Raw genomic sequence first — 72,089 nt, forward strand, 5'->3', positions numbered from 1 at the left:
GGTAGAAGCAAAGCTATCCATTCTATTATTTATGTTCTCTAAAATTTTATCATTGGAAGCTACCTTTCTAGATAATCCCTCCATAAGTTTGGATTGGCCAGCAATTAATTCTCTCAAGGGTGGTTGATTGAAATTATTACCTTGATAGTTATCTTCATAGTTCGGCCTCTGTTGCTGGTTCCATCCTTAATTCTGCTGAGGACGAAAGTAGTTGTTGTTGTTGACAAAGTTTACATTCTCATGGGTCTCAAGGCAGCTATTCCCTGAATGCCTAGTGTTTCCACACACTTCACATGTCATGCGAGAATCATGAATGTGCATGACTTCTTGCTTTTCATTAGCTCGATCTTTGTCACACCCCAAAATTTCTGATTTTGGGTTGTGCATAGAAAACACGAAATAAAATGAATTATTTTAATATTTGGATAAAATTTACCAAGTTTAGTTTGAGCTAGCGCAAATTTAGTTATAGGAAAAATGTGAATTTTCAAAGTTTTCTAATTTTGATGAGCTTTTGGATGATGTGATGTTTGCTTGTTGCTTCTTTGTGTGTTGAGAGTCAGCAAAGTCTTTAAAATGCGTTAGTAGGTCGATTTTCCTTCTCTGACTATGTGATTGTGTGTTCCGGGGTAGTGCTTGTTATTTTTCTTGCTACTAGAATTGCATGGGGAAGGCTTGCTTTGAAGTGCTAGTTAGGCTTCTAGTTCCTATTAGGGATCATTTTTGTGTTTAACATTAGTGCCTAGTGTTTGTGTTTTTAAGAAATTTTAAATAGGTTATTCACACTCTATAGCCGTCCATTAAATCCTTTCAACAATCCTACAAGCATTAACCATATGCCTAGGGACCTAGAATGAATGTGGTTGTGAAGATAGATTTCTTTCGGTAGGTTTTGCATTAATAATTGGGACCTTGAATGAATGTGGTTGACGCTGTGCTAGGTGCCTGATATCAATTGGCTTCCTCAGGTATTTTCAACAGTTGTTTTATTGTGACATGATGTGCATTCTTTATTGTATGAGAAACAAATACAATATCAATATGTGGTTAAGAATTATCATAGAAAAGTATTTTCATCAACTATACGTTCATACAGTTAATACGAACCATTAAGTTTTAGTTATTGGGGTGACGGTGGTGGTGGTGTTTGTTTTCCTTTTCTTCGCTGTAGACAGCCTCTCAGCGTTATCAGCATGTAATTTATGTTATGTTAATAGAGTTCATTAAAAAATAATTCAGAACAAACAGTTTCACATACTCGTGGGTAGAAATATAGTAAGCCCATAACTCTTAATAGCAGAGCTCTAGCTGGATTTTTTTTCTTCTGTGTCCACAACATGGACACGTCCAGTGTCTCTATATATCAAACCAGTTTGCTTTAGCCGCCAACCACGATAGCCACGGTAGCCAACACTCTAAAGCTAGTGATCATGACCACTAGAACCGATGCTTTTCTTGGTTAATTAATACTGGCTCCGTTTTAAATTGCAGAATGTTTTGCTTTTTGTTACATATTCTTACTTATATATGTAGACATAGTGTATATCTAAATATCATACAATTTAGAATGAATGGAGTACAAAATGGAGTGGTGTTTAGATACACTAGTAGAGAAACGACCTTTGATCCAGCTCGAAATTTGGCTTTAGTCCCGGTATTTTTCGCGCCTGGGACTAGAGCGACCTTTAGTCCCGGTTTGTAGCTCCAACCGGGACTAAAGGTCCCTGCCCAATGGCTACTGTGGCAGGCTTTTGCTGTAGGGGACCTTTAGTCCCAGTTGGAGCTACCAACCGGGATGAAAGGTTAACTTTTACTTCCGGTTGGTCCCTCTAACCGGGAGTAAAAGTCTACTCCCGGCTGGAGGCTCCGTCCAGGACTAGAAAGGGACCTTTAGTCCCGGTTTCTGTCTCCAACCGGGACTAAAGGTCCCCTCCTATATAGCCCTTCTTCCTCCCCGAGCCCGAGCCACTTCGAGCTCAGTGTTCTTGCTTCATCGCCGGCCTCTCTTCTTCCTCATCGCCGGTAATCACAAGATTTCTTCAATTCATCCATCGATTCTTCGGTTCTAAAGGTTACCAACTTTATACTCTCATGTTTCATCAGTAGCATATCTCATTTTGTGGACTAGATATATGTGGTTTTTTATGGTGAATTTTTTTATTTGTAAGCCATTTAAGCTCAAAATCACTTTAAAGTTTGCATATTTGGATGAAGGAAGGTTAAAGTAGTTATTCAAAACTAGTATTCGGCTTTCATTTCTAGCATGCATAGCACACTTCATGGTTTAGAGATATAGAAAATTTTAGAGTTTTTTTTTTAATTTTATTTGTTTATAAAATGAGAAATTTATATTATATTAAAAATGAGTATAGAGAGTAGATGTCAACTGCTTCTGGGTCCTCGGCCTCTCATCAGGTTCCAAAGCGACTGAGGCCGGACCTCCCTCTCATTGCATGCGGCAAGTGTGAGGAGAAGATTGTGATGGAGTACCGGGTGAGGAAGGAGTGTCCCAACAAGGGCCGTATCTTCTACAAGTGTCCAGATCGCAATGTGAGTTATTTTGTCGCATTTGATAATTATGGTTAATTTATACTTATTTTCATGATGATTGTGATTAAAATTCTATTTTTTTGTTTTAATTTCAGTGGGATGGCAAGGCTGGTACTGGGAGGAAGAGTATGTTGAACACGTGCAAAACTCTCTTGCACAGGCGGCTACGGCAGCTGATGAGGCAGTGATCTTGTGGAAGAAGCCCATAGATGTTGAACAAACGCATGATCTGTCTGTTTTAGTTGGGATTGGTCACGAAATCCTTATGCTGCTGAAGTGCATTTTAGCTTTAGTTTTTTAGTGGTAATTGGGATTGTCTACATTGTAGCGAGACTTTCATAAATTAATACCTTGTGTGGTGGCATGCATGTCATATAATTAACTAATTATGTTCTAGGTTTTAATATGGTATGTATGTCATGTAATGCAGATGAGCCGGCATTGGATGTACAATGCTGATCGCTGCTCCCAAGAGTTCATTGAGGGCGTGCATTCTTTCTTACGTGTGGCCGAGGCAAACAAATGCGATGGTTTCATGTGCTGTCCATGTGCCATATGTAAGAATTTGAAGGAATATGCTAGTTCAAGGAGTCTTCATTCACACTTGTTGAAGTCGGGTTTCATGCCAAACTAAATTTGTTGGACGAAGCACGGAGAAACCGGGGTTGTAATTGAAGAAGGTGAAGAAGAACAATGGGACGATGATGACATTATTGCTGAATATGGTGCCTTCAATGAGACTGCAATGGGGGAAGCTGAAGATGAGGTAGTGGCAGAAGATGAACCCGTTGATGATCTTGGTCAGGCCATTCGTGACGCACAAAGAGAATGCGAAAGTGAAAAGGAGAAGATCAAGTTTGAGTGTATGCTAGAGGATCACAAGAAATTGCTATACCCAACTTGTGATGCGGGACAAAAAAAAGTTGGGTACCACACTGGAATTGCTGCAATGGAAGGCAAAGAATGGTGTATCTGACAAGGGATTTGGGGAGTTACTGAAAATCCAAAAGAAGATGCTTCCGAAGGATAACGAATTGCCCGTCACTACGTACGAAGCAAAACAGGTAGTTTGCCCTTTGGGATTAGAAATCTAGAAGATACATGCATGTCCTAATGACTGCATCCTCTACCGTGGCAAGGAGTACGAGAAGTTCGATGCATGCCTGGTATGTCATGCATCGTGGTATAAGATCAGGCGAGCTGACCCTAGTGATGTTGAGGGCGAACGTCCCACGAAGAAAATCCCTGCCAAGATTATGTGGTATGCTCCTATAATACCACGCTTAAAACGTCTATTTAGAAACAAAGACCATGCAAAGTTATTGCGATGGCACAAAGAAGACTGTAAGGTAGACAATATGTTGAGACACCCTACTGATGGGTCCCAGTGGAGAGCAATCGATAGAGAATTCTCGGAGTTTGCAAATGACGCAAGAAACTTAAGGTTTGCTTTAAGTACGAATGGTATGAATCCTTTCGGGGAGTAGAGTAGTAGTCATAGCACTTGGCCTATTACTCTATGTATCTACAACCTTTCTCCTTGGTTATGCATGAAGCGTAAGTTTATTATGATGCCAGTGCTTATCCAAGGCCCAAGGCAACCTGGCAACGACATCGATGTGTACCTGAGGCCACTAGTTGAAGAACTTCTACTTTTGTGGAACAGACCAGGTGTTTGTGTGTGGGATGAGCACAAACAGGAGCACTTTGACCTACGAGCATTATTGTTTGTAACAATCAATGATTGGCTTGCTCTAAGTAATCTTTCAGGACAATCAAACAAGGGATATAATGCATGCACGCACTGTTTCGATGACATTAAAGGTATATTCTTGAAAAAATATCGAAAGGGATATACAGAAGCTTGGATTACGCATTAGCACATGGAAACTTTTAGCGACTAGTTGCGAAAAGAATGTCAGGGTGATGAGAGTATTGATGAGCAACTGTATTTGTTGGCTAGGCAGCCATCGTGGCATATCCTCACATACAAAGGGTACGAGATAAATGGGAATACATTTTACATAGTAGCCCAAGATAAAAGGCGCACCAACCAAAACAGTGGTGTCCGCATAGATGCCACCGACCCTAATGGAAATAAGCAAACATATTATGGCCACATAGAGGAGATATGGGAACTAAACTATGCACCTACTTTTAAGGTACCTTTGTTCAAGTGCCAATGGGTAAAGGCGACTGGAGGTGGGGTAGTAGTCGACAACCAGTATGGAATGACAACCATGGACCTCAACAATATTGGGTACAAAGACAAACCGTTCGTCCTTGCCAAGGATGTGAATCAGGTGTTCTATGTTAAGGACATGTCTACAAAACCGAAGAGAGAGAAAAACAACAACGACCCAATCAATGAGCCAAAGCGCCATATAGTTCTTTCAGGGAAAAGAAACATCATCAGAATTAAAGACAAGTCAGACATATCAGAAGATTATGAAAAGGATGACCGAATTCCACCCTTCATAGTGAACAAAGACCCAAGCATCCAGCTAAATGATGACGACACTCCATGGTTACAGCACGATCATAACCAAGGGATATACGTTAAGAAGAAGTTCACTACTGTGCCCGCTTGATATATATAGTGTATTCATATTTCTATCGTGTATTCATATTTTCTACGATTTAAATGAATTTTCTGCTTGACGATGGATTTCATGTGGAGAATGTGTGATGAAAAAACAAATGATCAACATCAATAAGATGTGAAAACTAATTTCCTGTCGAAAAGCAATAGTTTTAATGATTTTAATTGAGTAGTACATTTTTGCATGGTGAAAATTATGATTATTATTTACACTATGTTAAATATTTATACGATAAAACAAAAGAGTTTAGGTTACAGATTTTTCTTATGTACAATAATGCAAACCAGGTCCCGGAATTCTTTTTGTAATTTTTTGCTAATATTTTATTTACTAGGCAATTAACAACTCTCTGCATATTTATATAAAAGAAATATATAAAAAAGGAAAAACTTCTAGAAACTGGCGGGAAGCCAAACTGCAGCCCACCTTTACTCTCGGGTGGACCAACCACCCGGGACTAAAGGTCAGACCTTTAGTCCTGGTTCTAACCATCACCCGGGACTAAAGAACCTTTAGTCCCGGTTCTAACCATCGCCCGAGACTACTAAAGATGGGCTATGTTTTTGCGGCCCGCCAAAATCCCCTTTATTCCCGGGCCGTGGCTACACCCGGGACTAAAGGTCAGACCTTTAGTCCCGGTTCTAACCATCACCCGGGACTAAAGAACCTTTAGTCCTGGTTCTAACAATCACCCGGGACTATAGGTCCCCCTTTATAAACCACGCCCTTCTCCCTTAGTTCTCTTCCTCTCTGTCTCCGCCGCCTTCTTCTCCAACCGGATCCAGTAGCCGAAGCCTTCTTCTTCGTCGCCTCATCTTCTCCAACCAGATCCAGCAGCGGCGCCGCCCCCATCGGCCCCACGCGCACATGCGCTTCTTCTCCAGCCGGCCAGCGCACGCCTCATGTCGTCCTCGCCCCCAAGCGGTTCAAGGTTCTTCGAGGTGTCTATCTCCTCCAATTCATCCCCTTCTTCATCCTCCTCTCCGTGCTATGTTTGAAAAATCATGCTTGCTGCTGTATGGCACTGGATACGTTACGACTGCCGCCTGCCCCGATTGTTCGTTGGTGGATTCGCTTTCATCGGAGTTGACACGTCGTGGCATGGCGTGGTCCACTACCCGCGCGCACCGCCACCGGGAGTCGGAGAAGGCAGGCGCTCGCCGATGCGGGCTGCCTGGGGCGGCTGGCATCGAGTCGTGCCGTGGCCACGGGCCTCCGCTGCGTCCTTCGCTGCACGCTACACGTGACTGTGTTCTGTTGGGATTCTGTACGCCGTCATCTCGGCTCCATCTTGTGTTTGTTGCATTTTTCGTTTCAACTTCACCACTCAACAGTCGCCAGTAACCGGTGTCAGCTTGACAATAACACGATCATTCCACGCGAATGTTGTGCCGTGTGCCTGACACAATTCCCATCACCGTTGGATCACAAGTCCCAAGAGAGCAGCAAGGTTTTGCACATTTGAGAGAGGATGACAGTCCAAGCTCTTCATCTCAGATGGTTTCTATAGCACTAAATATTCTATCATGTAAATAAAAATTCTATTAGAGCAACTCCAACAGCTTGGCTAAAATTAGTTGACAAATTCTATTATTTAGCCATTTTGTAAAATAGAAAACTTCTAAAAAAAAGAAGAGATCTACAACAGCTTTGTTTGATTATATATGGCCATCGAAAATAAAGGAATAGCCAACTTCCTATTTTACAAAATTAGATAGCACATCTATCAGATCTTGGTCCCCACGACCAATGACACCGTCGCCATGCTGCAGAGCTTCGACTACCCAACTGACCCGTTGATTTACCTTTTCTGCTATACACTGAACAAACATTAAATTCTAAACTGGCCCAAATCTATGGTGATGACAATAACATGTAATATTAGTTGTAATGGTGGCAAGCATGATAGTCTTGATAGATTCAAGTACAATGCAGGAAGCATAGTTATATATACAGAATATTACATGTCACAGCGATGGTTACCTTGTTTGCTACATGGCAAGTCTCAGTGCCAATATAAAAGCATTACAGAGTGCTAGCCTGCTAGGTAGTAATATTATATGATTAGTAGGATGTGGAGTCTAGGCTCTGTGAGATGCAGTGTACAAATGGATGGGCAGCCATATTTACCATCGGCCTGTAATAAAACAGATTATTACTGTTTTTAGTAAAGTCTAAGTCTCTAACATGTTTTTTGGCTGCAGGAGCTGGACCTCGCGTTTGACACCTTGGATGTGAGCCACCGCCGCCACCATATATAATCCGTTTATGATGGATTAATTGTTCCAACCTTTTGTAATCGGATGGATGCGTGTGCCGAGCCCTCGTGCCGGCAATCTTGTAATGCGATTTTGCGCTGAGCCATCGAGCTTAGTGGAGCACGGGCGCGGCCCGGTGTCTCGTCGTTTTCTCCTTTTTGCATGGTAGCTTATGACGACGCCGGCCCCCAGATCCGGGACGTTCGATGGCGTCCGTGACATTGTAGTAGCAGGACACGTAGTTCTCGTACTCGGGCGGGCATACCTCCGCCTCCTTGGCGCGGACTAGTTAGAAAATTGTAGAAAATCTGTACTAGTTGAACTTGTGGACCGTATTCATCTCGGCTAGCATGTTCTCTGCCGAGCGGTAATGGACGTCAGGAGGACCTTTGATTCTACGAGGGAGAGCGGCAACGGTCGTGGAAGACCATGTTCGCTTCCTCGTAGAATCGGAGCTCTTCTGTGGCCAAGTATGGTGCCGTCTAGTGGAGAAATGCCTACCGAGATGATCACGTAAGCAAGGTCAACTAGTACGGAAGCTTACGTGATCTTAGAAGATATGTGAGGTCATGAGAGCGTGTGTTTTTTCTCAATTTTGTCGAGCAGGTCACTTAGAATTAATTTTTCCATGAAACGCCCGCGAGCTCGCCGATGTCGAGCAGGTCACTTAGAATTAATTTTTCCATGAAATGAAATACTTAGAAATCATGCCTTTTATTTTTTAGAATTAATTTTTCCATGAAATGAAAAACTTAGAAAATAGTTAGAAAATTGTAGAAAATCCGTACTAGTTGATCACGTAGGTGGACCGTGTTCATCTCGGCTAGCATGTTCTCTGCTGAGCGGTAACGGACGTCAAGGAGGAGCTTTTATTCTACAAGGGAGAGCGGCAACGGTCGTGGAAGACCGTGTTCCCTTCCTCGTAGAATCGGAGCTCTTCCGTGGCCAAGTATGGTGCCGTCCGGTGGAGAAATGCTCGCCGAGATGATCACGTAAGCAAGGTCAACTAGTACGGATGGTTATTTATTTAAACATGTTTTGAGCTAGAATTTGATGGATATTTGATAGATACAGTTTTTATTTTTTATAGATATATCTAGTGGTGTAAAAGCTAGATGGCTGCCCCAAGAGACAACATGGATGAAGAAATAATGGATATTATCAACACCGACACTCAATTGGCCGATGGTGACCAGCAGGATATAGATGACGGGAGTCAATACCTGGCTCTTGAAGATAACCAAGAAAATATTGTGCAAGAAAACACTGGCGAGGTATATATATTTATATATATATTTGAATATTATATATATATATATTTGAATATCTATCATCTATTATGTGTACACATGATATTTATTTATTCTTTTTTATACGTAGCCCTCTGGATCGACGACCACAACGGCGAAAAGCAAAAATATTCGAGGCCCAAAAAGCCATTGGAGGGGCGCTACATAATATCGGAATTCAATATCGAGATAGGCGAACCACTTGGTCCACATGCAAGGAAATTCGTGCAACACTGTGGGTGCCTTGTAAGGGACAGACTTCCGATCAGTGCCTGTGAATAGAAGCAAAAGATCAACGAGCCTCATGTTAGTTTTGTCTCTGATCTTGATAAAAATTTAATTTGGGATGATATCCTTCAACATTTCACGTTGCAAGCGGATGATTATGATGCTATCAATGATGATGAATTGAAGGAACTAGTTCAAAAGTGGGCTATGAAGAAGATGGCCACACAATTTCAGACTTGGAAGAACTCCCTATACACGAAATACGTCAAGAAGAACCTAACACCCAATTTCAATACTAGTGGTCCGCTCGCGAAGTTGAGGCCCTACTGGAATGATTTTGTACAGTACAAGACATCGGAAGAGGATGAGGAACGGGTGAGAAGGAACCAAGAGAATGCCCGACAGAAGGTATACCACCATGGCATGGAATCAGGTGGCTACGTGACTGCCATTCCCAAGTGGGAAAAAATAGAAGCGGACATTCTTGCCAAGGGTATCACACCAGAATCACTCAATTGGTCCAAACGCGCGAAGAATTGGTTTTTCGCTCATGGGGGAAGACTGGACCTAGAGACCGGGAAGCTGGTTCATGGCCCAAAACTCGAAAGAGCAACACAAAGATTTTCTTATGCTCTACAAGCTAAAGCTATTGGTGCGTTCAGGCCCAATAGAGAGAAGGATGAACTGACGTATGCCATCGGGACTGCTAAACATAGTGGCCGAACGAGAGGTTTAGGACGGAACATTTCTTGGGAGCATGGTTTCCCTAACGACAGAGATACCTACAGAAGTTAGCAGAGAAGGAAGGTTGAGAAAGCAGCGCGGATCAGCAGGTTGGAGGAATATGTTCGTGAGTCACGGGAGGCGTTGCTTCAAGCACAGGATCGCGAAAAAGACATGCAAACTAGAATGCAGGACGAAATCATAAAGCAAGTGCAAATAGCAATGAGTGCCCAAAGGCAGGCATCAGATCCAGGAATCAACATTAATATTAGCCCCACTGATCAGTTGAAAAGCAGTTGTGCTTCCACGGAGTTGCCAAATCAAGATGACGCAATGCTACGTTTTCCCGTGGATGACATCACTGAACCGTTTATATCATGTGAGCTACATATTTCAAAAGGGAATGCCACAATCATGGTGGCTCTCAGTGTTTTTTTTGCTCCAGATCCTACCAAGACACCAAGAATCCATGGGGCAATAATACCACCCGGATATGTTAGCGTCTCAGTGGATAGAGTTAACAAAGGTTTTAGTGATATGGCTCTTGACATTCCAGGAGGTGATGGGGAGAAGACTCTAGGAGAAGCAGAGAAGACATTCATACTATGGCGCAAGCGCTACATCATTATTCCTGGGGTCTCTAGTCCACCGCCGCTTTCTCAACTGCCAGACAATAGGTGCGGACAAAAGTGAATGAAACATTTTTTCACTAATTTTCTATTGACATGCATGATTAATAATAACAATTTCTTATACCTAATTATTCTTTTTTGTACTCACACAGCAGGGCCTCCGTCAACCTAAGTCCAATTATTCAATCTCCAGATCATCATAGTGCTCCGGGCAATGATTATGCAACGCCGCCACCGCCGCCACCTCCAAGGAGGTCTCCAACTCCTCCAAGGAGGTCTCCAACACCTCTAAGGAGGTCTCCAACGCCTCCAAGGAGGTCTCCAACGGCTGCCCCGCCTCCCTTCATGACCAAGAAGCAGCCAGCTCCTAAGAGGTCCGCCCTGTAAATGAAGCTGTTGGCCCACTAGCCGGCAAAGAAGAAAGCCTCCTCTAATCTAGTTATTCCCCAAAAACTGGCTTACGAGAAAAGTGAAAACGAATTTAATGCTGCAGTACAAAAAGATGTGAGCAGTTTCTTCGAAAAAGTAAGAAAGCAACGAGAAGCGAGGGAGAATCCAGAGAAACCGTACTTCTACCTACCTCCAGATCTTCTAAGAAAGAAGGTGGACCAGAAAAAGCGGGAATCTCAAAAGACCCTGCCAAAATCGGACTACGACCGCTCTCTCACCAAGTCATTTGAGGCGAAGCAGAAAAAGACTAGAGCAGGGAAAGGTGTTGCACAACTCGGACAACAATCGCAACAATCAGCCCCCCTCTTGTCATTCGTAATGAATATGGTTCAAACTTAGACGTACTGGACGTCGATTTTGAGGACCTGGCTCGGTTTTACGAGGATACCGGTTTGGACCTTGCCCAAGTGCTCGCTGAAGGACCATCTGCTCCGAAAGTGGATCCTTGGAAGAAATTTGAACATGGAAAGAGTCTATACAACCCTGAGGCCGTAGGTGAACTGGGTACGCAAATGTACCTGCTAAACAAGTGGTATATGGCGGCGTGTGAACGGGGAGAGACCTTTGCTTCTGTCAGAGTTAAAAACCAACATTACTTCCATGGCGATGACATTATATATATCGAGTTTTCAGAATTACACCAACTATGCCACCTGGACTCTCTCGACAAAAGTCTCATTAGCAGCTATTGTCTGTAAGTGTGATTATTTTCTACTATTAAAATGTATATATATATAAAGCTACATGTATATAAATAAATTATATATCCTCACATTATATTTTTTTATATGCAGATATGAGATGACAGAACTCAGAAAGAGAAAGGATAATGATGTTGGTTTCGTTGATCCAAATGTCGTATTCAAATACCCTAATCCCCCGCCTCAATGGAAAGCTGAACTCGAGAAAAATCTCATGAGGTTCTTAGTGAACCAACAAAACAAGGACATACTCTTCCCCTACAACTTCAAGTGAGTGTTAAATAATTAATGTCGATCATATGGACATTTGTTCAGTTATTTGCTTACTAGCTAAGCTATCTCCCATATATATATGTTGACTCTAGTTAATGTCGATCATATTTGTGTATAAAAACATATGCAGCAATCACTGGATATTGATGGTCATCGATATGGCCAATAGTCGGTTGAGCATCTTAGACTCATTTAGAAAAGAGCAAACAGAGTACCAAGACATGATAGATATTATCCGAGTGTAATTTGGTCTCTCTAGCAACTATATATACCTCGATCTCTTAGCTGCAACAATTATTAAAGGCCAAATTAATTTTTTATTTTATTAGGCGCAGTGTTTGGAAAAGTTTCATTGAGGAACACCACATGAAATATTGCAAAGCGCCACTGAATGTAATCGCACATAAATATTGCAAAGCGCCATATATAATTCAATTAACACCATGCATGCTTTCAATTCACCGGATCTTTTTTCTCGTAAAAGTGGGTTCTGAGACAAGAACAGGGGAACAACTACTGCGGATACTATGTTTGCGAGTTCATCATGGCGTACTCAAAAAGAACTCCTGAAGAGAACCTAAAAGTACGTTATATGAACATATTCATATATTCACAATTTCTTTTATTGCTCATATATATAAGTAATCACGTGACCAACACATATATATATATATTAATACTTTTCCTTTAACTTTTATTGAAGACTCTATGGTTGAAGGAAAAAGTCATACGACGTGACCAACTGAAAGCAATTCAAGAGACCATAGCAGGATTTCTTAATGACCAGGTCCTAAACCCCGCCGGCGAGTTCTACAATGACGTGAACAAAACATGAAAGCCAAATCCGATGGAGTGAATTTGTTATGCCAAAAATATGATAGAATATACAATGCAAGCTTTATTTGTAATATATATATATACATATTATATGTACATAAAATAACATACAATATATATATATATATATGCATGTAATATATACGTTAGTTTCATACTTTAGTTTGTACAAAATGTTCAAACATTATAAACGTGTAGAATACATATATTATTAGCAGCGTAGAATGAGTATTCGAAAACCTATTCGAAAACCAAAACGAATCATCAATTAAAAATAGAAACAAAAAAAATGAAAAAAAAATGAAAATCTTTAGTAACCGGGACTAAAGGTCCGGCCCACGTGGCCAGGCCGGGAGGCCTCTTTAGTCCCGGGCGCATAACCGGGATTAAAGGAGGGGCCCTTTAGTCCCGGATTCATGCTCCCGGTTCTAAAATTGGGACTGAAGGAGGTTGAGAACCGGGAGTACAGCCTGTTTCTCTACTAGTGATAAAGAATAAAATAAAAAGGATTATTCAGATGTTCCATATGTTTTGTTACTAGCTAATACTCCGTATTATATATTATTGCTCAGCGCATCCTTATTACGCTGGTCTAACCAGGCCTGAGAATTTGCCACATTAATACTTACACTGTGGGTGAATGCCTGTTACAGAATGATGCATGTACCTAAGCTCTAGCTTTACTGTTGCTTTCGGTGAGTAAGTGCATGAATACTGACAGCGTCATTGCTGATAGCACTGAACACCGAGGTAGTCGATCTCGACGGTTCTAAGCCATGCCTGCCTCCTCCCCTAGATATCGAAAGCTAGCAGCCTCGTCGTTGATTCGAACTCCTATGGACACCAGACACGGGCGGCCTGGTGGTTGTTTTTAGATAATGGAAAATATCATCTGACTTCATTCAACTTAAGACCTGTTTGAATGCACTTTATTCACCACAATTCACATGTGTTGAAGTGGATTGGAATGAAAATTGAAGCTAACAGAGGAATCAGGCCATGCTTATTACAAGGAATCACATTACAAGGTTCATAACAAAAATATTCTTGAATGATATCTTTCGCTGTTATGTTTCCCTATTGCTTGAACAGGCCGGCCCGGCCCAAGCCCCTCTTGAATGAATAATTCCATCCACCACCTACATGCACCATCAGGAAATATCTGCCGACACACCCTGTCATCTAGCCCTACAATCAGCTATACGTCTTGATGTAGATGCATCGTCAGTGCCCTATTATCTTTCAGCATTAGCTGTTTTGTCTTGGGTCCTTAAATGAATGTGGATGTGAAAATAGACGCTGCAGTAGATGCATGAAATAAGTTGTTCAGATCTTTCCAACAGATTTTTTTATTGTGACATGACTATTGACGGGCCCAGATTTTTTTGCTTGGATATTCAAAATATAAAAGTGTGTCAAAAAAATATTTGACAACCTAAACTCCTAAAATTATAATATTTGGCATTTATAACACCACACATTTCTAAGTATACAATATATAACACACATAATTCAGCATGATTTCATAAATTCATAAAATTTGAGCATAACTTGAAATTGTTTAACAATTAACATAAAGAAGTGCCAATAGTTTAACATACCTAAGTAGCAACATCTGGAATGTCATTATTGTCTTCATCACTACAATTTGATCCATTTAGGCAGATAGATTCATCACCTTCTATATTCTGCTGTGCATATGTTGATCGATGATGGTATAGCACTGTAGCACCAAACCGGACCACCCACCACCGTACTTTTTGGCATCCATCGTGCCGCCTCCTAAGAAATAATGTAAGGCCAGCAGCCAACGGCGCATGATCTAGGTATCGCAGTGCCGGTTGAGACAAGACTAGAACACAGATAGCCTGGTGATGGCTACTTAGCTAGATGTCTACATTGACATTATTGGACCTTGCCACTTTAATTTTCTTTTTTAGGCCAAAGACCTATGCTGCTTAGCTAGATGTCTAGATTTACATTATTTTTCTCGAGAATATGTCATAGTGACACATATTTTTCTAAGAGGAAGTAAAAGTTGTTTACATGGCACAGCTACGAGAGACCCCATCACTACCGGAGACTGTGCAGTTACCGAGTACCCAGACAATTACCGAGTGTCAAAAGTCGGGACACTCGGAAAACATTTTATTACCGAGTGCCAACACTCGGAAAACACAAACACCCGGTAGTAGACATCTTTACCGAGTCCGAACACTCGGTAACCTCAAACACTCGGTAGAACTACAATTTTACCGAAGGGGCGCACTCGGTAAAAAGAGACACTCGGTATTGAGCTGCCACGTCTCCTAGTGTACCAACCGTGCGCCAAACGGCGTCACGGCATGACATGTTTGCCGAGTGTAGAAGTATTTGCACTCGGTAATAATAAAGTTTTACCGAGTGTAAGTTCACAACACTCGGTAAACACTATCTTTTACCGAGTGTAAGTTCACAACACTCGGTAAACACTATGTGCCATTATAAAAGTTCAAAATGACCTGTGTACCATTGAAAAAACGGAATTGCTTGTTTGAGGCCCTAAATGAATTCAAATAAAAAAATGGTCAACTACAAAGTTTCATAACTTTTTGAGATCTACAATTTTCATTTAGTAAGTTTTTCCATCCGAGGTCGTTTGAAAAATTTGAATTTTAAATTTGAGAGATTCAAACGTAGTTTTGCATGATAAGATGATTTCAAATCAAAAAGTTGTCAACTACATAGTTTCATAACTTTTGCAGATCTATAATTTTCATTTAGGAAGTTTTTCCATCCGAGGTCTTTTGAAAAATTCAAATTTTAAAATTTTCAAATTCAAACGTCGTTTTTGCATGACAAGATGATTTCAAATCAAAATGTTGCCAACTATAAAATTTCATAACTTATCAAGATCTACAAAGTTTATTTTGGCCGAACTCAGACATGCCCCTCCACTACCATCGCTAGAGTTCCGGTCGTGCCCGCTCCTGCCGCTGCACACCTTTCCCTCTCATTCCACTAGTTCCCTTACATTTGAGAGATCTACATAGGCTGCAGAGTACTTATCCATCTTATCCCACTAGTTTATTTACTTTTAAGAGATCTCATAGGAGTTGGTCAAGCCCAAACCTATGAAAACATAGCGATGACCAACTCGCACCCACTCAGACATGTCCCATTAGACCACCATAACCCATCATGTGTAGTTTTTCCTAGTCATCTAAGAGTTACATGTAGAGTACAGAGTACTTTCTCCTCTAATACTACTAGTTTTTTTACTAGGGCCAACTTTCAGAGTACTTATCCATCTTATCCCACTAGTTTATTTACTTTTAAGAGACCTCATAGGAGTTGGTCAAGCCCAAACCTATGAAAAGATAGCAACAACCAACTCGCACCCACTCAGACATGTCCCACCAGGCCACCATAACCCATCATGTGTAGTTTTTCCTAGTCATATAAGAGTTACATGTAGAGTACAGAGTACTTTCTCCTCTAATACTACTAGTTTTTTTACTAGGGCCAACCTCTAGTACAGAGTACAGAGTACTTTCTCCTCTAAAAAAGTACTCTGTACTCTACATGTAACTCTTGTAAAAAAGTACTCTGTACTCTACATGCACAAATAAAAAAGTACTTTACTATTTCTCAAATTTTGGTTCGAACTTGTTGTTTTTCAAAATTTCAAATTTGAAAGGTTCAAATTTTGTCAAATGACAAGATGACTAAAATAAAAGTTGTAGAAATTAATGAGTTGAACAACTTTGGTATTCATCACTTTTTATGTTGAAATCATTTTGGGTCCCAAATTTTGGTTCGAACTTGTCATGTTTTAAAATTTCAAATTTGAAAGGTTCAAATTTTGTCAAATGACAAGATAACCAAAATAAAAGTTGTAGATCTTGATGAGTTGAACAACTTTTGTATTCATCACTTTTACATCTGAAATCATTTAGGGTTTGAAAATTTGGTTTGAACTTATCAAATTTCAAATTTCAAATTTTAAAATGTGTAAAACATTGTCACATCCGAGTTTGATCAAACTTAAATGCTGAAGCATGATTTTAGAAATTTTTAGAAAAAAAAACATCACATTTGGAGTTAGTATGAGGGAGAACAACTAGTTACAAAGTTTACCTACAGATTAAAAAGAGAAATCACACTGTTCTAGATGATCCTTACGTAATCATAGTAAACAGTGTGATTTCTTTTTTTAATCTGTGGGTCAACTTTGTAACTAGTTTTTCTTTCTCATACTAACTCCAAATCTGATGATTTTTTCCTCAAATTTTCTAAAATCATTCTCTATCAATTTATTTTGTTGGTTTTATATGAACCCACCTGTCAGAATTTTTTTGTCCAGCCCGCCAACACAGCGCCTATCTCTATCCCCGCCTGGGCGCTCAGCCCAATTCCCCACCCTAGCGCACACTTCACCTCCGCCGCACACTCTTTCGTCAAAGAAAAAAAAGCGACGCTGCCGCCAGTCCTGCAAGCGAGCCGCCCTCGGCCGACCGCCGGCCGCCCTCGACGGTGGCCTCCTCCGCGCACTCAGCAGCGGCTGGCGACCTCATCTCGGCCCCTCCCAGCGGCGACCACAGCTCGGCCGGCGACCTCAGCTCGGCCTATCCGCGCCGCCGACCTCAAATCTTGCCAAGACGCCGTCTCCAGGTCAGCACAGCCGGTAAACTCAGCTCGCCCCACAGCGCCCTCGACCGCCTCTACCCAACGCTGCACACTCTCTCCCTCTATCTCAAAATCTCCCTCACACTCTCTCCCTCTCGCAGATCTGGCGGCAGAGGCAGCGGACGAGGAGACGGCTGGTCACGACAAGGACACGACGGCGGGTCACAGCGAGGAGGCAACAGAAACCTAGGCATCGACGTGTTCCACCACTACATCCTCCACGGCTTTTCGCATCCGTAAGTCCAATTCCCCCTCCTCTTTTATTCTGCCCGATGATTTGCTACTGGGGTTGGACTAGATCTATATTAGTTCAAAAGCAGTAAAATGTAACTACATCCTTTGGATTGTTAGATCTTTCATTTGCTCTCGTGGCAGCCAAATCGTCAGTGCTGCAATTGTTAATGAAATATGTGCAGTGTGTGGTGGGGGATACCATCTGACAAATATAAATTGTTATTTAAAAAGATAAATCACTCTCAATTCAGCTACAAATATAAACAAGGGAAGAATTGAAATGCTAGTCGTTTCTGGGTTATTAACAGTAAGATAAAGCCTAAATGCCAGACTTACATCACTGCTGTCATCTTCCTGGAGTGACTGCACAAGTGTCTTCCTGATTTCACATGTTATTGTGATTACAAGCAGTGGATTTTTTTTATTGACAACCTGATAGTACATATTTCACATGTTGGTGCCTAGTAAAATGAATGCTCCATATTTCTCCTCTAAAAAAGTACTCTAGTTTTTTTACCGGGGTTTCCAATGTATATGGATGCCTGGTTATCAAGCACACTAGCCTCTTGTACGCCGATCCATTGAACTTGGTCCTGTCACATGGATGCCTGGTTATCAAGCACATTCCAACAAGTCTTAGTTTTACGGCAATAGAAAAAAGAGGTGTTCAACTATTCATTTCAATGACAACACACTTCTAGCTATCAGTCGAATTCCTCTTAGGTAAATTGTCCTTTGTTAATACAACAGCTACCTTGAGGTACCAAAGGAACATGCTTATCTTAAGAGGGAGCTTCAACATCCAAATGATATTTTTTTTGGTACAAAAGGTATCCAAATTTATTAAGTATAGGTACATTGACTATACTGAGAGGTGACTATGATCATTTTAGGTCCCATTGATCTTATTTCCAGTTTTATTGCTCTAAACTGCAATATCGTCTATATGTTAGGATGGATGACCGTCAGTGGATGTACACGGGCTATCAGAAGAGGGGTCAATACACAAATGAATGGATTGAGAAGGCCAATGATTTCATGACGAAGGCATTTGCAAACGGACGACGACATGCCTGGTGTCCCTGTAGGAAGTGTAAGAACAAGGCAATGAAAACATATGAGGAGATGAGTAAAGATCTTGTCAACAATGGATTTGTAGAGAACTATACCCGGTGGACCATGCATGGTGAACGCCATCGTGCGAGAGAAGAGGTCGTGAGACAACGGATCGAGGAGTTTGATTCTGAAGCCGGGGTGGCAGAAATGTTAAATGACCATGACATGGCTTTCGATGAAGGAAGTGCAGAGCAGGAGCCAGAGCAAACTGCAAAGGCGTTTTACGCCATGTTGGATGCGGCACAACAACCCCTTCACGGGCGCACCAATGTTTCTAAACTGGATGCCATTGCACGTCTAATGGCTGTGAAGTCCCAGTTTAGCTGGAGTAGAGAATCCTTCGATCAACTGTTGACAGTAGTTGGCACCCTACTTCCGGATGATCACGTTCTGCCAAAGAACACGTATGAGTCAAATAAAATCCTTCGTGCACTCAAGATGTCGTACGAGCAGATACATGCTTGTCCGAACGGATGCATCTTATTCAGGGGAGAACATGCTGACGATAAGTACTGTCCGAAGTGTAAGGCATCTAGGTACATTGAGTTAGAATCTGGTGATGGTCGGAAGACGCAAACAAAAGTCGGCGCAAAGATCCTGAGGTACCTTCCTTTCATACCGAGGATCCAACGACTTTTCATGAGCGAGGAATCCGCAAAACAGATGACGTGGCACAAAACTGGACACCGATACACTGACAAGATGATACATCCGTCCGATGGTGAATCATGGAAAAGCTTCGATCGGAAGCATACCGACAAAGCTGACGAGGCTCGTAATGTACGCATTGCACTGGCAACTGATGGGTTCAATCCTTATGGTATGGGTTCTTCACCATACACATGTTGGCCCGTATTTGTCATCCCTCTCAACCTCCCACCTGGCGTCGCCTTTCAACGGCAAAATATTTTCTTGTCACTTATAATTCCAGGACACCCGGGGGCTAATATGAGTGTGTACATGGAGCCTTTGATAGACGATTTGGTCCGTGCATGGGACGAAGGGGTAGTGACATACGACCGATTCACAAAGACAAACTTCAGAATGCATATTTGGTACCATTATTCCATGCATGACTTCCTGGCTTATGGGTTATTTTGTGGCTGGTGTGTTCACACGAAGATGCCATGCCCGATATGCAAGTCAGCTGTGGAGTTCTTTCGGTTGGAGAAGGGGGGCAAGTTTTCTTCGTTTGACAAACATCGACAATTCCTCCCTCTTGACCACCCATTCAGGAGAGACAAGAAGAACTTTCGAAAAGGTGTCACAGTGGAAGACTCTGCACCGGAAATGATGACAGGTGCCCAGGTTCTTGAGATGTTAGATGGTCTTGTGGTCGACAATAAAAAGGGGGGCTTCGTGGGATACGGAAAAGAGCATGCCTGGACACACAAGTCGTGCTTGTGGAAGCTTCCTTACTTTAAGGACCTCCTTCTTCCACATAACATTGATGTAATGCACACTGAAAAGAATTTCGCCGAGGCGGTCCTTCACACAATCATGGACTGGGAAAAGTCAAAGGACAATGTCAAGGCTAGATTGGATCAAGCAACGCTGTGCGATAGACCAAAGCTAAACATGTTGCCTCCCTTTCGCGGGAAGTCATGGAAGAAGCCTAAGGCCGACTTCGTCCTAACGAGGGCCCAAAAGAAAGAAGTTCTTCAATGGTTCCAATCGTTGATTTTCCCTGACGGGTATGCAGCGAATTGGAGGAGGGGTGTGAACTTAAGTACCATGAGAATCACAGGGCTGAAGAGTCATGATTACCACATATGGATTGAGCGCCTTCTTCCGGTGATGGTTCGTGGCTATTTCCCTGATCACATCTGGCGAGTGATGGCTGAGTTGAGCATGTTCTTCCGCAAGCTATGTGCTAAGGAGATATCTCGGACCGAGATTGAAGAAATGGAAAGAATGGCCCCGGTGTTGCTCTGCAAGTTGGAGAAGATCTTTCCCCCCGGCTTCTTCAATCCGATGCAACATTTGCTCTTGCACCTACCATATGAGGCAAAAATGGGGGGCCCTGTGCATGCCCGTTGGTGCTATCCAATTGAGCGATGCCTAAAGGTTCTTAGAACAAAATGCAAAAATAAATGCAAAATTGAAGCTTCCTGTGCAGAGGCATCCATTGTGGAGGAGGTGTCATACTTCACAACAAGATACTATGCCGACAACCTTCCTAACGTGCATAATCCACCCCCTCGTTACAATGCTACCGACAATCAGTCGACCCTCAGCCTTTTCCGAGGGCAACTCGGAAGTGCAAGTGAACCTACCTTGAAGATGTTGAGCCTAGAAGAGTGGCGCTCTATCCAGCTGTATGTGTTGCGGAACCTTGAAGAGGTTGGCCCGTACATTGCGTAAGTTTTACACAAACTTGTTTCTTTTCTTGTCAGTATTTCGCATGCACCCATCCAACCCTCTTGTTAACGTCCGTTACAGCAAATTTGTTCTCCTCTACCATCGTCCATCACGGAGGGAACCCACCGAAGCGGAAGTTGAAACCCTTCTAAGACATGGCGCGGGAGAACGAAATCCCACTTTTATTTGTTGGTTCAAGGAGGAGGTACTGTTCAATTTCATTTGTTGTTTGTACTTAACTCTCAACTTGACAAATATATAACGAATCATCCTACTTGAACTAGCAGGCCAAAACTGACATGTCTATGAGTGCCGAGTTGAGGCAAGTTGCCAATGGATTTGAATTTAGGGTCAAGTCATTCTCTGTGTACGATGTCAATGGATATCGCTTTCACACAACTCGGCATGAGCATAGTCGGCCGAATCGAAGAACCACAAATACCGGTGTTTTCACGCCAGGCACAGATGGGTTGGACTACTATGGAATAATTGAAGAAATATACAAACTCAAGTTTCCTGGTTGTGTACCTCTTCATCCTGTCATATTCAAATGCCATTGGTTTGATCCCAAAGAAGTGATAAAGACCCCTGAGCTTGGGTTAGTCGAAGTTCTAAAGTCATCCGTCTTGTTAGGAGACGACGTGTACATTGTGGCCCAACAGGCCACGCAAGTTTATTATCTCTCATACCCGTGCCAAACCAAAGACCGTCTTAAGGCGTATGATGTTGTGTACAAGGTATCGCCGCATGGTAAAGTACCCGTCCCAAACGATGATGATTATAACATCGATGCAAACACATATGACGGAGAGTTCTTTCAAGAAGAAGGATTAGAAGGGAGTTTTGAGATTGTCTTAGATGTAGATCTCGCAATGGAAGTAGACAATGATACGATCATTGTTGACGGGGATGATGGAGAGGAGGTTCACAACGCGAAAGACTTGTTATTACTTGAGCAACACCATTCAGGCAGTGTCGCTAGTGATGAGACTTTGAGAGACGATCATAATTACGTCGACAATAGCGATGATGAGATTTTTGGCCCACCTATCGATGATCTTGATGATTATTTCTAGTACATGTAAGATCTATAGTACTTATGGCAATTTTATACATGTATGATACATTTACTTATTTTGCATCTCTTTTATACATGTATGATATATTTACTTATTTTGCATCTCTTTTATACATGTATGATACATTTACTTATTTTGCATCTCTTTTATACATGTATGATACATTTACTTTTGTATATGCGTACTGATAGTTTATTCCTTTTGTTGCAGGTGATTGATGGTGGGCGGTGGAATCAGGAAGCTTAGGTCGGTTATGACCTTACTGGCTGGTGGCGAGGGGTCCAGCCAGGGTGGAGGAGGAGGGCGTGCACAGACTGAGGGTGGAGGGCGTGCCCAGGGAGGAGGAGGAGGACGACGACGAGGGCGTGCCCAGGGAGGTGGAGCCCAGGATGGAGGAGGAGCCCAGGGTGGAGGAGGAGGACGGCGACGACGAGGGCGTCGAGAGCCGACACCTCCTCCATAGGACGACGACCACGAGTTCGTAGCGGCCACGGAGGAGGATGAGGAGGAGGAGGAGACCAGGGAGGAGATAGCGGAGGCGGTGGAGGAGGCACGGAGGGAGGATGCTTCCGAGCGGGTTGAGCGCGAGGAGGATGCCGACTTGGTGGCAGAGGAAAATGGGGTGCCTACGGTTTGGATGCGAGGGTCGTCGCGCCTCCCAGACTTACCCATACAGAGACGGCCAGTGATTCGACCATCCGGAACTAAGTAAGTAATTTTTGCATGTTAACACTAATTCACAGGTTTTTAAGTTATAACAGAAACTAATATTCAATCTCAATAACTTTGTGCAGGGATTGGGAAATGGTGATCCCAGGGAGTCACTCTCGCCGAGTAAACGGGATCCTGGGTCTTCTGTGCAGGGCAAACTACCCCGGGATGGTGAGGATCGATGGTGTTGTGCAGCCCGCCATGAAGTGGTCCCACTGGCACGCCGCCAGCGATCAGACTGATCGCGCTGGTAGTTGTTATAACAGCAAGGCCGACCGGGTGATGAAAGAGCTGTGGGTACGTGTTCATCGCACTATGCTGATAATAACATCATATTAATTGTATATTACTGACTGTATTTGCTTGTAGGATTACTACACCTTGGCGGAGGGAGTACGTAGGGAGGACGCGGATGACGTGGTGAACAGAGTCTGTGTTCACCGAGTGCAGGACCTCTTCTACGAGACAAAGCTCCTGTGCAGAAGAATTTACCATGCCCGCAGAGGAAACAGAGTCACCAGAGCGCAGGCAGTGCACCTGCCCCTAACTAAGGAGCAATACTTGACGGTAAACATGAGATTACATCGTCTGTGATTAATTGCACTGAAATTGATTTATGATTTGTCATGTGCTCGTGTACGTGCAGGTGCCTCCTGCTTGGTGTGCGGGGATGGACAACTGCTGGGAGGCCATTGTGGACACGTGGTTGAGTGAGGAGTACGAGCAATATCACGCCGTACGCTCACGTTGCCGTGCGATGATGCAGGGTTCCTCGCACAAACAAGGGCCCACTACCCTCAAGGAATATGCAGCCAGATATGTACGCGGATTTCATTTCGTTGTTGCTACGCTAACTTCTGAATGCATAATATCTTATTGTTGTGCTTCTTCCTGCAGACGCGGTTCCACCCCGGCCAGGAGTGCGCCTCGTTCAAGGCATATGCCTTGGCACACAAGGGCAAGGCAAAGGACCCCGACCTCGTCTACAACCCGGAGGACCCGCCCGAGGCATACAGTAACCTGAGCGTGCACAGTCGCCTCAGCGAGTACACGGCGATGGCGAGAGAGATCCATGGGCCAGAATTTGATCCGAGCACCGCTGACCTCGAGGGTGACATCGTCATGAGGTTGGGACCAGGTAAGCCACACGGGAGGTACTATATGGGCAACAGCACCATAGACACGGCCAACACTCAGACACTCGCCCAGATTAGAGCCCGGAGCACGAGTTCGAGCCCGGCCATACGCCCACGCTCACAGCCCCAGGTGGTAGCACTCCAGGTTAGTTCTGTTGCATTCGTTGTCCATTCATTTTCTACCCGTTCTTTATTTGCATTCTAACTATGTGATAAATAATTGTAGGCCCAGATTGAAGCCCTGCAGGAGTCACAGCAGGCCTCACAGAGCCAGTTTCAGGCCCTCCAGCTATCACACCAGGCCGAGTTGGCACAGGAGAGGGCGCGAGTGCAGGCCCAGCTTGAGGCCTTCCAGCAGTCGCAGAAGGCCTGGTACGAGTACATGGCCAGCTTTTCTCAGAGCATGGGCCAGCCTCCACCGCCTCCGCCGCCGCCGATGATACCGTTGGTGCCTCCACCTCCGCGCGACGGCACTCCTGTGAGTCACTCTTCATCTTGAAAGGCTTTTTCAGTTCAGATTGTGCTACAGTCAACACTATCATGTTAGAACCTAGAAGAGAGTAGGATACATACATGTATAAGTTAGATTATTAGTAATATTGTTCAGACCTTGAAAGGCATCATGTTAGGTTCTACATGAGTACATAGGTGTTTGCCCAATTCATGTTCAGTCTACTCGACCATGTGTGACGATATCTTGCACATAGAGGAGACCTAAACAGCAACTAACTTGATATGTGTTATCTATTATATGCCTATATATTGATGTCACTGTTAACTGGTCTTTCGAAGGAATATTTGAATTTGGCATACTACCTTATGATTAATTGACAAATATGTTTATTTTCTTTTGCTCCCTTATTCTAGGGACCTTCTACAGCTGGATCGAACAACGATCAAGACTTGGACTTGTCTCCGTTTCTCGGTAGGGCTCCGACCATGTGATAGGACCATGTTTCACTTGTTTGTATGTTGAACTTAGAAGTGGGTTGAACTTTGTGGACTTTGGACATGTTGATGGTGTTTGTGGACTTTGCATTGTGCTTGTGACATTTGTTGTAGCTATATGTTGGTTATAATGAGTGGATGTGACATTTGTGGACATATATGTGATATATATTGTCTATCTGTTGGTAACTGTGATATTCTGTTATAATTGTTGTTAATTGTGGCTGGATATGCACTGAAACAAACAAAAAAAAATAGTGTGGACAAGTTTTACCGAGTGTTACACTCGATAATGGTCATGTTTACCGAGTGTTACACTCGGTAAAACAGAAAACAGAACCAAATTGGTTCTGATTCTGTTAATTTTGCCGAGTGGTGCCATTTTTTACCGAGTGCCACGACCCCACTCGGATATATGTGCCATTTTTTACCGAGTGGAACACTCGGTTAACGAGTTACATGTTTACCGAGTGTTACTGGTACACTCGGTAAACTATATTAGGGAAAAATATTTGCGGAATTGTTTTAATCATGAAAATGGTTATCTGTTTACCGAGTGCTATGTCTAACACTCGGTAAACGACGCCGTTAACGGCAAGCTTGGGGACTGACGACCGTCACGTTGTAGTTGTTTACCGAGTGCCGGCTTAGCACTCGGTAAGATTTATTCTCCGAGTGCCCCGTTAGTTGACACTCGGTAAACTAACTTTACCGAGTCGTTGTTTACCGAGTCATGTTTACCGAGTGTGGCACTCGGTAAACAATTTACCGAGTGTTTCTCCATATTTGCCGAGTGTTTATCACACTCGGTAATTAATCAGTATCCCGTAGTGCATAGCATAGATTACAAAACCACAGAGGTACTGGTTAGCAACCTATGACCAAAGCAACAGGAGAAAGAAGAGGCGGTAAGAAAGGGACCCAACCCTCCGCCTCAAAACCTAACCGGCTAGACCTATGAAAGGAAGAATACATCAACGCAAAGGCTGCCAACAAAGGAGATGAAGCCGTGATGGCAAAGCAACCACCGAGAAGAGACGAGACAAACATCCAGTAGTACGGCAGCAAAGCATCTGCCAGAGGTGACGAGAGTAGAAGCGGCAAAGTATCCGCAAGTTTGGGGCCATCACGCACTCAGCAGCAAAGCATCTACCTAAGAGGGGAGACCGATGTGACCTCAGCAGCAAAAAGTCCTCTCCTTTACGTGGGTCCCACCGGTCCTGTAGATGATGACGGGGACAGCATCACATCGCGACCCTGTTCACCACTGGCGCTATGCGCGGGCGTTGTCAGCCGGTCTCGGCGCTCCATTCCGTCCCGGCCGGCAGCATGGTCAACAGGTACCCCTGTCGAAAGCCATACGAGCGTTAGGCAGCATAGCGCCGGCACGCCCGACACTATTGACAACGTGAGCCCCCAGGTATGGCCCGTCTTGGCCACGGGTCACGTCGAGACGTGTCCTCTCACTTCCTGGTGTCAGACGTTTGACCCTGGCTCGTGCTCTTATACCCATAGTGGTTGGAGGCGGCACGGACCCCTGTGGGGCCTGCGTTCCTGCTCGAGACCGAATCCGTATCCTCAGGGTCGGGCGAGGTAGAACCCCCCTCCCCCCGCCCCCGAGGGGTCTGGAGAGACAAAGCCCACTCCCTCGGGGTTGGGCAAGATGGAGCCCGCACCCTCGGGGTCAGGAGAGATGAAACCCGCTCCCTCGAGGTTAGGCGAGATGGATCCCGCGCCCCTAGGGTCAGGCATGATGGAGCCTTCGCCCGCGGGGTCGGGCAACACAGTGCCTATGCCCTCGAGGCACGGGCAAGGCGGAGCCTGTGCCCTCGGGGTCGAGCGAGACTTTAAATACGCCCTTGACCATCCGGGCGAATTAGCGTTCGTGGCCATATGGCAGAACCACCTGAAATAACACACTTTTGAAGGCGCTTGTCTTTCACTAGACACTAAGCACCTCAAAAGTCAGCTCAAACGGACAGTTCCATCGAGCACACCCCAAGAGAGAACTCAAAACAATCCACGTTTTACATCCATAATCCAATAATGAGCATGAGCCTACAATACTTAGTACATTTCATACAACATAGAGTCTTGGAAATTATTTATTACAATACCAGAGTTTAGAGTGCAATAATTAAACAGTGGAATCGCAATAACATCTAGCGGAAACAATACACGGATCCATCTGTGCCCACCAGAAGAATCCTCCACACAAGATCTAACTCTTCAAGCTGCACCTACAACAGGGTAAAATAAACCCTGAGTACACAATGTACTCACAAGACTTACCCGACTAGTGGGAATATCTTCCCGATTCTCAAGGATATGATGGGCAATATGGTTTGTTGCTTTCTTTTGTTTGCGAAAAGCATTACTAATAGTGTGCATGCTTAAGGTCAAGTTTTATTAGCAGTCATGATTACTTCATTTGCTAACTATTCTAGGTAAGCACATGTTCTACCTTCAAGCAAGGGTTGAGCAATCAGAACCATTTTACCATCTTTCATATTCCAGTTCTTACTACGGTGCTAGACCATAGCCGAGTTGTACCATCTCACGAAAACATCGATTTGTGAACCAATGTATCCCAGCTAGGTACCCTAAAACACACGCCTCGTTTGTACCCCAGGCACAAACGAGACCAACCCATTTTACTCCTGTAGAGGGGCTAGGTCCCCGTCCAAACTTGGACTCTAAGCCCCCACACTTGAGACCTGGTCTTAGTGTGGTGCTTAGACCTCCACATTTCCCCGCCTCCAATAAGTCGGTCCAGAAAGAGCCAAAACCCACGACAAGAGCGCAACGAGCCTTCCCGCTCCTATAAGCAAGTATGTGCTCAGGATAATAAGTATGTGACTTGACTACCATCCACAGTAACAGACGGTCCTCAATTGACACGAACAGGGAAAACAGTGTAACCAAACTAAGCCCCATGGCTGCGGGACACACTTGTTACACCCACAAATAACCCATGCCATATCCCTACCCAATCTCTATTTTCTTTTCATCATTTTATTATGAGAGTAATAATAACCACCCATTGTGAGTAACGGCAGGTTACTCACGCTACCGACAACCTAAACATAGCAGCTACTCAAACCTGCACTAGTAGGACTCATAGGGTAGATATACATATGCATGTGGTTTCTATAAAATTCCTGCAATGTAAATGGACAATATATATATATATATATATATATATATATATATATATATATATATATATATATATATATATATATATATATATATATATACACGGTGGATATGAAAAATAGAGGTTATGCACCGGGACTTGCCTTGGGTAGGCGTGGTGTCAGCTGAGTCAGTCAGTGGTGGCTCCGGGACCTCCTCCTATACGAGAATCTCCTCCTCGTACTTCTCGATGATCTCCTCAAACTCGTGCTCGCCAGTGGTCATGATTTCTGTCGACTCGTTCTCTATGTGCATGTTATGATGATGATGATGCAATGACTTAGTACTTAGGCAACAACAACTCTTAAAATAAGAATACATATGCCATACTAACAAGCTAGCTCTAATGACTAAGATATTAAGCTAACCATCGGCTCTATGAAATCAAGTGTCAAGCTCATCCTAACAAGTGCTTTATTTCATAAGTCAATATTCTTCTCTTATTCATATTAAAGGTTTAATAGATATTTAGCTACCCTAAAAAACAAACTGTCTTAGGGCTACAAAATTTACAGTAAGCACTTAATAATACAATGAAGCTATGGTAAAAATTTTAGGATCAAAATGACTACCAATTTGCCACAAAAATTCCTACAATAATTACCCTAATAATATTAAGCACTTTCAAACGATTTAATAGCCCTTAGTTCCAACACATATATGTATGAACTAACTATATCAACAGATAGACAATGATTTTAGGAACCTAACAAAATTTGATTTGCAAATTTTGGGCACCTACATGATTTTATATTAATTACCAAAGACCAGCTAAAAAATTGAAATAGAAAGCCATTACTAATTCCCTAAGAAAAAGAAAAACAGATTCCACCGCGCGGCCCACAAATGCGCGGCCTGCGCAGGCACGGCCCACGCATGTGATGACCCACAGCGGGGGAGCCCGCCCGCTGACGCTATTGCAAAAGAGCCCTCGAACTTCTCCTGAATTACCCCTAAGTTCTAATACTATTCATCCTCAATCAGCTAGTGGTCATGGAACCATATGTTGAGAAGCACCTAGACGAGATCCGTGCCACTCATGATGGATTGTGCATGGAGGCATGGGTCTAAAACAATACAAGATTAGTTTCATGGCGTGGATCAAAGAGCAGCAGGACATACCCTATGGAGAGTCCGCTGAAGCGAGGCTTGCATCCAGCCCATCCACCCAAATCACCAAGTGGCAAGGGTATGACATCAATGGATACAGGTTCCACATGAAAGAGAAGGACAAGAAGAGCGCGCCACAGAATAGTGGTGTTCGATATGAGGGCATCGACGAGTCGACGGGGGAGACCAGGACATACTTTGGGTAGATTGAAGAGATATGGAAACTTGACTACGGTGGTGATCTATAGTTAACTATCTTCCAGTGCTAGTGGGTCAAACCAAAGGGGGTTGTCATGGACGACTATGGGTTAACCAATGTGGAGCTCCAAAGTGTCAGCTATAAAGATGATTAGTGCGTACTAGCAAGCTGCTGCGCGCAAGTATCCTACTATGGGTAGCTCAAGGAAAGCAAAAACCACGTGGTTGTGTCAGGAAAGTAGAGGATTATGGGAGCTGATGGAGTCCAGAGCCCCGAAGAATACAACAACTACGCAGAGCTCTCTCTCTTTACCGATTATCCATGGAAGATCAAGTTGGTTGAGACCCACTTCAACAAGACCAAGTTGATGCCCTGGTTCTACCCCGATGGTGAGAAGAAGACCATGGGAGAGAAGAAGACCATGGGAGCACGTGCAGCAAAATGACATGTATGCCACATATATGTAATAATATTGTCATTTATTGATTAACGAGAAGTTTTATGTAACTAATTATTATTGTAATGGAACCATATATATATGACCGTGGGAGATCGTAATCTATACATGTTAAGTGTTTGATTTATGAAAATAATTTGATATTTGTAATCTCTACTACTACTCCTACAACACTACTACTACTACTCCTACAACACTTCTACTACTCCTAGTACTCCTACAACTCTACTACTACTCCGACAACAACACTACTACTACTACTCCTATAACTCTACTACTACTCCTACAACTCTACTACAACTCCTACAACTCCTACAACTCTAGTCTACTACTACTCCTACACTACTACCACTTCCTACACTACTCCTACACTTCTACACTACTACCACTACTCTATTACTCCTACACTACTACTCCTATGAATTTAAAAAGCTGCTGCGTGCCTGCTGCTTGCACGCTACTGCACGCCCACGTCCACTGTAGGCCCACACATGCTGATGTGCATGCACGTGGGGACCGCCAGCGCACGCGAGACCACCTCTGCCTATGCTCAGTTTCCTCGTCTACTAATGAAAGCACTTGCAACATGAAGCATTGTTGCAAAATACGTCCAAAACAAGTGAAACATTTAGAACATAAGCTTGCAACATATTGTATTGCTACTAGAACATATGCAACATCCAGATAAAACACTTGCAACATACGTCTAAAATATCTAAAACATTTAGAACCATTTGGAACATATACTTGCAACATACGTGTATAGCCACAACAACATATGCAACATCTAGATAAAACACTTGCAACTTGTAACTTGACAAAACTTCTTGCAACATAAGATTAATACATATGAAATATTTGGAACATATTCTTGCAACATATGTGTGAAATATACGTCTGAAACAGATGAAAGATTTTGAACAAACGCTTGCCACATTCATCTGAAACAATCCCAATCTACTTTTGCAACATCCATATGAAGCAATTGCAACATACCTATGAAACATCTGAAACACTTGAAAACATACGCTTGCATCACGCGCTTTCAGCGCAGCACATCTCCTTGCTGCTTGAGAGAACGGAGGCTCATCGGCTTGTGGAATTCATCAGAGACAGCGTCCTGGCAACACTTGTAGGCAGTGGCTTGGAGGCGTTTGTAGGTGGCGGGTTGGCGGTGGCGGTTGCACGATACGGCAAGGAGATAGTGTCCACATGACTAGGAGAGGGAGCTAGATCCACTAGGGAACCACTCGTGCCGGGCCTATCGCACTGGTCCACCCATGACTGGGGCTGTCGGCACCGGTGTGCCACCTTGTCAAGGGCCACTCGGCCCTCCGCATCATGGCCCAGTCATGCTAAGGCCACGTTGAGGCCACCGTGCCGCCGCGCCGGGACGCTCGCCCACACTGCACTGAGAGAGAGGAAGGGAGTAGCACAGGAGGTAGATGAGAGAGAGAGAAAGCGGAGGTAGCGAGGCACGAGAGATTGGAGCGATGCCCGATAATTTCCAAGGTGTGAACAAACTAGTGAACAACAACGCATGCGGACCGTACATGTACACGCGCGGGGCGGGTTGGGGTCCATCCGGACGGACGAACGTCGTTATATAAAAGTTATGCTAATCGTCGTAGGAAGCCTATTGAGTTTGAAGTTGGAGACTTCATTTATCTGAAAGTCTCACCCATGAAGAGTGTCCAACGCTTTGGTGTGAAGCGAAAGCTTGCGCCGAGATATGTTGGTCCGTTTGAAATCATTGGACAAAGTGGTAAGGTAGCATACAAGATCTAATTACCTCTTGAGATGAGTGCTATCTTCAATGTCTTTCATGTATCTCAACTTAAGAAATGTCTTCGCGTCCCTGAAGAGAGAGTTCCACTAGGGGATATCGAGTTAAAATCTGATTTGACCTTTGAAGAAAAGCCGGTCCGAGTAATTGACACTCGTGAGCGAGTGACTCGGAGTAGGGTGGTCAAGTTTTACAAAGTCATGTGGAGTAATCAGGGTAGTGAACGCGATGCAATGTGGGAAAGAGAAGATTATTTGAGGGACGGTTATAAGGAATTCTATCAACAATGGTACGCTTGTCAAATCTCGGGACGAGATTTTTATAAGGGGGGAGGGCTGTAACACCCTAGGTGTTTGGCTTCCACATTTGCACTTGCATTTCATGAACATGAGCATCATTCATCCATTCATGAGCTTATATTGCATGAAACATGTTTTCGAAACATTGCAACATATTGTTATATTTCATGTGTGCTTGTTTTATGAAATAAATAGTGTGCAACACTCAAGTGCAACATGTGCAACTCACTTTAGTGAAACATGGTTAGTTAGTACTATGCAACAAAATTATGAAACATGTGAAACATGACTTTGAAACAAAGGTAACATTTCATTGGCTTTTTCCTTGTTTTAGTACATGTAATGCTTGATTTTGGTGTGACCAATGTGTGGTGTGGCTAACAATCCTCTTAAGAAACTTAGTTATACTTAGAATGTCATTAGGAACAATGTTCATGTTGATCATTTTGCCTAATTAGGTTTCCAAGTCATGGTTTGACCATTTTGGACCCCTAGAGCTCCTGAGTTTGACTATTTAAAAAGTGTAGCTTAGATTATTTGCATGTCTGAGTAACCTAAAGCAAAGTTGTAGCAAATTTTATAAGGAACAAACTTTGTTTAGAAGCCAAGTCATGAAAATGTGCACAACATGCTCAAAAAGGGCCCACAAGTTAGTGTTGAGGGTTGATTCAACACTGGAAAAATTTCTAAGTATGAATTGCAATTTCAGTTTGATTGAGCTGATTTTGGCTTGATTTTTCTCATGATCCTTTGAGAATTAGGTCTTGGTCCTTTAATAGGAATTGAAGATGGTATGAAGGGCTACAACTTTCATGTATATTGTTTTCACTGATTCTTCACGATTTAGGAGATCAAGCACTGTCAATCCTTGCTGTCAGGCTCGATCGGGTTCACTGAAACGCAGCTACAGTGTTCGAAAGGTTTCAGAACTCGATGGCCGCATGTACGCCGCACGTCGCCGGCCGCCTGACCGCGCAGGCCACGCGCCGTGGCCGGCCTGGCGCCGCTGTCCACTGCTTGAGCCCGCGCCCTTCTGCCCTCCCATCTCACATTTCCATTTCTTGCTCTCCTTCGCTTCCCACCGCAGCCGAAGCGCAGCACCGCCCCGCCATTGCTGCCGAGCGAACTCCGCCGTCGCCTATGCTCGGTTTCCTCGTCTACTAATGAAAGCACTTGCAACAAGAAGCATTGTTGCAAAATACGTCTAAAACAAGTGAAACATTTAGAACATAAGCTTGCAACATATTGTATTGGTACTAGAACATATGCGATATCCAGATAAAACACTTGCAACATACATTTGAAATATCTGAAACATTTGGAACCATTTGGAACATATACTTGCAACATACGTGTATAGCAACAGCAACATATGCAACATCCAGATAAAACACTTGCAACTTGCAACTTGAAAAAACTTCCTGCAACATAAGATTAATACATATGAAACATTTGGAACATATTCTTGCAACATATGTGTGAAATATACATCTGAAACAGATGAAAGATTTTGAACAAACGCTTGCAACATTCATCTGAAACAATCCCGATCTACTTTTGCAACATCCATATGAAGAAATTGCAACATACCTATAAAACATCTGAAACACTTGAAAACATACGCTTGCATCACGCGCTTTCAGCGCAGCACATCTCCTTGCTGCTTGAGAGAACGGAGGCTCATCGGCTTGTGGAATTCATCAGAGACAGCGTCCTGGCAACACTTGTAGGCAGTGGCTTGGAGGCGTTTGTAGGTGGCGGGTTGGCGGTGGCGGTTGCACGATACGGCAAGGAGATAGTGTCCACATGACTAGGAGAGGGAGCTAGATCCACTAGGGAACCACTCGTGCCGGGCCTGCCGCATTGGTCCACCCGTGACTGGGGCTGTCGGCACCGGTGTGCCGCCTTGTCGAGGGCCACTCGGCCCTCCGCATCATGGCCTAGTCGTGCTAAGGCCACATTGAGGCCGCCGCGCCGCCGCGCCGGGACGCTCACCCACACTGCACCGAGAGAGGAAGGGAGTAGCACAGGAGGCAGATGAGAGAGAGAGAAAGCGGAGGTAGCGAGGCACGAGAGATTGGAGCGATGCCCGATAATTTCCAAGGTGTGAACAAACTAGTGAACAACAACGCATGCGGACCATACATGTACACGCGCGGGGCGGTCGTTATCGTTATATAAAAATTATGTTTCTCCAAAAGTATGCTACAACATACAAGAACAGGGGCGGAGGATCCAACATAACACGGTATGGTGTTCACCAATCACCATATACCTTAATTGACTATTTTGGACGCAGATACTCCTGGCTCTTCAACATTTGTGGGCCCCCATGTATGGGCTAGCTAACGGTTATGGCCTTTGTCTTTGTCACAGTGGGCCGAGCATTTAGGTGATTGGGCTACTTAATTTAATGGCCCAGCGTTAACGGTTCAGCTGTTCCACTAGGGTAGCGAAGAGGTTTTTTTAGACAAGAACATGAAGTGTTGTATTGGTCTAATTTTGAGAACTTTCTATAAGATCAAGATTCAAGACTTGTAATATATATGAGATTATTAGTTCCTCTCTTATGGAGTATCTACGTAATTACTGCAAGAGTGTAATGGTATGCATGCATTTTGTAAGGTCCTAGTCGGTGCTTTGGGACGCATAGCATGGACTAGCAGGGTTAATTTGCTATAGCTACGCTGGTCAAGAAGTTTGTTAATTTCAGTGGCTCCTAACAAGAAGTTGCTCCCGTTTAAATGTGCTATAAAATGTAATATTTCATATATCTAAACCAATATAAGATGCAATGTTCGATAGAAACGAGCAATTCATACACCAAATGATTTTTTTGAATGGAAATACATAAATAAATACTCCATATAAATTAGAAATTGTAAATAGCTCAATTCAAAATTAATAAATATATTGACCAATAATTTAAATTGGAAACTAAATTTTTTAGTGAGGTGTTAAAATAGTGATACTACAAATAAAGCCAGTGTGCTACTGTAAATAATGTTAGGAAAATAATTCTTTCGGACATAAGGGCTAAAAGCCTAAAACCACCATATTGATCTCATATATATGATCCAGATTGTCACGGTCCACATCTATCAAAAGGTATAGGAAAATAAATAAAGAATCATGTAGAGATAGAGCAACTATGAAAATAGATAATATTGCTGAATTCAATCATACAACTATATTTTTTATGATAATAAAAAGCAAGGAATCTATAAGAAACATCTATGGGAGGGAGTACACGCATGAAGACACATCCAAGATGAACTCCAATGTCTTGGCACACTAATATAAAATATCAAAGAACTTATGATCCCATGCCTCTAATTCACCATTTTCTAGGTTCCTCGTCATTTTAGCCCTCCTCTCACTTAGCCATAAATTCGTAGAGTTGCTCCTTTCCTATGTTCCTATAGACGGAAAGTTTTGGCAACACCATTGACGTTGATGAAGGAGAAATAACCAAATAAAATGTGTGAACGCTAAAATCTGTAATCATTCATGACAGTAATCTAGGGGAGGAACATATGCATGTTCTAGCAGATGGGAATATGATGGAATCACAAAAACCCTATCAAATTTTAATATATTGCATGCACTTAGTCCATCCATTCCCTAAATGGGCATGTGGTGAGAAGCTCGCAAGCAGCACACCCGAGATCAACAACTCATCTACGTGAATGATGGTTCAATAGTTTGTTTTTGGGAAGGCTGGCAGCATCGATAGATGTTGGTGCGATGACATAGGACTAGCCAACAGCTACTTGAGGTATACAGACGACTCCAAAAGGCATGAGAATATTGTGATTTAATCCGGTGATGCATTGTCAAGTAATCCTCAAGAAAAGGTATAAAATGATCCAAAATTTAAATAGCACTTTTCATGAGGGTCAAGTAACCGATTCTATTGAGGAATGGAGCTAATGAAGAGAAAATTGAAGGATAACTTTGTTTGGCTTAAGTAGAATTTGGTCATCCACGGGTACGAGCAGAAAAAAGAAAGTCAACAAATTAGTCGATGATAGATATATGAGATGAAGTGGGGCTATATTATTACAATCAAGCAAATAAAAAAAATTACACTACCTGCAAAATTTAATTTTCAAGAAAAATAGACCCAAATATTACAATGGAAAGAAGTTACCCGTGCTATTTGTGTGAGCCACCTTGCTAGTTTTTGATAGAGGAATCATTGCTGGAAAATTTCAGTTAAATAAAATAAAAGATGAAAAACATACAACAGCAAGAGCACTTCAACAACAATATTTTATTTTACTGAATCAGCTATCCAGTAGTATGCCGCATACTCGCATAGCATGTTTCCTGCACGCTCTGCAACATGTGTAGCAAAAACATCCATATGCTCATATGCACTAGATATCTCTCTGCATATTGCAGCGCGCAAATCTTTCGGTTTGTCAAACTGTAGAGATGATATCATTGTACCTGTTGAGGAGACACTACTGGAAACCGGCAATTTGCCGAGTGCCTGCGGCACTCGGCAAAGCCCGAAATACACTTGGTAAAGGCTTTGCCGAGTGCCGCACCCGGCAAAGAGCAGTCGGCAAAGAACCCGTCGGCAAAGGTTTCTTTGCCGAGTGCCACATATCGGGCACTCGGTAAAGCCTTTGCCGAGTGTCACGTCAGCACTCGGTAAAAAAAAAACCGACGTCAACTCTGACAGCCTCTTTGCCGAGTGCCACCTCAGCGGCACTCGGCAAAGATTTTTTTTTTGAAAATTCTTTGTCGAGTGCCATACTCTTGCACTCGGCAAAGAAATTTTTTCTTTTTAAAAAAAAATCTTTGCCGAGTGCCATGGCTCTGGCACTCGGCAAAGCTGAGAAATTGGGTCTCTGCTTCCTAGCTTTGCCAAGTGCCATGGTCACGGCACTCGCCAAAGCCCCCTTTGCCGAGTGTGGCACTCGGCAAAGAGGGGGAAATGCTATTTTTTTTTGTTTTTGCTTTCCATCAGCGCAAACAAAGAAATCACATATATATCAACACACAGCACATGTATATCATATACACATCCATATTCCATCACATACACATCCATAACCCATCACATACACATCCACCATCCATAATACATCACATACAAATCCATTGTCTATAATCCATCACATACATTCGCATCATCCATGACAATATCCATCACAATATATATATATATATATATATATATATATATATATATATATATATATATATATATATATATATGTCTCTAGTAGTAGTCCAACATAAGGCTAAGTCTAACACAAGTCCATGCAACATGAAAAGAAACAAATAAACGGTACCTACTGCCAGCCTGTCCACTCGGAGTGTGAACTGCCACCTTGAGGAGGGCCAGTTGTCCACCCGGCCTGTGGAGAAGGGCCACCTTGAGGAGTCGGGTTCGAACCCGCCGACTTTTGCTGCACAAAGGAGAAGCGAATTCATGAGTATCTATAGGAGGGCTGCACAAGCTAAAGGAATAAACAACCATATATACTCACCGGAGTCCCTATAGGAGGAGGAGGAGCCACAACTGGAGCGAGCAGCGACTGGGGCACGACCACACCTGGCAAGGCCTGAAGGCTCGCCATGAAGCTTAACATGTCCTATAGCCTTTGCGTCTCGGCCGCCCTCTAGGCTTGTACAGCCTCCATCTCCAGCCGATGGGCCTCCGCCTGGGCCGCCTATTGGGCCTCCAACCTCTGCAAGTCGGCCTGCAACATTCCACCCACAATGTTTAAACAATGCAAAGGAAAGGTAGATGTGTAAGAGCAATGAACGACGAATAAAACAGTACTAACCTGGAGTTCCGCCATCTGCTGCTGTGAGCTCTGCTGCCGAGAGCGTATGGGGAGGGAGGAGCTCGTGCTCCTTGCTCGAATCTCGGCGAGGTTGGGAACAGAGGCGGAGTGGACTGTGCTGTCCGCCATCCAGTACTGGCCGTGCTGCTTCCCTCCTCCTAGCCTCATCAGGAGGTCTGTGTCCAGGGGCTGGGTGGCTGGATCGAAGTCCTCCCCATGGTGCTCGTGGGCTGCGCGAGGTGTACTCGCTAAGCTTGCTGTGGACGCTCGCGCTGGTGTATGCCTCGGGCCCGTCCGCCGGGTTGTAGGTGACTTCCGAGGCCGTCGCCTTGCCCTTGTGTGCCAGGGCGTACGCCATGAACTCGTTGCATTCCTAGCCTTGGTGCGCCTGGGACTGTGAGGAAAACACAAAGTTGATTACAAGTAATGAGAATTGAGCGTTAGAATAAATAAATAAATATGAAAACACAAAGAAGATTACCCATGTCTGGGCGTACATGCTGAGGCTCCGGTTGCCTTGGTGGTGTGGCACCCCACCCATCTGCAGGCGGTAGTCCCGACAGATGTTGTGCTTCTCCGCCCACTCCTCCGAGAGCCACCTATCCACAATGGCCTCCCAGCAGAGGCGGTGCCTGGCGCACCAATTAGGACATTGCTGCATGCCATCAAGTTATTGATATGTCAGAAGATGAAATGAAGCCTACCTATTCTTCATGGAAGGAGTCAGTATTAATGTTTCATACTTACCGAGAGGTACTACTCCTTGGTGAGCGTCCTGGTCCTGGCATCAGCCTTCCTCACCACCTGACCAAGGACGTCGGCGCTGTAGTTGATGATGCACTAGAGCCGCGTCTCGTGGTACAGGTCCAAGAGTCGGGACCTACAGACCTTGTCCTGCACTCACGCCGCCCGGTCCTCAAACCCTTCGTCGCACCTAAAGAAGTCCTGCATACAGACATCATGTATCGTTTCATTATTTCAAGAACGACCAATGAATGCGTAGTATTGACCAATTTAGTGCGATGAAGACTCACCCAGAACTCGGCCTTGATCCGCGCCGCAACGGTGCCGAACTCGCTGTCCTCGGCGGCGTAGAAGTGGTCCCACATCCAGGGCGGCGAAGTCACCGAGGCGTAGGTGACCATGCTAGGGTAGTGCTGCCGAATCAGAAGGCCCAGGGTGCCATTGATGTGCCAGCCCATTCTGGACATAACTTCACAGTTGCTGCAAGAGTCATTAAGAAGAATTGTTAGTCTCCAGTTCAATTTTCAACATGTCATATGAAATAGTAGTGAAATAATACTTACTTGTCGCCGCTGGGTCGAATCACCGGGCGCCGGTGAAGTGGGATCGGCCGTGCCAGGAGCTACGAGGGCCCATGCAAGTAGACTCTCGACGAGGTAGAGCCAGAGGTAGTGCTAGTTGAACCCCTTGTTGTCGCTATCGCCGCCTCCCTGTTGTCTGACGAGTCAGAGGAAGTGCCACCCCCTCCTATGTGCAGGCCCACCGCCTGGTCATCCTTGTCCACCGACGGGGTGGCAGCCGGCTACACCCTCGTCCTTGGACGACCACGGGGGCGGCCGCTCCTCGTCCTCCTCGTCGGTGGCTCCGGCAAGGGGTCCTCCTCAGCGTGGGGTGGTGAGCGCTCCCTCATGTAGAGAGAGTTGACCCCCCGATGGGCCTGCCTTCCGCCCGGCATTTTGTCGAGTGCCTGCAATTTCAAAGAGTAAACCAATTAGCACAGTTAAATTACAAGTACTTATAAAGAGATGCAAAATGAACGAAACATAATTGCAATAATAATAATAATAATAATAATAATAATAATAATAATAATAATAATAATAATAATAATAATAATAATAATAATAATAATAATAATAATAATAATAATTTAGTATTACATGAATTAGAAATATTCTTCATGATCGGCAGCGGCTGGATCATAGGTGTCATCATCACTATCAATATTGTCGAGTAAATCGGGCTCATCTCCATCGTTGTCATCATTGTCATCGCCTAACTGTAATCGCTCAAGCATTTGTAAGTCCTTAGCATTTTGCACCTCTTCTCCGTCATCCTCATCTCCATCATCCTGATCAATGTCATTGTCTACTTCCATGCCCATCAGTGAAAACATGTCTATGTCAAACCTCCCTTCTAGCCCCTCTAGTTGATAGAACTCCCGTGTGTTTGGGTCAAAGTTGTAATCCTCATTGTTTGGGACAGGCAGTTTACCGTGCGGCGATACCAACTGCACAAGGTACCAACCGATAAGATTGGGGACTTTTTGGCATGTCCATGGGAGATAATAAACTTGCGTGGCCTGTTGAGCCACAATATAGACATCCTCTCCTTGATAGATAGAATCCTGTCGAATTTTGACTTGTCCAATCTCAGGGGCTGTTCTCGTGACATTAGGATCGAACCAATGGCATTTGAATATGACTTGATTAGGAGCTTTGAGACACTCAAAATTGAGCTTGTATATTTCTTCTACTATGCCGTAGTAGTCACGCTCATCGGTGCCGGGCGTACGAACTTCGGTATTTGTGGTTTTCCGATTGGGCCGACTCCGCTCGTAGTTTCTTGTGTGAAAGCGATAGCCATTCACATCATAAACGGTGAATGACTTGACCTTGTAGGCGAAGCCTTTGGCGAGCCCTTTCAACTCAGCATCCATTTCTGCATCCTTGCGGGCCTGCAAGGTGAGGCCGGATAGATCGTTACATTACTCGCTCGTAGGAGCAAAGTGGGATGTCAAAGATTGAACGAGGTAAATTGGATGGTGCCTTCGTATCGAACCAGGATATGAAATCAGGCACACCATCTTTGAGAAGACTATCTTCTTCTTGAGGGGAAGGAGCCCTATTCCCTCTCCAAGATTTATTCAGAAATTTCCTAAAAAACAAGAGATAAGGGGGTTCGATAGATGGAGGATAGTGACAAGGGCGTATGTAACAAGCTCATTGAGAACTTACTGCACATAAGGCTTGACTTCGTCAAGGTTCAACAACACATACAGCATGATAGTGCACCACTCATCATGCCGCAAGGTCTTGGTGCCCGATGCTCTTGCCTTTCCGAGTTGCCCTTTGAAAAGGCTGAGGTTCGATGAACTCTCGTCCGCGTTGTAACGAGGGGGATGATTGTGCACGCTGGGAAGGCCATCCTTATAGGATGCTGTTGTGAAGTTTGACACCTCCTCTAGAATGAATGCCTCTGCCATAGAAGCCTCAATTTTGGCTTTATTTCTACACTTTTTCCAAAGAATCTTTAGACATCTCTCGATTGTATAGCACCAACAGGCCTGCACGCCCCCCCCCATTCGTGCCTCATACGGTAGGTGCAAAATCAGATGCTGCATCGCCAGGAAGAAGCCGGGTGGGAAGATCTTCTCCAACTTGCAGAGCAACACAGGTGCCACTTTCTCCAAGTCATCAATCATGTCCCAAGATAACTCCTTGGCACAAAGCTGGCGGAAGAAATAGCTCAACTCTGCCAGCACGCGCCACACATGCTCAGGGACGTATCCTTGGGTCATCGCAGGAAGGAGCCGCTCAATCCATATGTGGTAGTCATGACTCTTCATCCGTAAGACTCGCATAGTGGACAAGTTCACTCCCCTACTCAAATTCGCCGCATGCCCATCAGGGAACATTAATGTCTGGATCCACTACAATACTTCCTTCCTTTGGTCCTTTTTCAAGATGAAATCGACTGGAGTCCTTCTCCATTTCTTGTCGGGCATAGGAGGCTTCATCACTTGCTTTGGCCTATCGCACATCGTTGCCAGGTCCAGTCTAGCCTTAATGTTGTCCTTTGACTTATCAAGAATGTCCATGAGTGTTGCAAAAAGCGCCTCGGCGATATTCTTTTATGTGTGCATTACATCAATGTTGTGTGGAACAAGAAGGTCATTGAAATAGGGGAGCCTAGTCAAGCCCAATTTATGAGTCCACTGGTGTTCCTCACTATATCCAATAAAACCACCTTTCTCTTTATCATCTTTGAGAGCCTCTATCTCAGCACGGACCTCGGCACCGGTCATCATCTGAGGTGCAGGGTCGGTGACTTGAACCCCTTTCCTGAAGTTCTTGATGTCTCGTCTGAATAGATGGTCAAGAGGGAGGAATTGACGATGTTGGTCAAACGAAGAAAACTTGCCACCCCTCTTCAGCCAAGTGAACCTCATAGCTGTCTTGCATATTGGGCATGGGAACTTCCCGTGAACACACCACGCGCAGAATATGCCATACGCCAGGAAGTCATGCAGGGAGTAGTGGTACCACACATGCATTGTGAAGTTCTTCTTTGTAGCTCGGTCGTATGTCAGTACCCCCTTTTCCCAAGCAAGGATCAATTCATCAATGAGAGGCTCCATGAACAAACCCATCTTGTTCCCCGGTTGTCCAGGAATTATCAGTGACAAGAATACGTTCTTGGGTTGAAACATGATGTTGGGGGGGAGATTGAGGGGGATCACAAACATGGGCCAACAAGTGTACGGGGCCGCCAGCAATCCATAGGGGTTGAACCCATCTGTTGCCAGCGCTACACGTACATTCCGAGCCTTCTCAGCTTTACCATGATGTATGCCATCGAAATGGGTCCATGCATCGCCATCCGATGGGTGTACCATCTTGTCAGCATTGTATCTTTTGCCATGTTTGTGCCATGTCATCTGTTTCGCGGACTCCTCTGTCATGTACAGCCGTTGGATCCTCGGTATGACAGGAAGGTACCGTAGGACCTTCGCGGGGATACCAAGCTGTTTCTTCTTGCCATCACTAGTGTCGACCTCTAGATACCTATAGGATTTGCACTTTGGATAGTGCATTGCTTTCTTGTGATCTTTCCTAAATAGGACGCAACCATTCGGACAAGCATGGATGTGCTCATACGGCATCTTAAGGGCACGAAGAAGTTTGTGTGACTCATACAAGTTCTTTGGCAGAATGTGACCCTCCGGAAGCAGGGATCCAACAACTGTCAACATACCATCGAAGTTGTCTCGACTCATGCTACACTGCGACTTGAACGCCATTAGGCGTCCAATGGCATCCAGTTGCGAAACCATTGTCTTTTCGGGAATGGGCTTCTGTGCCAAAGATAGCATATCGTAGTACGCCTTTGCGGATTCATCTGGCTCGTCCTCTAATTCTTCACCGAACCGTGCCTCCTGAAAGTCATCCATCCAGTCTACTATCTCGGCATCTCCATCAAAAGCCTTGAGGCGTGGTCTCACCACCTCCTCTCTAATATGATCGGCTTCACCATGGTGGATCCAGCAGGTATAGTTTGGCGTGAATCCATACTTGCAAAGATCTTCCCCCACGTTCTTCCTATTCTTTCTTACACAGTTGTCACATTTGCTGCAGGGACACGGCATCCGACTCGACCCTCTAGCAGCCTCGCCAAATGAATGCTCCAAGAAAGCATTAGTCTTAGTCATCCATTCTGGGGTCATACTTGTGTGGCCCATGTACATCCAATCACGGTTCTCCATCCTCTGGCATATACATATGTAAGCGAGTAATATAACCAACAATTGCATCTGCACAACATTCCTACCATCTAATAGGTGAGGATAGGTCGTAATCCCACCCATGGATGCGTAGATGAGGTTAGTTTCAATGCTCCGCTCCTATCCAAGATAGAATTTCGGCAGCACCTCCCCGCTATTCTCCCGATACACGTCCTACAAGGGAGAGTGTGTATCCGGAGAACAACAGGGAGGTGATGCCGAAAGTCTGTCTTGGACCGGAGCGAACCGTGGAAACTAACCTCATCTACGCATCCATGGGCTGTCCAAAATATGTGGACAATCCGAAAGAGATACGGTTGCAGATATGCAAAGATTTGCATACCTCCGACCGTATCTCTTTTGAACGGGAGACGCCTAATTGGGCTACGTGACCATATAAAACATGCATGCAAAGGAGGAGGGGGTTATACCTAGGGTAGCGATGGAGTCAGGCTAGCGGGGCAGTGGCGTGTTGGTGCAGTGGCGAGGCGATGCGGTGCAGGCAGACCAGCAGCGCCGACGAAGACGATGGGGGTCGCCGAGTCCCTCCCACGGGTCCTCCTACATAAAAATGCAATAGGTTAGAATCCATTGAAAATTTCGGCAGCACCTCCCCTGCACAGGGAGGTTTCCAAAAACCTGCAAGAAACGTAGGCGCGATGGCCAACAACCACATATATACCAAACATAGGCACGAAGGCCAACAAACATATATATACCAAGACGAGCCATGTACTTTAGTTCTCTTTCCATGCAGATGAAAGTATCAAAGTAGTACAACAACAAGTACTACTACCACTACAACTACTACTAACACTAACACTACTACTACTAACACTACTACTATCACTACTTACTACTAACAATACTACTAACACTACTAACTACTAACTACTACAGGTGTAGGGCATACCTTCGCGACGAGAATGGCAACAACGAGGGTCGGCGACGATGGCGGGGACGACCGTAGCGGCGTGAGGGTCGACGGGCCTAGGCCGACACCTTCCTTCTCCTCTCCTTCTCCTTCTCCTCCTCTCTTCTCCCCTTCTCCTCTCTTCTCCCCTACCTCCTCCTCCTCTCTTCTGCAGTGGCGCGGTGGCCGGGGCGGAGGCCGCGGTGGCCGGGACGGGCGCCGCGGTGATCACATGTGGAGATGTCCTGGTTTATGAACATTGTACATGACAACGTGCTCGAAACTTTTTCAAAATTTTTCCACGGCATACGCAAACAATACGGCGACAACTCGACAAGTTTCATGATTTTCGGAATTCGTTCACATTTTATACAATTAAAAAACCACTCCCACGCAAGTTGGCGGCGTTGCCCCATGAGCACGTTGATTGAAATTTTGAGACAGTTCTTGGATTTAGCATAAATTTACACTAAGAAACAAGGATAACATTTTTTGAACGAATGTAATCCATTATTCGATGCACCTGCAGTTCAAACTTACATTTTTGGAAAAATTCAACAAAACAAAATAAACTATAGAAATATGCCAAAAGGCAATGAAAATATCCCAAATTTAAACATGTTGTTTGTGGTAGTGTACTAAAGCTTCAAAAAAAATTGGTGGCAAAAAACAAAAAAATTTATTTTGCCGAGTGCCAAGTTTTGGCACTCGGCAAAATAAATTCTTTGCCGAGTGCCAAACGGGGGGCACTCGGCAAAGAGGACGCCGCTGGATGCCATTAAGCCCCTACCAATCTTTGCCGAGTGTCTGCCTTTGCCGAGTGCTAGGCACTCGACAAAGACAGCCTTTGCCGAGTGCAGGTCTTTGCCGAGTGCCAAGCACTCGGCAAAGGCCTCTTTGCCGAGTGTCATATTTTGCTGAGTGCGGCGCTCAGCAAAGCAGGTCTTTACCGAGTGCCCGAAAATTTGCACTCGATAAAGATTTTTGCACTCGGTAAATCACGTGTTTCCCGTAGTGAGAGTGCGTACAAAGCTTTAATTTCCACAGTGTTAAGTTCATCCGACCCTTTTCTTAACCTTCACCATGAGGCCGTTCTTCATCTGCAGAATGGGGGGGGGGGAGGGGGCGAGGAGGGGGTCTCCATTATCCAATAGCACTTTTCGCTTATTTATAATCTGAAATACTCGTCATCTCATTAGTCCTTTGTTTGCATTGTCATTATATCACCAAAATCCACACTATAGGATCTGATGCACTTTCAGTCTCTCCCTTTTTTTTGATTGAGGACAACACAAACAAAGCTTACATATTGAAGCATCTGTCACTACCGGAAACCGGCACTTTGCCGAGTGCCGGAAGCTTTGCCGAGTGTATTTTATCGGGCACTCGGCAAAGACGGGTTTGCCGAGTGTTTTTTTCGGCACTCGGCAAAGATGGCTTTGCCGAGTGTTTTTTTCGGCACTCGGCAAAGATGTATTTTGCCGAGTGCCATTTTTCGGCACTCGGCAAAATGCGTCTTTGCCGAGTGCCTTTTTTTGGCACTCGGCAAAGATGTATTTTGCCGAGTGCCATTTTTTGGCACTCGGCAAAATGCGTCTTTGCCGAGTGCCTTTTTTGGCACTCGGCAAAGAGGCATTTTGCCGTGTGCATTTTTTTTGGCCCTCGACAAATTATTTTTTCAAAGAAATTTTTGAGGCCCTAAATAAATTCAAATGAAAAACTTTTCAACTACAAAGTTGTATAACTTCTCAAGATTTACAAAGTTTATTCTGATCATTTCTTTATTTGACAAAGCGACAATAACATTGTTCATAAAATCTACATCTCTCTCATATCTCTCATATTAGTTTCATGAAAGTAGAAGAGAGATATATAAGATTTGTGAATAATGTTACTACCACTATGTTGGATGAACAAATGACCAAAATAAACTTTGTAGATCTTGAGAAGTTATGAAATTTTGTAGTTGGCAACATTTTGATTTGAAATCATCTTGTCATGCAAAAAATGACTTTTGAATTTGAAAATTTTAAAATTTGAATTTTTTAAAAGACCTCGGATGGAAAAACTTCCTAAATGAAAATTGTAGATCTCTAAAAGTTATGAAACTATATAGTTGACAACTTTTTGATTTGAAATCATCTTATCATGCAAAACTACGTTTGAATCTCTCAAATTTGGAATTCGAATTTTTCAAACGACCTCGGATGGAAAAACTTCCTAAATGAAAATTGTAGATCTCCAAAAGTTATGAAACTTTGTAGTTGACCACTTTTTGATTTGAAATCTTCTTATCATGCAAAACAACGTTTGAATCTCTCAAATTTGGAATTCGAAATTTTCAAACGACCTCGGATGGAAAAACTTCCTCAATGAAAATTGTAGATCTCCAAAAGTTATGAAACTTTGTAGTTGACCACTTTTTGATTTGAAATCATCTTGTCATGCAAAACTACATTTGAATCTCTCAAATTAAAAATTCGAATTTTTCAAACGACCTCGGATGGAAAAACTTCCTAAATGAAAATTGTAGATCTCCAAAAGTTATGAAACTTTGTAGTTGACCACTTTTTGGTTTGAATTCGTTTAGGGCCTCAAACAAGCAATTTACTCTCGGTTTAGTATATTATATGAGGATAGATAACGGAATCTAGACACAAGTGACGGTGTAGTGCAGTTGTAGAGCAGCAGACACGCGAGGGAGAGGTCGTGAGTTCGAATCCCGCTGGCCGCGTTAGCCGCAAAATTTGCGCAAAAAATACAGCGACTTCGATGGCCGGTGGCGCTGGATAGAAGGGCGCTGGCGGGTGGCGGCCTCCCCCAATTTTTTTTTTTGCTATTTTTAGGTTTTTTCGCATTTTCATTTTGCCGAGTGTAAATCTTTGCCGAGTGCTTTTTCGGCACTCGGCAAAGGCTTTGCCGAGTGCCCAACAAAAAGCACTCGGCAAAGGCTTTTTTGCCGATTAATTCTTTGCCGAGTGCCTTTTGCCGAGTGCGGCACTCGGCAAAGCCTTTGCCGTGTGTATTTCGGGCTTTGCCGAGTGCCGCAGGCACTCGGCAAAGTGCTGGTTTCTAGTAGTGTGTATGTAAAGCTCCCCGCAAATTTGTGCACATATAATTTCATCAAGTAAATAGCCTCAATGGCACATATGCACAAATTAAATCTAGATAGAACGTGGTGAACTCTTCATATATATAGTTCCGTGAGGTGCAAACGTGTCAGTTAAACAAACGTGATGCAATATAGCATGTGATTCATACAAATTAAGAATAAGACAAACACAAAACATCATCACAAGCTATGAACAAAGCAAGCTAACATAGCAACCTTACATAGCACAAGTGTTCCGTTAACTAAGCACACCACAAAGTTCTTACACTTAGCACCACCACAAAGTTCTGACATCACATAGTCCACACATTACATAACACAATGTCTTACTTGCCCACAATACAGAAGTTCTCATCACACATAGATAGGGGATAGATAGATAGATAACATGATAAAAAAGGATAGGGCGACGAAGCAAAGCGACAATAGCAAATTCTCCACAGTGTTTCATTCTTGGACCCTCTTCTTAACCTTGACCATGAGCCCGTTCTTCATTTGCAGAATAGTCGAGAGCTTTGGCTCAACAGCATGCACTTCCAACACCTCCATATCAAAGTTCCACAGGACGTTGGCGGCGGCGGTCTTCACCTGCATAATCCCGATGTCCTTGCCGAGGCACATCCTTGGCCCCGAGCTGAACGTCAGGAATTTATGAGAAGGAACGTATTGCAGTTTGCTTCCATCATCCGAGAGCCACCTCTCTGGCCTGTACTCCTGGCAGTCATTGCCCCACACGGGCTCCATTCTTGCCATGGCGTACAAGGAGATGAGGATGGTGTCCCCAGCGCCCACCTCATCGCCGCTTGGCAGTGTATCGTCGCGCAGCACAGTCTTGCGCTCGAACGGGGCTGGAGGATAAAGCCTCAGGGTCTCAAACACCGCAGCCTGCAAGTAAACTAGTTCTTTCATCTCCTCAGGCTCAAAGGTCACCGTGGCCGTGGCATTTGTTTCTTTATAGGTGGCGGCGGCGGCGGCGGCGGCGGCGGCTTTGCAAGATGCGATGGGCGCCAGCTCCTTGCGGATGCTGGACAAGACGGAGGGGTTCCTAGAGATGTTGTAGAATAGCCACGACAACCCCGCACCGACCGTGTCCCTCCCGGCGACAAGATAGCTGATGAGGGTTGCCTGGAGCACTTGGTCGTCGTCGCCATAGTTGGGGTCATTGATGTAGTATGACTGGATGTCTAACGAAGCAGCTTCATCTTCTTCCTCGCCAACCGAATGACGACGGGTCTTCCTTGTCTCCATCATCTTCACGACGAATCCACGTAGTACTGCCTGTGCCGCGGCGATCCTCCTCTCTGGACCAATGTTTAGCCGTCTCATCACCTTCCATACTAACGCCAGCATCACGTGCCGGAACATGGGCACCTCCATGACGGTGTCCATGGCGTCTGTGACGTCAACAGGCGGCATGTCTGGGGACAGGAGACCAGGGTCCAGGCCAAAGACTGGCTTAGCAGCCAGATCGAAAGCATACCTCGTGTTCAATTGCTGCATGTCGAACGCCGTTCCAGCGTTCGCCATGTCTGCAAGGAAGGGGAGCAGGCCTTTTCGGACCTTGTCGTGGCAGAAATTAGTGATGGATGCAAGCATCCTTGGATTGCTTAGGATGCTCTGCATCTTAGCGCGATGGCGGCGGCAGGACTCACCATCAACTGTGAAGAGGCCTCCTTTCATGACGTCGAAGACCTCTGCAAACTCCTCACCCTTGGGGTAGTTTGCATGGTTTGAAGTGAAGATGTGTCGGACATTTTGTGGGTCGCTGGTAAGGAAGTATTGCACTCTCGTTCCCACTGGTCCGTGCACCTTGTAGTTGCACGTAGAGGCAGAAAGGCCAACTGTGATAAATTCGTGCAAGTTGTTGACGTTGGCAAGGATGCCTGGGAGGATGCCTACTACTGGCCAGATCACTGGGAGAATCGGGCTATTTGATCTTTTATATTTGATATAGAAGTACGATGGAACAAGGAGAGCAGCTATGGGGATCAGTAGTGCTGGAGACCATAGAGCCATTGTTATGGACACGAATGTGTATATGGTGTAGCGATATATACAAGATGGGTTGCCTGATGGCTCTCTATATATAGAAGCTTCAACCCTTGTGCAGTGTACAAACGCATGCCCATACGTGCTATCTACCTGCTATCTGCCATTTTTCCGCTGACGGTCGGGCCCACGTCGCCTGAATTATATGCCCGCGATTCCTTCACCTAATCATCTATACAAAGTAGCATTTAGAACATGAAGATGTTATAGCAGATCTTCTATCTCATCTCTTATGCGATAATTTTAAAAGATCTCCTAAAAACAACCACCTTTCTCCTAGATAAAGGAGATGATTACCTCTCCCCAATCCCTAATAAAGAAATATAGGGGAAAAGTTTTAGGTGATCAGCTACAACAATGCTCTGTTATATCCTAAATTTATTTTAAGCTACTGTCATAAAATAACTTATAAGAGATGCAATATAAGAGATATGGTAAAGTTGCTCTAACCCCCGAAGCCATGAACCCTCACATTTCATGCACCTAAAGCCATGCATTTACGGTTGCTTCGGTAACACAAACAATGAACACCAAAAGCCATGCATTTACGGTAATCACTACCGGAGACGGCTTCTTTGCCGAGTGTCCCAGACTTTGCCGAGTGCTTTTTATCGGGCACTCGATAAAGGGGCTGTTTGCCGTGTGCCAGAGAGAAAACACTCGGCAAACAACTGGCACTCGGCAAAGAATAACACTCGGCAAAGACCAGGTTTGCCGTGTGTCAAACAATAACACTCGGCAAAGGGCCGCCGCCGTTAACGGCCGGCAGCCGCCGTTAATCCTTTGCCGAGTGTCTTCTCCTGACACTCGGCAAAGAGGCTCCTTTGCCGAGTGTCATTTTTTTTACACTCGGCAAACCATATTTTTTTCACTTTTGACCTCTAAACTTTTTCTGCAGTCCTCAGACAATACCTGATACTCCATATTCCAATGTGGCACATTTCTCGAACTTTTTTCTATATTTCTTTAATTTATTTCATTTAATTGAATTTTCTTGGATAATTCAAATTATAACTGCTAGTCATTCGAATAATGAAAAAAATGAATGGAAAATGATATTCATGTTATTTAGTATAATGTGAGGCCGTATCTAGGAACAGACCACCAATTTCGAACATCTTGTTCACGAAACATAACCACGAACTTGCGGTCGAGTTGTTTTTAAATTCTATAAAAAGCAAACGAAGTCCGAAAATCATGAAATTGTTATATATATGTGGTTGGATATAATCTTGTGCATGTCGGCCATCGTGTTGTTCATATATATGTGCATGCCCGCCATCGTGCCGTTGGTTTCTTGCATGTTTTGGAAACCTCACCGTGCAGGGGAGGTGCTGCCGAAATTTTGTATTGACAGTTTTATGTTTCTTTTTTTGTAGAGAAGAGCCCGTCGGAGCAGAGCCGGAGTACCTCGGTGACCCTGATCGTCTTCCTCGCCGCTGCAGGTCTGCCTGCACCGCGTCGCCTCGCCACTGCACCGACTCGCCACGGCCCCGCTAGCCAGACTCCACCGCCACCCTAGGTATAACCCCTCTTTCTGTATCATGGTCGTAGATCACGTAACCCAGTTAGGCGTCTCCCGTTCGAAAGAGATACGGTTTAAAATATGCAGATATTTCCATATCTAAAACCGTATCTGTTTCGAATTGTCCACATTTTTTGGACAGCCCGCGGATGCGTAGGTGGGGTTAATTTCCATGGTCTGCTCCAATCCGAGACAGAGTTTCAGCATCATCTCCCTGTTGTTCTCCGGATACACACTCTCCCGGGCAGGATGTGTATTTGGAGAAGAGCGGGGAGGTGCTACCGAAATTCTGTCTCAGATAGGAGTAGAGCATGGAAACTAACCCCACCTACACATCCTCGTGTGGGATTAGGACCTATCATCACCTATTAGATAGTAGGAACGTCGTGTAGATGCAATTGATGTTTATATTGCTCGGCGCTATATATGTTAGAGGATGGAGGACCGTGAGTGGATGTACACGGGCCGCGCAAGTCAAGGTCAGGTAACCAATGAATGGATCGACAAGACCGATGCTTTCTTGGAATGGGCATTTGGCGTGGCTGCTAAAGGAGCGAGTAAAATTTGTTGTCCCTGCAGCAAATGTGCAAACAGGAAAAGACAAACGAAGAAGGTCATGGGGGAACATCTTTGGAAGAATGGATTTACGGCAGACTATACCAGGTGGGTCTACCATGGTAAAGCCGATCGTATGAGAGATGAGGTGGTGAGACCACGCGTCGAGGATTATGATGCTGATGCCGGGGTAGCAGACATGTTAAATAACTATCACGAGGCATAGTTCGTTGAAGGACATACGGAGGAGGAGCTAGAGGCAACCGCAAAGGCGTTCTATGACATGTTTGCTGCGGCACAGAAACCCCTTCACGGCCAGACAAAGGTTTCTCAACTAGATGCCATTGGACGCATAATGGCGTTAAAGTCCCAGTATAGCCTGAGTCGAGACACCTTCGATGGTATGTTGACAGTTATTGGCAGCCTGCTTCTGGAGGGTCACCTTCTGCCAAAGAGCATGCACGAGTCACAAAAACTCCTTCGTGCACTTAAGATGCCGTATGAGCAGATACATGCTTGCCCGAAGGATTGCGTCCTATTTAGGAAAGAATACGTGGAAGCAAAGTACTGTCCAAAGTGTAAATCCTCTAGGTTCGTGGAGGTAGATTCTGGTGATGGCCAGAAGAGGCAGCTTGACATTCCCGTGACAATCCTATGGGACCTTCCGTTCATACCGAGGATCCAACGGCTATACATGACCAAGGAATCCACGAAACAGATGACATGGCACAAAAATGGCAAATGATACAATCCTGACAGGATGGTACATGCATCCGATGGTGAAGCATGGACCCACTTTGATGGCATTCATCATGAGAAAGCTAAAGAGTCTCGTAATGTACGTGTTGCGCTGGCAACAGATGGGTTCAATCCTTATGGAATGATGGCTGCCCCATACACATGTTGGCCCGTGTTCGTTATCCCCCTCAATCTCCCCCCCCCCGGCGTATGCTTTCAACGACAGAATGTATTCTTGTCGTTGATAATTCCTGGACACCCAGGGAATAATATGGGTGTGTTCATGGAGCCTGTGATTGATGAATTGGTCCGTGCTTGGGAGGAAGGGGTATGGACATACGACCGAGATACAAAGAAAAACTTCAAAATGCATGTTTGGTACCACTACTCCCTGCATGACTTCCTGGCGTATGGGATATTCTACGCCTGGTGTGTTCGCGGGTAGTTTCCATGTCCAGTATGCAATGAAGGTCTGAGGTTCATTTGGTTGCAGAAGGGTGGTAAGTATTCATCGTTCGACAAACATCGACAATTCATCCCTCTTGACCATGCATTTAGATGGGACATCAAGAACTTTATGAAAGGTGTCATAGTGACAGACCCTGCACCACCGATAATGACTGGTGCCGTGGTTCGTGAACAGATAGATGGCCTCATGGTCAATCCAGAAGGTGGTTTTGTGGGATATGGAGAGCAACATATGTGGACTCATAAGTTGGGCTTGACTTGGCTCCCCTATTTTGATGACCTTCTCCTTCCACACAACATTGATATAATGCACAATGAAAAGAATGTCATCGAGGCACTTTGGGCAACAATCATGGACATTCCTGACAAGGGCCCGAGGTGTACAACAATGCGACCATCCACAACCGCCTTAGTGAGTACACATCGATGGCAAGGGAGGTCCATGGGTCAGAGTACGATCCGAGCACCGAGGACCTTGATGGAGAAGTCATCATGAGGGTGGGAGGAGGCAAGAAGCATGGGCGGTACTGGATTGGCGACGGCGCAATCGACTCGGCCGCTACTCCTAGTCTCTCCCAAATTCGAGCAAGCAGCACGAGCAGGAGCCCGGCCATACGACCTCGGTAGGACACTTCACACCACCGGGTGGAGGCAGTCGAGGTTATTCCTAGTTTATTCGTCGTTCATTGGTTTTTTCATACCTTTCCTTTGCATTATTGTAACATTGGGGGTGAATATATTGTAGGCCCAGCTGGAACAAGAGAGGAGGATACGGGAGCAGATGCAGGCAAAGATCGAGAGGGTGGAGGCCGAGCGGGAGGCCGAGCAGCGGAGGATGGCGGAGATTCTTCAGTACATGCAAAGTCTTGGCGCTATTCGCTATTCGCTCCACATCCACCTCCTCACGATTCTACTCCTATGAGTATAAATATTTTAGTTTGTATGTTCATGCTTACGGTCAAACCTAGTGGAGTATGAAAGTTTTATTCATGTATGGTATATATTTATCTTGTCTCACACATGCAATCTCTTCTCCTTTGTGCAGAATCAATCGGCGACATCGAACAATCCTCAGGCTTCAGTGAATCCTTCACCAAATCAGTGATGATACTTGTGGTTGTTAATGATACTTCTTTTTGCAATTGTGGTTGAAGATGATGGAGCACTTGGATTACCTGTGAACTTATTTGTGATATATTGTGAGACATGAGACGTTTGTGATATATATATGGTGTTGGTGATATATATGTGCTGTTGATGATATATATGTGATGTTGGTGATATTTGTTATATATATCTTCTGTTTGTTTGGATGAGATGTAAAAAACAAATAAAAAAGGTTTTTTCAGTCACTTTGCCGAGTGCAATGGCCATGACACTCGGCGAAGTGACTACCTAGGAACTATCTAGGAACAAGCTTTGCCGAGTGCAAAGGCCGTTGCACTCGGCAAACATCAGAGATTTGCCGAGTGCCACGGGATAGGCACTCGGCAAACATTACATACTTTGCCGAGTGTCTTTCCGGCGGCACTCGGCAAAGTGACCACCTTTGCCGAGTGTCTAAGTCAACGACACTCGGCAAAGCGAGGACCTTTGCCGAGTGCTTGACCTTGGCACTCGGCAAAGCCGCCGCCGCGGTGGCGCTCACCGTCACGGCCACTTTTCTTTGCCGAGTGTCGGATTGGCACTCAGCAAAGTCTTTGCCGAGTGCCCGATAAAGTGCACTTGGCAAAGAGGTCTTTGCCGATAAACTGTTTACCGAGCGCCCTTTGCCGAGTGTAACACTCGGCAAAGGATTTGCCGAGAGTATATCGGCCTTTGCCGAGTGCCTGAGGCACTCGGCAAAGAAGCTGTCTCCGATTGTGAATAGTACCTTGACTAGTTGAGTAGAATAATTCGACTAGTTGCTTACCTTGTGTAGCTCAATTAGTTGAGTAGCATCATTCGAGTAGCTTACATTGAGTGCTATAATGCTTAGCTTCACTATGCCAGAATTCATAATCACTGTCGTACTATCACTGTCGGTTTGTGGTTTCAATCGACAATGATAGCACAACCGGCAGTAATTGGTGGACTATCAGTACCGGTTCATGGCTTTAACCAGCAGTGATAGACATGATACTATCATTGCTGGTTGAAGCCACGAACAGACAGTGATAGGTCCACGCTCGTGGCTTGAACCGCCAGTGATAACTGCTTTGCATAATAAAATTATACTTTTTCATAAGAGATTAGATTAAAATAAACTTTATATTAAAATTGTAGAGTTTAAAGAGATCTAAACTTTGTTGTTGATGGCTTTTTAATTTGAGATATTTTCGAAGTTTGAAATATTCAATATATGTTCTTGGATCATATTTGACATGATTAACAATATCGAATGGAGACAAAGTCAACATCAAACTTGCAGTACTCAATGAGATCTACAACTTTGCAGTTAACAACCATTTCATTTAAGATTACTTTGAGTGTCAAATATATAATACAAAATTAAAAAAAATGTGTAGTTAAAAGAATAGCATCGGCTGCATAGTTACATGTGTGTCATAGCTCATCTGGTATGTGCGCTTGAGTTTGTATCTTAAAAATACGTATTTTGTATCTTTTTATCACCTATCACTGCCAAGTTCTAGAACTGGCAATGGCTCCATTTCTGGTAGTGACTCATGACTGTCGGGTTAGAGTAAGCAACAGTGATAGGCAAGCCCCAACACTGGCACTTGCCCCACTGCCAACAGTTTTCTATCTTTTTATCACCTATCACTGCCAGGTTCTAGAACTAGCAGTGGCTCGCTGCCGGGTTAGAGTAACTGTCAGTGATAGGCAAGCCCCAACAATGCCACTTGCCCATTGCCATCTTGTTTTCTAGTAGTGATGAGAGGTTAAGACCCAGGAGTGTGATTGTGTGTTCCGGGGTAGTGCTTGTTATTCTTCTTGCTACTAGAATTGTATGCGGAAGGCTTGCTTTGAAGTGCTAGGTTAGGCTTCTAGTTCCTATTAGGGATCATTTTTGTGTTTAACATTAGTGCCTACTGTTTGTGTTTTTAAGAAATTTTAAATAGGTTATTCACAGTCTATAGCCGTCCATTAAATCCTTTCAACAATCCTACAAGCATTAACCATATGCCTACGGACCTAGAATGAATGTGGTTGTGAAGATAGATTTCTTTCGGTAGGTTTTGCATTAATAATTGGGACCTTGAATGAATGTGGTTGACGCTGTGCTAGGTGCCTGATATCAATTGGCTTCCTCAGGTATTTTCAACAGTTGTTTTATTGTGACATGATGTGCATTCTTTATTGTATGAGAAACAAATACAATATCAATATGTGGTTAAGAATTATTATAGAAAAGTATTTTCATCAACTATACATTCATACAGTTAATACGAACCATTAAGTTTTAGTTATTGGGGTGACGGTGGTGGTGGTGTTTGTTTTTCTTTTCTTCGCTGTAGGCAGCCTCTCAGCGTTATAAGCATGTAATTTATGTTATGTTAATAGAGTTCATTAAAAAATAATTCAGAACAAACAGTTTCACATACTCGTGGGTAGAAATATAGTAAGCCCATAACTCTTAATAGCAGAGCTCTAGCTGGATTTTTTTTTCTTCTGTGTCCACAACATGGACACGTCCAGTGTCTCTATATATCAAACCAGTTTGCTTTGGCCGCCAACCACGATAGCCACGGTAGCAAATTGATTTTGTCCCGTTGGATCGCTGCTTCCACGTTCAGATTTCGTTTTCTCTACTGTTCTATTTTGTGTGGTATGGAGCCTTCCATCATTTACTCACCATCTCTTTGTTGTGCCCGTCCTCATCCTCATTCACCCCCTCGTCCCCTCTGTCGCCCGCCGCGGCGCTGCCTTCGCTCCTCCCTCATCAGCCGTAGATCTGCTCTTTCCTTCATCCCTCCCTCTCCCTCTTCCAGTGGCGGCGTAGGCGTGGCGGCGCGGGCCTGCCCCGCCCCTCGGCGTGGCCGTGCGGGCCCGGCGCCCTCTGGCGCGGGCGGCGCCCCTTGCAGCGGCGTTGCGTGGCCGGCGCTACCTCCCCGGCGTGGCTAGGCCCCATGCGGCACCTCTGCCACGGCCCCCCAGCGCTCGTCGGCTCGGGCGTGAGAAGACACAGGTGAATGTGGCCTCCCTACCTTACTGTCCTCCCTTTCCCTCGTCGGTGCCAGGGTGCAGCGTCGATCTGTGCTTGTCGGCCTTCTTTGCTAGGGTCGATCCGGGGCCTCAATGGCCGGATCCGGTCTTTTCCCCACCAGATCTGTGTAGACCACCAACAGTGAAGCCTGGGGAGCCCTGGACGACGGTGGCATGGGGGATGGCCGCGCCGGCCACACGATGAGAGAGGGCTGCCTAGGTGCGCCGGCACCGTCACTCGACCTCGATAGGTCGACGTTGGTCCTCCGGTGCCTGTGGCCGCCGTCTTGGGTGCCAGCCACGCCGAGTTGCTCCCGCTGCTTGTCTGCCCGGTGCCGGGTGCCGAGACGCTGCAGGCCGCGTGGGATGCGGTGTGCGCGGTGGCCGTGGGCGGCCATGTCAGGCTGTTTTGTTGGGTGCTTTTCTTGTCCTGCGGCTTTCGAGGTGAGATGCTTCATTGAGTTCTACGTCTTTTGGGGAGCAAGATGGTATGCTGAGCTAATTTCAGGGAAATAGTACAGTCCAACCAGTACATGTTAGTGCAAAGTGCAAATAATCCATTATGCTACACATATGAATCTATTACAGTTCTGCATGAGCAAGGACAAAATGATATTGATGACTGAAGAATTGAGCTGTGCTTGCATACAACTTTCTTTAATATACTTTTAGCGATCCTACTTATGTATGTTTTAAAAATAAATTTGAGCTCAAATATGCAATTTGCTGTGCACTGTTCATGTTGTTAGCTAACTGAGTTACATATACCTTCGTGGTATTGAACACAGTGGTTAGTGAAATTTACTAAAATTTTACAGTGCAGTGATTTCTTGTTCAAAGATGTCCTATCTTTTAATACATTGGCCACTCAGTTTGTAGCTCCAAAGTGTTAATCAGTATCTTTGGAATATGTGTTGGCACCGCATGTTCTTCACTTCTTTCGGTTCCTGTAGGAGGAGCACTACATGTTTAGCAAAATCAAATAGGTTGTCGCTTATTTAGTTTGGATCTTTTCTACAGAGCATATAGACCACGGTCTACATCAATAGGGTCTACGTAGTGATATGTATCTGCCTTCTGATCCTACAGCAATGTGGATAATAATGGTGTTGCCTCCTGGAAGTAATTTAGATAACCAAGTAATAGTAGATAATCATCCATATCTTCTTTTTGTTGGTTGCATGGTTAATTAGCCCAAATATATTATGCAAGGGCTCTAGATGTTCAGCCAATGATCTGTTCCTCATAACGAAAGCTGCAATAAGATGCATAACAAGGACACTGCGTTAGTAGAGTATGGTAATACTAATCAAGCATATATGTTCCTTCTATTGATTTCATGCCCGCTTAATCCTACTATTATATTATGCTAGGGTTTGGATGCTCATGGGCCCACATATGTAGAGAAGAAAGCAGATGTGGTGTTTTGGGTTGGCTTTCCTCAGTAAGCTATCCTACTTAGTGTTTTCCTAGCTATTTAGTTAAATATGTGTGCAAAATGATATGTTTTGCCTAATGATTCGTGTTCATGCAACATATTAAAGAATAAAGCAAATATCTATGATTACAGGTTCCTCCTCCAAGTGTACAACTCGCTGACATAGAAGGATGCCAAGAGTTCATAAACACTGACAAAAATAAAGAGGCCAACGCCTGCATCTTAGAACTCAGAGAAACCAAATATGTTCACATTTTCTTATGCCATACTGATGTTATCACCATATTGTCAGCCATATATATTTATTTGTATGTATATTCAAAGATTAGTGGTGATGTGGAATTGCTCCCTCAGCTTGTTTATCAATATCATGGTACTGTTTATGCTCAAATTTAAAATTAAGACTGCCAAGATCATTGAGAAACAGTGACTCCGTGTGTACATGGGACCTTATCTATTTCTTTCTCCTACTATGTCACTATGTTATACCACACTGTGCTTACATAATCTATGACCACAGTAACACTACATGCTTGTATGTAAAGTTGTATATAATAATGTATTATGTTTCTAGCTTCATAGCTTATCTTTTGACATGTCCATGTACCACATCCCAGTAAAAATTATCTATTGCTGGCCCACGTACGACGTGCGATGGCGCGAGCCACGTACTAGTTAATACTAATAATGTGTTCCATGTCCGTATGTCTCCATTAAAAGTATTCTCTCACCTAACTTATTTAATAAGGATTGAGCAATCTGTTAAAAGTATTCTCTCACCTAACCTATTCCACCAACACTCTAAAGCTAGTGATCATGACCACTAGAACCGATGCTTTTCTTGGTTAATTAATACTGGCTCCGTTTTAAATTGTAGAATGTTTTGCTTTTTGTTACATATTCTTACTTATATATGTAGATATAGTGTATATCTAAATATCATACAATTTAGAATGAATGGAGTACAAAATAGAGTGGTGTTTAGATATAGAATAAAATAAAAAGGATTATTCAGATGTTCCATATGTTTTGTTACTAGCTAATACTCGGTATTATATATTATTGCTCAGAGCATCCTTATTACGCTGGTCTAACCAGGCCAGAGAATTTGCCACATTAATACTTACACTGTGGGTGAATGCCTGTTACAGAATGATGCATGCACCTAAGCTCTAGCTTTACTGTTGCTTTCGGTGAGTAAGTGCATGAATACTGACAGCGTCATTGTTGATAGCACTGAACACCGAGGTAGTCGATCTCGACGGTTCTAAGCCATGCCTGCCTCCTCTCTTAGATATCGAAAGCTAGCAGCCTCGTCGTTGATTCGAACTCCTATGGACACCAGACACGGGCGGCCTGGTGGTTGTTTATAGATAATGGAAAATATCATCTGACTTCATTCAACTTAAGACCTGTTTGAATGCACTTTATTCACCACAATTCACATGTGTTGAAATGGATTGGGATGAAAATTGAAGCTAACAGAGGAATCAGGCCATGCTTGTTACAAGGAATCACATTACAAGGTTCATAACAAAAATATTCTTGAATGAATAATTCCATCCACCACCTACATGCACCATCAGGAAATATCTGCCGACACACCCTGTCATCTAGCCCTACAATCACCTATACGTCTTGACGTAGATGCATCGTCAGTGCCCTATTATCTTTCAGCATTAGCTGTTTTGTCTTGGGTCCTTAAATGAATGTGGATGTGAAAATAGACGCTGCAGTAGATGCATGAAATAAGTTGGTCAGATCTTTCCAACAGATTTTTTATTGTGACATGACTATTGACGGGCCCAGATTTTTTTGCTTGGATATTCAAAATATAAAAGTGTGTCAAAAAAATATTTGACAACCTAAACTCCTAAAATTATAATATTTGGCATTTATAACACCACACATTTCTAAGTATACAATATATAACACACATAATTCAGCATGATTTCATAAATTCATAAAATTTGAGCATAACTTGAAATTGTTTAACAATTAACATAAAGAAGTGCCAATATTTTAACATACCTAAGTAGCAACATCCGGAATGTCATTATTGTCTTCATCACTACAATTTGATCCATTTAGGCAGATAGATTCATCACCTTCTATATTCTGCTGTGCATATATTGATCAATGATGGAGTAGCACTGTAGCACCAAACCGGACCACCCACCACCGTACTTTTTGGCATCCATCGTGCAACTCCTAAGGCCCTGTTTAGATTGAGGTTAGGAATCAGTATTTGGCACTATAACACTTTCATTTGTATTTTATAATTATTGTCCAATCATGGCTTAACTAGGCTCAAAAGATTCGTCTCGTAATTTACAATCAAACTGTGTAATTAGTTATTTTTTAATCTACATTTAATACTCCATACATGTATCCAAAGATTTGATGTAATGGAGAGAGAGTGAAAAAACTTGCAATCTAAACCAGGCCTAACAAATAATGTAAGGCCAGCAGCCAACGGCGCATGATCTAGGTAGCGCAGTGCCGGTTGAGACAAGACTAGAACACAGATAGCCTGGTGATGGCTACTTAGCTAGATGTCTACATTGACATTATTGGACCTTGCCACTTTAATTTTCTTTTGTAGGCCAAAGACCTATGCTACTTAGCTAGATGTCTAGATTGACATTATTTTTCTGGAGAACATGTCATAGTGACACATATTTTACTAAGGGGAATTAAAAGTTGTTTACACGACATAGCTACGAGAGACCCCATAGCATAGATTACAAAACCACAGAGGTAGTAGTTAGCAACCTATGACCAAAGCAATAGGAGAAAGAAGAAGGCAGTAAGAAAGGGACCCAGCCCTCCGCCTCAAAACCTAACCGGCTGGACCTGTGCAAGGAAGAATACATCAACGCAAAGGCTGCCAACAAAGGGGATGAAGCCCTGATGGCAAAGCAACCACTGAGAAGAGACGAGACAAACATCCAGTAGTACGGAGGCAAAGCATCTGCCAAAGGTGACGAGAGTAGAAGCGGCAAAGTATCCGCAAGTTTGGGGCCATCACGCACTCAGCAGCAAAAGCATCTACCTAAGAGGGGAGACCGATGTGACATCGTGGCAAAAAATCCTCTCCTTTACGTGGGTCCCACCGGTCCTGTAGATGATGACGGGGACAGCTTCACATTGCAACCCTGTTCGCCACTGGCGCTATGCGCGGGCGTCGTCAGCCGGTCTCGGTGCTCCATTTCGTCTCGGGCGGCAGTATGGTCAACAGGTACCCCTGTCGAAAGCCATACGGGGGTTAGGCAACATAGCGCCGGCATGCCCGACACTATTGACGATGTGAGCCCCCAAGTATGGCCCGTCGTGGCCACGGGTCACGTCGAGACGTGTCCTCTCACTTCCTGGTGTCAGACGTTTGACCCTGGCTCGTGCTCTTATACCCGTTGTGGTTGGAGGCGGCACAGACCCTATGGGGCCTGCGTTCCCGCTTGAGACCGAATCCGTATCCTCAAGGTCAGGCGAGGTGGAACCCCCCTCCCCCCCGAGGGGTCTGGCGAGACAAAGCCCATGTCCTCGGGGTCAGGCAAGACGGAGCCCGCACCCTCGGAGTTGGGAGAGATGGAACCCGCTCCCTCGAGGTTAGGCGAGATGGATCCCGCGCCCCTAGGGTCAGGCGTGATGGAGCCTTCGCCCGCGGTGTCGGGCAACACGGTGCCTATGCCCTCGAAGCACGGGCAAGGCGGAGCCTGCGCCCTCGGGGTCAAGCGAGACTTTAAATATGACCTTGACCATCCGGGCGAATTAGCGTTCATGGCCATATGGACAGTTCCATCGAGCATACCCCAAGAGAGAACTCGAAACAATCCATGTTTTACATCTAGAATCCAATAATGAGCACGAGCTTATAATACTTAGTACATTTCATACAACATAGAGTCTTAGAAATTATTTATTACAATACCAGAGTTTAGAGTGCAATAATTAAACAGTGGAATCACAATAACATCTAGCGGAAACAATACATGGATCCATCTGTGCCCACCAGAAGAATTCTCCACACAAGATCTAACTCTTCAAGCTGCACCTACAACAGGGTAAAATAAATCCTGAGTACACAATGTACTCGCAAGACTTACCCGACTAGTGGGAATATCTTCCCGATTCTCAAGGATATGATGGGCAATATGGTTTGTTGCTTTCTTTTGTTTGTGAAAAGCATTACTAATAGTGTGCATCCTTAAGGTCAAGTTTTATTAGCAGTCATGATTACTTCATTTGCTAACTATTCTAGGTAAGCACATGTTCTACCTTAAAGCAAGGGTTGAGCAATCATAACTATTTTACCATCTTTCACATTCCAGTTCTTACTAGGTGCTAGACCATAGCCAAGTTGTACCGTCTCATGAAAACATCGATTCATGAACCAATGTATCACAGCTAGGTACCCCAAAACACACGCCTTGTTTGTACCCCAGGCACAAACAAGACCAACCCATTTTACTCCTATCGAGGGGCTAGGTCCCCGTCCAAACTTGGACTCTAAGCCCCCCCACTTGAGACCCAGTCTCAGTGTGGTGCTTAGACCTCCACATTTCCCCGCCTCCAATCAGTTGGTCTAGAAAGAGCCGAAACCCACAACAAGAGTGCAACGAGCCTTCCCGCACCCATAAGCAAGTATGTGCTCAGGATAATAAGTATGTGACATGACTACCATCCATAGTAACAGACGGTCCTCAATTGACACGAACAGGGAAAACAGTGTAACCAAACTAAGCCCCATGGCCGCGGGACACACTTGTTACACCCACCAATAACCCATGCCATATCTCTGCCCGATCTCTATTTTCTTTTCACCATTTTATTATGAGAGTAATAATAACCACCCATTGTGAGTAACGGCAGGTTACTCACGCTACCGACAACCTAAGCATAGCAGCTACTCGAACCTGCACTAGTAGGACTCATAGGGTAGATATACATATGCATGTGGTTTTCATAAAATTCCTGCAATGTAAATGGACAACTCATATATATATATATATATATATATATATATATATATATGGTGGATATGAAAAATAGAGGTTATGCACTGGGGTTTGCTTTGGGCAGGCACGGTGTCAGTTGAGTCAGTCAGTGGCGGCTCTAGGACCTCCTCCTGCAAGAGAATCTCCTCCGCGTACTCCTTGATGATCTCCTCGAGCTCGTGCTCGCTAGTGGTCACGATTTCCGCCGACTCGTTCTCTATGTGCATGCGATGATGATGATGCAATGACTTAGTACTTAGGCAACAACAACTGTTAAAATAAGAATACATATGCCATACTAACAAGCTAGCTCTAATGACTAAGATATTAAGCTAACCATCAGCTCTATCAAATCAAGTGTCAAGCTCACCCTAACAAGTGCTTTATTTCATAAGTCAATATTATTCTCTTATTCATATTAAAGGTTTAAGAGATATTTAGCTACCCTAATAAACAAACTATCTTAGGGCTACAAAATTTACAGTAAGCACTTAATAATACAATGAAGCTATGGTAAAAATTTCAGGATCAAAACTACTACCAATTTACCACAACAATTACTACAATAATTACCCTAATAATATTAAGCACTTTCAAACGATTTAATAGCCCTTAGTTCCAACACATATATGTATGAACTAACTATACCAACAGATAGACAATAATTTTAGGAACCTAACAAAATTTGATTTGCAATTTTTGGGCACCTACATGATTTTATATTAATTACCAAAGATCAACTCAAAAATTGAAATAGAAAGCCATTACTAATTCCCTAAGAAAAAGAAAAACAGATTCCACCGCGTGGCCCACAAACACGCGGCCCACGCAGGCACGGCCCACGCGTGTGATGGCCCACAGCTAGGGAGCCCGCCTGCTGACTCTATTGCAAAAGAGCCCTCAGACTTCTCCCAAATTACCCCTAAGTTCTAATACTATTCGTCCTCAATCAGCTAGTGGCCATGGAACCATATGTTGAGAAGCACCTGGACGAGATCCGCGCCGCTCATGACAGATTGCGCATGGAGGCATGGGTCTAAAACAATACAAGATTAGTTTCATGGCGTGGATCAAAGAGCAGCAGGACATACCCCATGGAGAGTCCGCTGAAGTGAGGCTTGCATCCAGCCCATCCACCCAAATCACCAAGTGGCAAGGGTATGACATCAATGAATACAGGTTCCATATGAAAGAGAAGGACAAGAAGAGCGCGCCACAGAATAGTGGTGTTTGATATGAGGGCATCGACGAGTGGACGAGGGAGACCAGGACATACTTTGGGTAGATTGAAGAGATATAGAAACTTGACTACGGCGGTGATCTATAGTTAACTGTCTTCCGATGCCAGTGGGTCAAACCAAAGGGGGTTGTCATGGATGACTATGGGTTAACCAACGTGGAGCTCCAAAGTGTCAGCTACAAAGATGATTAGTGCGTACTAGCAAGCTGTTGTGTGCAAGTAGCCTACTATGGGTAGCTCAAGGAAAGCAAAAAGCACGTGGTTGTGTCAGGAAAGTAGAGGATTGTGGAAGCTGATGGAGTCCAGAGCCCCAAAGAATACAACAACTACGCAGAGCTCTCGCTCTTTATCGATCATCCACGGAAGATCAAGGTGGTCGAGACCCGCTTCAACAAGACCAAGTTGATGCCTTGGTTCCGCCCCGACGGTGAGAAGAAGACCATGGGAGCACATGCAGCAAAATGACATGTATGCCACATATATGTAATAATATTGTCATTTATTGATTAACGAGAAGTTTTATGTAACTAATTATTATTGTAATGGAACCATATATATATATGACCGTGGGAGATCGTAATCTATACGTGTTAAGTGTTTGATTTATGAAAATAATTTGATATTTGTAATCTCTACTACTACTCCTACAACATTACTACTACTACTCCTACAACTCTACTACTACTCCTACAACTCCTACTACTACTCCTACACTACTACCACTTCCTACACTTCTACACTACTACCACTACTCTATTACTCCTACACTACTACTCCTATGAATTTAAAAAGCATGCCTACTGCTTGCGCATGCTGCTGCGTGCCTGCTGCTTGCATGCTGTTGTGCGCCTGCGTCTACTGCAGGCCCACGCATGTTGATGTGCATGCACGTGGGGACCGCCAGCGCACGCGAGTAGATTCAACACTGAACATGTCATACGGGTATTTAAAACAAAAGCTTTTGTTGTGAAAATAGTTTTCCAACTTATAGTTATATATAAGTGTTCAAAAATCAAAATTTTTATGGTGTACTGGTGATCACATCCCTTGTAGCCCACTTAAGGTCTTCTAGGTGGCTTATATATAATTACTAACTTAGGGGAAATTGATTGTTTCTATTTCGTCGTCCATGCGGCGTGATATTGCATGGGTGCCATTTGCTTGAATGGTAATGTATGGATCAATTGCCTCTATGCTAAGGTAAGTGTGAGTTGTGAGAGCATGACCGTCCAACCGTCGGTCTAGGGGAGAGCTAGTTGTGGTTACTGGAGTATTTACATGTTGCATACATGTATATATAAAGGTACTTAATTGTGGGTACATCTGTCAGGTAGTTTGGATAGCAAAGTATATATATCTAGGGATGTATATATGGAGAGTATCTTAGTTACTACTTTTGTTATTAGCATTATATCTTGTTGGGTTGGGCTGCAATGAAGTTTTCTGTAGGTACGCTAACAACGCACTGTGTAGATCGACTAGTTACTGCTAATTGAGAGAACGTATGTATGCCACCGTATATTCCGCTAAAACTTAAATTTTCTTAGGTTTGTGAGGACGTACGGAACGAGCATGCATCATATTCATTCATGTCATTCATATTGCATTACTCCCTCCCTTATAATTGCTTATCCCAAGTATTAAGTTCAGTCTCTCAGCAAAATAATCCTCTCACGTGAGTTGCATCCCTTTTTGATACAGATGGCCGTGCCCATGTTTCCTACTGGTAGCAGCACCTTTTTGGACCAGTTTGGTACTCCCACCTTGCTCTGGAGGGTGCTTAGTTCAGTTGGGTACCCGAAGGCACCCCGCTACACATGGAGGCAGGCGGTACCATTGGGAGATGTACCATGGTACGTCGTGACCTTTATAGTGTCGCAGAACCCCACGAGGCCGTTATGGCATGGGTGGAGCATTAAGACTAATGGGCAAAGCCCATGGGAAGCCGCTCAAGTTGCTGCCCTTGATGTGCTAATGGATATAGCAAGAGCTTCGGGGATGAGTTAGTGGGTGGACTAGCTTCATCCATTCCCCGAGTGGCTCCTACTGAGGCTGAGTGGACTCAAGACATTGGCCAGGCCTTGGTTCGAGGCCATGGTGAACGTGTTTAGAGCGACAATGCTAGAATGAGTGCTATGATGGCAGTCTTGAAGCTTTGTCGAGTAAGGCAGGACACCCTTTCTAGTGTACTAGAAGAAGCTGGCAAGGCAATGGCAGCCCAACACAAGTTCAGGTTGCGTGCCCGCAAGTATCGCCGTAGGGCGGAGGCATGTGGGCGAGCTCAGCAAGAAGTAGATGAGATTTGAGGTATTGCAAATTATCACCTCCAATAGTGGGGTCAAACAGCACGTGAAAGAGACGAGCTTCATAACCAGCTGATGAACCTCACTATAGAGAGAGATGAGGCAGCACAAGAGTTGAATCGTGTGACCCATCATAGAGATGCAGCTTTAGAGTTAGCAGAAGAAAGATGTCAGGGTTGGATCATGGCTAACCAAAATGCTTTCCAAAGGGAGCAAGAACTCCAAGAACGGCTTGAAGAGCTTTAGGTTGAGCACCATCAACTGAATAGTCATTTGTTTCCTATTCCTCACCCCATACCAAGGTATCCTAATGTGGGTGGACCTCAAGTGATTGAGGCCGATGAAGAAGAAGAGGATGTGCAGATGGATGACAATGCAGTTGAACCTACAGATGAAGAAGAAGAGGAAGATCCGGAAGAAGTCCAAGGTGTCTCCGATGTGGACAGCGATCACTTTGATGAGTAGTTAGTTAGCAAGTCTCACTAGTTAAGCTTTTGCAGTCATTGATGTAATGGACTTAAGTATGATGACTGATGTTGGATGTACCTTTTTAATTTGAACTTGGCATGTAATATACTTTAATTCGCTCCCTTCGGGATGCGTATCGTGTTGGTTAAGTTTAAAACTTGTCATGTTGGAATGCACTGCATATGGCGCTAGTAATCTAATTGATAATGTGGTGATTGGAGAATGAATTATTGCCTCTATTTATTGTATGAATTTTTCATTCTCTCTAGTAAATTTAGTTTGGCGTAATTACATTGTTCCTCTCCAATTTGCTGACATCACCAATAATTGCTGGTTGCGTATTGTTGCAGATGCCTCGCACTCGTTCCACTGGTGCGGCTGGTGATGATGATGACCTTCCACCGCCACCACCACCCACACCAACGGAATTGATGGCAATTCTTGTGGAAGGACAACGCACTATGGTTGAGGCTCTCCGCACGATTGCGAACCATGATGGTCGTGGTGCACGCCAAGGACCGGAACCAAATCAATACAGTGACTTCAAGGATTTCCTGACACAAAACCCTCTATCTTCAAGGAGGATGAGGAACCCCTACAAGCTAATGAGTGGTTGAACACTCTCGGGCAGAAGTTTCGTCTACTTCGTCTGACTGAGGTGCTGAAGATTGAGTATGCATCTCACCATCTGCATGGGCCAGCTGGTATTTGGTGGTGTCATTATCGGTCCACTATGCTCGCTAATGCCCAAATCACTTGGGATCAGTTCAAGTCTACTTTCAGGGGAAATTATATTCCTCCTGGTCTCATGGCAATCAAGCATACAGAGTTCATGAAGCTGACCTAGGGGAACAAGAGCTTGAATGAATACCTGCAGGCTTTCAATAACCTTGCAAGGTATGCTACTGAGTTTGTTGACACTGATGCCAAAAAGATCGCTAGTTTCAAGCGGGGACTTAGCCCCAAATTGATAAATACCATGGGAAATTGCAAGTGTGCTTATTTTAATGAGTTTGTAAGTGATGCTTTATCGCAAGAGAACAACAATGTTGTATATGCTGCTTCGAAGAATCGTAAGAGGGCCTATGAGGCGGGTGCCTCACAATCCAAGGCTCTAGTCACACAGAGGGCTCCATTCCATCCTCCAGCATTAGCTGCTAAATTCCACCCACAGTAGAAGAAGAATCCAGGCAGGACTGGGTTTCGCAAGGCGTTTATAGTTGCTCTTCCCAAGGGCACTACCAATCAAGGCAGTTCCAATGTGCCGCCAAGCAACATGTCGTGCTGGAACTGCAACAAGACCGGTCATTGGGCAAGGAAGTGTCCTTACCCTAAGTAGAATAACTACCAAGGTGGCTGTCAGGGGCAGGTGAACCACACTAATATTGCTGATATTCCTTCAGGAGAGGTAGTAACTGCTAGTAAGTTTCTGGTTGATCAACACCCCACAGTTGTACTATTTGATTTGGGTGCTTCGCATTCTTTTATTAGTCCCGCATTTGCATCCAAGTTTATGCAGAAAACATACACTATTGAGGGTGAGGGTTATTGTATTAGGGCTACCAGTGGTACTATCCCAACCAAGCTTGAAGTTGGGGACGTACAATTTGAGATAGAGGGGCGAAGTTATCAGGTTGATCTGGTAGTTTTACCGGGGCTGGGTATCGACGTGATATTGGGAATGAACTGGATGAGCAGTCATGGAGTGCTTATTGATACATCAACTAGAGTAGTCATGCTCAGAGATCCTGATAATCAGTAGGGTTTTCTAGTACAGCTACCCAGAGACATCAATCTTTCTTGTACGGCTAATGCGGTGCAAGCAAAGGCTATGGCAGATATCCCTATCGTGTGTGATTTTCTGGATGTTTTTCTCGATGATTTGGCCGGATTGCCCCCGGATCGAGACATGGAGTTCAAGATAGAGTTGCTACCTGGCACAGCACCCATCTCTAGAAGGCCTTATAGTATGCCTCCCAATGAACTAGCCGAACTTAAGACCCAGTTGAATGAACTTCTAAAGAAAGGCCTTATCTGTCCTAGTTCATCTCCGTAGGGGTGCCCAGCTATCTTTGTAAAGAAGAAGGATCAATCACTACATATGTGTGTAGATTATAGACCCTTGAATGCAGTTACAATCAAGAATAAGTACCCTCTATCATGCATAGATATCTTATTTGATCAGTTGTCTAAAGCAAAAGTCTTTTCCAAGATTGATTTGAGATCTGGTTATCATCAAATCAAAATTCGGCCTGAGGATGTTCCAAAAACTGCATTCTCTACAAGATATGGTCTGTATGAGTATCTTGTTATGTCTTTTGGATTGACCAATGCCCCCGCACATTTTATGTATTTGATAAATTCGGTGTTTATGCCCGAGTTGGACAAATTTGTGGTGGTATTTATAGATGATATCTTGGTCTATTCTGAGAATGAAGAAGATCATGTTGAACATTTGCGAGTGGTTCTCACTAGATTGCGAGAACACCAACTTTATGCAAAGTTCAGCAAGTGTGAAATCTGGCTTCGCGAGGTACCTTTTCTTGGACACTTGTTGTCCGATGGTGGAATTATGGTGGATCCCACCAAGGTGCAAGAAGTGTTGGACTGGAAGGCTCCAATCTCGGTCCATGAGGTTCGGAGTTTTTTGGGGTTGGCTGGCTATTATCGTCGCTTCATCCCGGATTTCTCTAAAATAGCCAAGCCTATGACTCGATTGCTGCAAAAAGACATGAAGTTTGTCTGGACTTCTGAGTGTGATGCGACTTTCCACACCCTGCGAACTCTTCTAACTTTGGGTCTGGTTTTGGCACAACCAGATTCGAGAAACCTTTTGATGTGTTCTACGATGCATCAGGTATAGGTTTAGGAGGTGTTCTTATGCAAGAGGGTAGAGTCATTGCTTATACCTCTCGCCAACTTCGGAAGCATGAGGTAAACTATCCAACGCATGACTTGGAACTCACTGCAGTTGTTCATGCTTTGAAGGCCTGGAGACATTATTTGCTCAGCAATGTGTGCAACATCTACACTGATCATAAAAGTCTTAAGTACATCTTCACTCAACCGGAGTTGAATATGCGTCAGAGAAGATGGCTCGAGTTGATCAAGGATTATAACCTCCAAGTGCACTATCACCCTGGCAAGGCAAACGTCGTCGTGGATGCCTTAAGCAGGAAATCTCATTGCCACTCTTTGATTGAAAGTGACTTCCATTTGTCAAAACTCCTACATCCTGTAGTCCTTTACAACATCACTGTCAGTTGTACTCTACCGAGTCGAATTATCGAGCTGCAGAAGATAGATTTAGGTGTGTTCCACATCAAGTGCAAGATGAAAGAGCAAGAACCCAAGCATTTTTGGGTAGATGAGAAGGACGTGTTATGGTTCAAGGATAGGTTGGTGGTTCCGAAGGATAGAGAACTTAGAAATCAAATCATATCCGAAGCCCATTCCTCTAAATTATCAATTCATCCTGGTAGTAGGAAAATGTATCATGATTTGAAGCCTCGCTTTTGGTGGACCAAAATGAAGAAAGAGATAGCCGCTTATGTGGCTAGGTGTGACACTTGTTGTCGAGTCAAAGCTATGCACATGAAAGCTGGATTACTTCAGCCACTCTCTATTCCAGGTTGGAAATGGGAGGAGATAAGTATGGATTTTATAGTTGGACTCCCTACTACTCAGAGGAATTTTAACTCCATTTGGGTGATTGTAGACCGTCTGACCAAGTTTGCGCACTTCATTCATGTCCGCATAGATTTCCGTCCAACTGACTATGCGGAGTTGTATTTTAATCAGATAGTCTGACTTCATGGGATACCTCGTACTATTGTCTTGGATAGAGGACCACAGTTCACTGCTCACTTTTGGGAGCACTTACATAGATTATTAGGAACTAAGTAAGAAGTTCTGCCTATCATCCTCAAACCAATGGACAAACTGAACGAGTGAATCAAATCTTAGAAGATATGTTGAGAGCATGTGTCATCTCGGCTAAGGGTTCATGGGAAAAGTAGTTGCCCCTAGCTGAATTCTCGTACAATAATAATTATCAAGAGAGTATCAAGATGGCACTGTTTGAAGCTTTGTATGGCCGAAAGTTTAGAACCCCGTTGAATTGGGTAGAAGCCGGTGAAAGGAGATATTATGGAATTGATTTTGTTCAAGAAGCCGAAGAACAAGTCCGTACTATCCAGACCCATATGGCCATAGCTCAAGCTAGGCAGAAAAGTTATGCTGATCATCGTAGGAAGCCTATTGAGTTTGAAGTTGGAGACTTCGTTTATCTGAAAGTCTCACCCATGAAGAGTGTCCAACGCTTTGGTGTGAAGCGAAAGCTTGCACCAAGATATGTTGGTCCGTTTGAAATCATTGGACAAAGTGGTAAGGTAGCATACAAGATCTAATTACCTCTTGAGATGAGTGCTATCTTCAATGTCTTTCATGTATCTCAACTGAAGAAATGTCTTCGCGTCCCTGAAGAGAGAGTTCTACTAGGGGATATCGAGTTAAAATCTAATTTGACCTTTGAAGAAAAGCCGGTCCGAGTAATTGACACTCGCGAGCGAGTGACTCAGAGTAGGGTGGTCAAGTTTTACAAAGTCATGTGGAGTAATCAAGGTAGTGAACGCGATGCAATGTGGGAAAGAGAAGATTATTTGAGGGACGGTTATAAGGAATTCTATCAACAATGGTACGCTTGTCAAATCTCGGGACGAGATTTTTATAAGGGGGGAGGGCTGTAACATCCTAGGTGTTTGGCTTCCACATTTGCACTTGCATTTCATGAACATGAGCATCATTCATCCATTCATGAGCTTATATTGCATGAAACATGTTTTCGAAACATTGCAACATATTGTTATATTTCATGTGTGCTTGTTTTATGAAATAAATAGTGTGCAACACTCAAGTGCAACATGTGCAACTCACTTTAGTGAAACATGGTTAGTTA

The 72,089-nt window shown here is 44.1% G+C and overlaps 1 protein-coding gene, 2 long non-coding RNA genes and 1 pseudogene across 3 annotated transcripts; 3 read left to right on the forward strand and 1 right to left on the reverse strand.

Annotated features, from left to right (window-relative positions):
* The first annotated feature begins 20,817 nt into the window (after positions 1 to 20,817).
* LOC136499123 (uncharacterized) lies at positions 20,818 to 21,289 on the forward strand. The gene is made up of 3 exons (XR_010769911.1): positions 20,818 to 20,922; positions 21,005 to 21,128; positions 21,211 to 21,289. It is a non-coding gene; the product is annotated as an uncharacterized lncRNA (long non-coding RNA).
* A 26,104-nt stretch (positions 21,290 to 47,393) lies between these two features.
* Positions 47,394 to 49,251, reverse strand: LOC136501514 (noroxomaritidine synthase 2-like). Its single transcript, XM_066497039.1, has one exon. It carries the CDS (start codon positions 49,219 to 49,221, stop codon positions 47,653 to 47,655), a length of 1,569 nt encoding a protein of 522 aa, XP_066353136.1. The 5' UTR covers positions 49,222 to 49,251; the 3' UTR covers positions 47,394 to 47,652.
* Positions 49,252 to 51,215: 1,964 nt separating this feature from the next.
* LOC136499578 (uncharacterized) lies at positions 51,216 to 53,462 on the forward strand (annotated as a pseudogene).
* Positions 53,463 to 56,338: 2,876 nt separating this feature from the next.
* LOC136499029 (uncharacterized) lies at positions 56,339 to 58,466 on the forward strand. Its single transcript, XR_010769864.1, has 3 exons — positions 56,339 to 57,130; positions 58,060 to 58,130; positions 58,257 to 58,466. It is a non-coding gene; the product is annotated as an uncharacterized lncRNA (long non-coding RNA).
* The last annotated feature ends 13,623 nt before the right edge of the window (positions 58,467 to 72,089 follow it).

Source organism: Miscanthus floridulus, chromosome 13 (assembly GCF_019320115.1).
Source record: "Miscanthus floridulus cultivar M001 chromosome 13, ASM1932011v1, whole genome shotgun sequence".
In the NCBI taxonomy this organism is placed as follows: Eukaryota; Viridiplantae; Streptophyta; class Magnoliopsida; order Poales; family Poaceae; genus Miscanthus; species Miscanthus floridulus.

What these genes read in the sequence shown, in the direction of transcription:
- LOC136501514 (XM_066497039.1), bottom strand. Translation starts at nt 49,221, where the DNA reads ATGGCTCTATGGTCTCCAGCACTACTGATCCCCATAGCTGCTCTCCTT.